We start from the raw sequence: 70,817 nt of genomic DNA, 5'->3' as shown, positions 1-70,817 counted from the left end.
ACTTGCGCGACGTAGGTATACAATTTGACGTTGCGCAAAGTGGTTTTGCACGATGACCACATTAAGGCGTCGCGCAAGGTTTTTTTATTTTTTTTAAATTATTATAAAAATTACTGTAAATATGACTTTACTCCTTTTAAATTCAATTTTTTTTTTACTTAAACCCCACAATAATATAAATTTTCTAACAAAAATCCACAATAATTTTTTTTTACATATATATCATTCAATTTCTTAAGTGTTACAAGTACAAAATAAATAAATTAAAATCTACTTAGTAAATATATATATACCATTGAAGTTGATGGGAAATGCATTGTACGAAACTAGTTTCAACGATCCAACCATCAAACTTGTTTTTATATGCTTCGAGATTGCATACGCCAAAAATCGGAAAAATTAAACATTCAGAGATCAAGTAACGGGACAAACCTTTTTTACGGCAATAAACGAAAAATCACGATTTAACGGTTATTTTAACTCCGATTTTGATGATTTTTTACATCTACACTCTTTAACCCTATATGAATACAATGAATTAATTCGATCGTCAATTTAAAACATTCACACAAGTGAATACCACAAAATCTTATTTTATACTTGATGAAAGTATAAATAAAATCTAAGTGTTAGGGAATCTATCGTTTTAATGGGATACGCATCGTACGAAACTAGTTTCAAAGATCCAACCGTCAAACTTGTTTGTATATGCTTCGAGATCTCATATGCCAAAAATAGACAAAAACAAACATTCAGAGATCAAGTAACGGGATAAACCTTTTCGACGGCAATAAATGAAAAATCACGATTTAACGGTTATTTTAACTCCGATTTTGATGATTTTTTACATCTACACTCTTTAACCCTATATGAATACAATGAATTAATTCGATCCCCTATTTAAAACATTTACACAAGTGGATACCACAAAATCTTATGTTATACTTGATAAAAGTATAAATAAAATCTAAGTGTTAGGGAATCTATCGTTTTAATGGGATACGCATTGTACAAAACTAATTTCAATGATCTAACCGTCAAATTTGTTTGTATATGCTTCGAGATCGCATACGCCAAAAATCTCAAAAAATAAATATTCAGAGATCAAGTAACGGGACAAACCTTTTCAACGGCAATAAACGAAAAATCACGATTTAATGGTTATTTTAACTCCGATTTTGATGATTTTTTACATCTACACTCTTTAACCCTATATGAATACAATGAATTAATTCGATCGTCAATTTAAAACATTTACACAAGTGGATACCACAAAATCTTATGTTATACTTGATTAAAGTATAAATAAAATCTAAGTGTTAGGGAATTTATCGTTTTGATGGGATACACATTGTACGAAACTAGTTTCAACAATTCAACCGTCAAACTTGTTTGTATATGCTTCGAGATCGCATACGCCAAAAATCACAAAAAACAAACATTCAGAGATCAAGTAACGAGACAAACCTTTTCGACGGCAATAAACGAAAAATCATGATTTAACGGTTATTTTAACTCCGATTTTGATGTTTTTTACATCTACACTTTTTAACCCTATATGAATACAATGAATTAATTCAATCGTCAATTTAAAATATTTACACAAGTGGTTACCACAAAAGAAAAAGGTAATGAAAGAACCCAAAATGAAAAGCAAAAGTAAAAAAAAAAAAAAAACCTTTGCGCGGCGTAGCTACACATGCGTCGTGCAAAATAGATTTGCGCGACGTAGTACCCCTGCGTCGCGCAAAGTTGTTATTTTTTTTCCTATTGCAGATACAAAAAACATCATCCTTTTGCAAGGATCAATCTTTGCCCTCTCACCCTCCATCTCCCTCTCCCTCTTCCTCTCCCCTGTGTTGTTGTTGGTTTTTTTTTTTTTTTTTTCTATTGTAGATACAAAATATCCCTATTAACTTTTCTTCACATTTTCATGAGGAAAAATGACTGAAACATGTAATGTGTTTACGTATATTTGAGAGACCATTGATTTAGCCAATCTCAAGTTCGTGCTTCTTGAAATTTGTTATAAAACGCAGTGAAAGTAAAAAGTGGGAGGTGAAATAGATAAAAGGATTTGATTGAAAATAGTGACATGAAATCTCATAGATTGGAACTTCAGTATCATTACAAGGCAAAATGAACAAGAGACTGAGAAAAAATACAAATTGAATTAAAAGAAAAGCTTTCTCGGCGACGGTTTTGAGAGATGGTGAGGGTTGAGAGAGATGGAGAGTCTAAAAGAGAGTGAAAGAGAGAAGGTTGAGTGTGAAGAAAAAGGCCTCAGTGTGCGATTATTTAAAAAAAAACAAAGTCGTCGACTTTGCGTGACGCCAACTACGTCGTGCAAAGTTGACAAAAAAAAAAGCATAAAGCATTTTTGGTTTGGCGCCAAAATCTTGCGCGACCCAGCTTACGTCACGCAAAGTAATTTTGCGAGACAAAAAATTTATTTTGCACGACGTAGGTGCACCTGCATCGCGCAAAGTTGGGTAAAGCATTATTGGTTTGGCACCAAAATATTGCACGACGTAGGCTGCGTCGCACAAAGTGGCTTTGCCCGACGACACTTTGCGTGACAAAGGTTTGGGTCGCGCAAAGCTGTTTTGCTCGACGCAAAAGCACCTATGTCGCGCAAAATAGCTTTGTGCGACGCAAACCTTCGTCACGCAAAGCCACTTTGCGCGACATTTTGTGTTTAGCGTCGCGCAAAGTGGCTTTGTGCGACGAAATTTGCTGCGTCGCGCAAACATGTTTTTGTACTAATGTAACATAAACACTTCCTTTCAAATTTAATGAAAAAAAGCAAAAGTAACCCCTACCACAGTGGTGGAGAAGAGTATTGTCCTTGCACCATGGTGTGAATTCGAGCTCTATTGGCTTCCTAACCTAACAAATCTATTGTTCGACAAAATTAATAAATAAATAAAACCTGACTTTCCTTCCTAGTATGGATTGTCCGTTGGCAGTCAACATCATTGCTGACGTAAGAAAATAGGGTTGTAGTGACAAATTAACCCTTGAAACGGTTGGATATTGGAAAATTTGCAGTTAAAAAAATGTTTTGGAACTTTAGCATGCATGCTAATATCAGCTTTTGAAAAGCAACGGTCAGATGGTGTGAAATTAAATCCTGCACTATCTTTTTTCTGTAAAATATTTGAAGAATTCTTCATTTTTAGACCGTTTAAGGACGTTGTAAAGGCATTTGGTTACTGAAAAGGTGGTAAAGAGATCCATGCCTGTGGCTAAAGGCACCAACCATGATCAAGTAGTGCTGAAAGCTATGATACCTTATCATAAAAGTAACCTATTCGTCAAAAATGGTTTAGGGTTTAAGGGCGGGGAGGGCGAAAATCACATTACAATGGAAGCTCACTTTATGGGGCGGGGAGGACGAAAATCACATTACAATTGAAAGTTCACACAAAAATGACACACGTATTAAAATATTCTCTAATAAAAGTGGACTTCACAATGGTATATGAAGTTCACATGTATTAAAAAGTGTCAGTCTTATAAATCTCAAATAGTATTACGCTAAAAATTAAATTAATAAAAGAAGACAATAAATTGAACAACAATGGTATGGAACTAGAGGAATGCAAGTAAATGTTTAATTGAAAAGCAAAGAAATATCATTACAATTTTTTTTTAAATTTATTATTATTAAGGGGAGGGAAAATGGTTTGAAACTATTACAATAATTTAGCAAGTATGTGAGTTTCAACATTGGGACGCATGGGTAGAAACTCAACATATTCTCCACTAAATTTGTACTGCAACTCCTACTCTTACGTACGGTAAAACTATGTTACCCTCATCAAGCACATATGGTGAATGGTAATAAGCCCATATATATTCCCCATGATTAACGATTAACATATGAGCATGGGATTACACCTCACCTTTAAATTTAGTTTCTTGTAGTAGTACTGCTGCCTCTTATAATTATATAAATATATATAATTTATGGTGTGATCCATATAATTTCACTTCTTTGCTTCTTCCGTTGCTGCAGCTGGCTTGGATTGTGGTGCTGCAGGGGAGGGTTCCGGTGGAACTCCACCATCAATACAACTCCTGCACTTGCTCTCAACCCATCCTTCAATATCATGCTCAGCACCAAGATGCCTTCCACCACATAACCGAGCTACAATCCCTGCAATCACACCCACTATCGTGATCACCGCTAAAACCACCACCAGTGTCTCGATTGATGTATGCGTGTAGCGGCTGCTACTGCTTGCGTCCACCACTATTGCCGGCGGTGCCCAAATTTGTGGTGGTGGAAGCTGATTGTCTAGCAGCCTTGCCTTTGGAATCCCCATGAACATCAACATGAACATGAACAATGGGACCGTGAAATTAACAGGTGCTAAAGGCTTAGACTGAGAAAATGGGACTATAAACGGAGGTATGAAAATAGTAAAAATGAAAAAACCAAGTGATGCAATGGAGTAATGAGAGAGAGAGAGAGAGCGAGAGAGAGAGAGAGAGAGAGAGAGAGAGAGAGAGAGAGAGTGAGGGAGTTAGCACTCTTTGTTTTGGTACTTCTTTTTGGTTTACTCTTTCTTTTGGTACTTTGGATCTTGGTTCTGTTATTATTTCACTTCTCATCGTTTGCATACTTTTCTTAGCTTTTGATTTTCTTTTATTGATAATACTTGTATTCCCCATTAGCGGGATGAGTTCATTCTTCCACTTGTAAATAATATATTTTCACAATAAAAATTTCATAATCAGAACATTCACTCTCTTAATCTTCATTTAAAAATTATTCTTACAAAAAATTATTTGAATCCCATATTGTTTAGTCATCCAAATGTAATAAATAAAATGACGGTGTACATAAGTACCAAATAACATATTCATGGTGAACCGTTGTTTTAATTTTGAAATTTAGATGACTAAACGATCTTTAATTCGAACGATTTTTTTAGACATAATCTTCTATTTTTATAAATTTTGAACGATTTTTTGTAGGAATAATCTTCAAATATAGATTAGAAGATTGAACCCTTCCGATTATGAAAGTATTTTTTATTTTATTTTTATTTTTTATGAAGATACATTATAAGTAAGTAGGGAAAGAATTTCATCCCTAAAAGAAGGATGCAAGCATTATCCTTCTCGTTTTATCCATTTTAACACAACATAGATCATTGAAAGATTTTTTATTTTTTTATAAAACATGGATGAGGGCTGAACTGTCTTGAAACTTGACATGTATAAACATTGAGGATTTTCACATGTCAGTGGTGTCTTGTTTGCTCTGTGATCCTGAAGCTGAAAAGAGAGATAATATGAGTTCTCTTCCCAATTTGTCCTTAATGGTATCACATGTTAATGTCCGATATGCAACCCCGAGAACCAAGAACCAAGAACCAATAAACCATTTTTCTTGTTGCCAAAGCATATTTCTCTTATATATGTGAGGACTATATTTCTCTCTCTCTCTCTCTCTCTCAAATAGAATAACTAGTTGGGTTCTAATGTGGTATCACCAAAGAAAGTTTGACAAGCATATAATAATTGGACATTGTTTAGCTCTTTACATCATGCCAGGGCGCTCAACCATGGAGGCAATCTATCTCTTACGAAGATTGATGGAAAGATATAGAGATGGGAAAAAGGATTTACACATGGTCTTTATAGATTTGGAAAAAGCGTATGATAGGGTCCCAAGAGACATTCTTTGGAGGATTTTAGAGAAGAAAGGAGTACGAGTAGCATATATCCAAGCTATAAAGGATATGTATGAAGGAGCAAAGACTGCCGTAAGAACTCATGAAGGACAAACCGAAAGCTTTCCCATAACTGTAGGATTACATCAAGGCTCATCCTTAAGTCCTTACCTTTTTGCGTTGGTAATGGATGAGTTAACAAGACATATTCAAGATGATATTCCTTGGTGTATGCTTTTCGCAGACGATATAGTGTTGATAGATGAAACTCAGGAAGGGGTAAATGCAAAGCTTAACCTTTGGAGAGAAGTGTTGGAATCTAAAGGTCTTCGCCTCAGCCGATCAAAGACAGAATATATGGAGTGCAAGTTCAGTGCAAATGGAGGCCAAAACGAGTTAGGGGTGAGGATCGGAGATCAAGAAATACCAAAGAGCGACCGTTTTCGTTACCTAGGATCTATCTTGCAAAAGAACGGAGAATTAGATGGAGATCTCAACCATAGAATACAAGCTGGATGGATGAAGTGGAAGAGTGCATCCGGCGTGTTGTGTGACCGTCGTATGCCACTGAAGCTCAAGGGAAAATTTTATAGGACGACAATAAGGCCGGCAATGCTGTATGGCACAGAATGTTGGGCGGTGAAACATCATCACGTACACAAAATGGGTGTAGCGGAGATGAGGATGCTTCGTTGGATGTGTGGGCACACGAGAAAGGATAAGATTAGGAATGAGGATATCCGGGGTAAAGTAGGAGTAGCCGAAATTGAAGGAAAGATGAGAGAAAATCGGTTACGGTGGTTTGGACATGTGCAAAGAAGGCCTACTGACGCTCCGATTAGAAGATGCGACTATGGGACAGAGGTTCAGGGCCGAAGGGGTAGAGGAAGACCTAGGAAAACTTTGGAAGAGACTCTAAGAAAAGACTTAGAGTACTTGGATCTAACGAAGGACATGACACAGGATCGAGCACAATGGCGTTCTAAGATTCATATAGCCGATCCCACTCAGTGACTTGGATTTTCCAAGTCTCCAACCAAGAAGTTTTCCTCACTCGGGAAATTAAGGGAACACTACCCCAACCTACATGCTCCACTCAGAAAGCTTCAACATACAAGCTTCAACAAAAGAAAATTCAAAGAACTTAGCGAAGAAGGCTTTGGTGTATTTAACACAATACGTTGAAATAAAGGAAAGCTTATTTATTGATATCCCCGATAAGCTACAAATATGTACATATACATGAGTCAAAATAAACACACAAGAGGGAGCCTTCACAAAGGTTGCTTAGGAGAAGTCTCAGCAGTCGGTAGAGCCCCAGAAAGAGAAGGCACCGGAGGGGGATCATTTGGAGCCTCAGTACTGGACAGAACCCTAGAAGGAGGAGGCATCAGAGGTTGATCATTTGGAGCTTCATTACGCGGTACAGCCCCAGAAGACGAAGGCAATAAATGCCTTTGGAACAAACCCACAAATCTCTGATGATCAAGTAAAACCTGACCATCAGTTTCCTTCATCTGGTCAAGCTTCCTTTTCATGTTTGTAGCATAGTCATGTGCGAGCCGGTGCAACTGTTTATTCTCATGCTTGAGCCCTCTAATCTCCTGTTTGAGACTCATCACTTCAGCCGTCAATGATTCAACTTGGCGGGTTCGAGCAAATAGGCGTTGTGCCATATTAGACACAGAACCTGCACACTGAACACTGAGAGCCAGCGAATCCTTAACAGCTAACTCATCAGACCGTTTGGAAAGTAGTCTGTTATCTTTGGGAGTGAGAAGGTTCCTGGCCACCACCGCAGCGGTCATATCATTCTTCATCACGGAATCCCCAACGGTAAGAGGACCAGTTGGGGAGACGAAGGATGGGCGCCATATGTTGTCTGGAGAAGGCGGGGCTGCCTCTTCAACAAAGTTCAAGTCAAAACGACGGTCGGAGGGGCCAGACATTTTCAAAGGTGTTGAAGAGAGAAGAGGTCGGACAAATCAAGATCTTAGAAGTGCAAGAATGAAGCTTCTACTGGTGGAGATTCAAGTGTGCTTTGGAACTTAATGCCAGCCCCTATAAAAATCTGCACTGGACGGAGCTTCAGAAATCAAAGAGGCGCCTGCTCAGAAATCGAAGAGGCGTTTGCTTTCTCAAAAGCTGGGCTGCTTAGAGATCACGAGGGTTGATCTCAGAAATCGAAGAGCCGTTTGCTTTCTCAAAAGTTGGGCTGCTCAAAGACCACGAAGGCCGATCTCAGAAATCGAAGAGGCGCTCGCTTTCTCAAAAGCTGGGCTCCCTAGAGACCACGAGGGCCGATCTCAGAAATCGAAGAGGCACCTACTTTTCCAGCCTTGTCAGCACCTGTCACACGCACACTCAGCTTTGCGGAAATTATGGGCATTCTGTCAAAGACTTCTGGGGAAGTAGAAAACACATGAATCTTACTGTTCAATCACCCACTTCCCACACGCAACAATAGCTCATGGGTACCACAGATAACTTTGCCAAAGTTCTCTGCCAAAGTTGAGCACGTGAAGCTTGCAGCTCCCACTACATCGCTCTGACCAAGAAGGGTAAAAGAATAGCAAAGAAACAGCACTAACAAAGTTTAGACCCATAAATTTTGAAGGTCTAGCTACCATATTATTACCCACAAGGGTAAAGGAACAGTACCACTGCTGGATAATTGGAAAGTCCATGTATGTCAACCTCTGTGCTTCGTGGCAAGGTAGACTAGCAAACATGCCCAACCTTTACTCACATTCGAGAAAACACTCCCAATAAGATTGCTTGCTCCAAAATCGAAGAGGCACCGTCCTCCGAATCTAAAGAGCCAGACTCCCAACATGACTACTTTCTTAAAAATCGAAGAGAGGGTAAAGGAACAGTACCATTGCTGGATAATTGGAAAGTCCCTGTGTGTCAACCTCTGTGCTTCGTGGCAAGGTAGACTAGCAAACATGCCCAACCTTTACTCACATTCGAGAAAACACTCCCAACAAGATTGCTTGCTCCAAAATCGAAGAGGCACCGCCCTCCGAATCTCGAGAGCCACTCTCCCAACATGATTACTTTCTCAAAAATCGAAGAGACACTGCTCCCCGAATCTCGAGAGCCAGACCCCCAGCATGATTGCTTTCTCAAAAATCGGTGAGGCACCGTTCTCCGAATCAATCGAAGAGGCGCTCGCTTTCTCAAAAGCTGGGCTGCTCAGAGACCACGAGGGCCGATCTCAGAAATCAAAGAGGCACCTACTTTTCTAGCCTTGTCAGCACCTGTCACACGCACACTCAGCTTTGCAGAAATTATGGGCATTCTGTCGAAGACTTCTGGTGAAGTAGAAAGCACATGAATCTTACTGTTCAATCACCCACTTCCCACACGCAACAATAACTCATGGGTACCACAGATCACTTTGCCAAAGTTCTCTGCCAAAGTTGAGCACGTGAAGCTTGCAGCTCCCACTACATCGCTCTGACCAAGAAAGGTAAAAGAATAGCAAAGAAATAGCACTAACAAAGTTTAGACACATAAATTTTGAAGGTCTAGCTACCATATTATTACCCACAAGGGTAAAGGAACAGTACCACTGCTGGATAATTGGAAAGTCCCTGTGTGTCAACCTCTGTGCTTCGTGGCAAGGTAGACTAGCAAACATGCCCAACCTTTACTCACATTCGAGAAAACAGTCCCAACAAGATTGCCTGCTCCAAAATCGAAGAGGCACCGTCCTCCGAATCTCGAGAGCCAGACTCCCAACATAACTACTTTCTCAAAATCGAAGAGAGGGTAAAGGAACAGTACCATTGCTGGATAATTGGAAAGTCCCTATGTGTCAACCTTTGTGCTTCGTGGCAAGGTAGACTAGCAAACATGTCCAACCTTTACTCACATTCGAGACAACACTCCCAACAAGATTGCTTGCTCCAAAATCGAAGAGGCACCGCCCTCCGAATCTCGAGAGCCAGACTCCCAACATGATTACTTCCTCAAAAATCGAAGAGACACTGCTCTCCGAATCTCGAGAGTCAGACCCCCAACATGATTGCTTTCTCAAAAATCGAAGAGGCATCGTTCTCCGAATCTCGAGAGCCAGATACCACAGACCACTTTTTCAAAGTGCTCTGACAGAGTTAAAACATGTGAAACTGGCAGCTCCCACTACCGTGCTATGACCAAGCAGGGTAAAGGAATAGCATTACTACTTGTTGTTAGGGAGACTCCTATATATGTCGACCTCCATCCCCAACGGACAGGCAGACCTGCAAAAATGCTCAACCCTTCATCATATCTGAGAGGGCACTCCCAACAAAGCCTTTCGAAATATTCAGCTTTCTTTCCCCCCGATAATACCTCTGCAAACAAGCTATACTAGAGCAAGAATATCTCATATCATCAGGGTTAAAAGCAAGAGTATCCCATATCATGCTTTTTCCCTGTTTTTTCTTTTGACCTTGTTTTTACCTGCAAGACAAGGAGAAAGAGAGCAATCAGTCAGCACTTGGAATCAAGCTTCCAGCCAGGAACTGACTGCCTGGAACCCCTTACCTAATTACTTACCTGGCATTGCTCTCGAGTACTCATCTTCAACATCTTATGTTTCCAGGGAAGATTCCGCATCTGCTTAAGGAACAGATAGGGCAAGTGCGAAGGATACAAGGAAGCATGTGGAGACAAGCGTAACAGCACACGTGCCGATACATCCATTACTCTGTCAAAAGCAAAAGTATCCCATATCAGCAGGGTGGAACGTACTCTAGATTTGATGGACTTGTTTTGACCCTCAAATTCTTCAGTCGACCTTATACTCTGGAGGAAACCAGCAAACCCTCCAGCTCAGTTCAAGAATAAGCCTGTGGAAAGTTACTTCTTCAAAAGCAAAAGTATCTCATATCATCTCTTCTCATTTTTCTTCTCTTTATCCTTCATGCTGCTGCAAGATGGGGAGAAGGTGAACAATCAGTCGGAGCTCTGATTGCTTACCTTGTCTGTCACCTCTTTCAGCAGACCCCCTAGCTCGGCGACTTGGGGGACTCCTACTACATGGTTTGTATCGCGCTTGACCAAGCCTGAAACTACAAGTAAGCTTCAAGTGAAATTGATACATTACCTTGTGCATCTCCACCAGTTAAAGATACCACCCCTGGATGGAGGAAGAGTACTTCCAGAGAAGATGCCACATCTACCTATGAGACAGATAAGGCAAGTCAAGACGACACCACACTCCGATACTTAGAAGTTTCGTGATTACGAGATCATTCTCCCACAATATTTCCTAATGTCATTTGTACTAAATCATTCACTCGTACTCACTAAAGGAGAGCTTGAACCTATGTACTTGTGTAAACCCTTCACAATTAATGAGAACTCTTCTATTCCGTGGACGTAGCCAATCTGGGTGAACCACGTACATCTTGTGTTTGCTTTCCTATCTCTATCCATTTATATACTTATCCACACTAATGACCGGAGCAATCTAGCGAAGATCACAAAAAGCGACCGTTTTCGTTACCTATGATCTATCTTGCAAGAGAACGGAGAATTAGATGGAGATCTCAACCATAGAATACGAGCTGGATGGAAAGAGTGCATCCGGCGTGTTGTGTGACCGTCGTAGGCCACTGAAGCTCAAGGGAAAATTTTATAGGACGGCAATAAGGCCAGTGATGTTGTATGGCAGAGAATGTTGGGTGGTGAAGCATCAACACGTACACAAAATGGGTGTAGCGGAGATGAGGATGCTTCGTGGGATGTGTGGGCACACGAGAAAGGATAAGATTGGGAATGAGGATATCCGAGGTACAGTAGGAGTAGCCGAAATTGTAGGAAAGATGAGAGAAAATCGGCTCTGGTGATTTGGACATGTGCAAAGAAGGCCGACTGACGCTCCGGTTCGAAGATGTGACTACGGGACAGAGGTTCAGGGCCGAAGGGGTAGAGGAAGACCTAGGAAAACTTTGGAAGAGACTCTAAGAAAAGACTTACAGTACTTGGATCTAACGGAGGACATGACACAAAACCGAGCGCAATGGCGTTCTAGGATTCATATAGCCGACCCCACTTAGTGGGAAAAGGCTTTGTTGTTGTTGTTGTGTTGTTTAGCTCTTTACATATGAGAAATCATTTTTCTTTATAGGACGATCTAACATCATTTAATTTTACAAATATCATAATCGAAATCGCTCATTCTCCTTGTATATTATTTTTAGAAAACTTTGTTTGATTTAGAGACTATTTAATAATCTATATGAATAAAATCAGGGATGGAGCTAGTAATTTTTTCTCGGGTGGACTATAATTCTAAGCTACATAACTTGTTATAAGAGCCTCCTAATATTGTTTCCCACATCCTCACTAAAATACATATACATATAAAAACATACTGGGCATAAGTGAAATCATGATGAACAAAACTCGATGGTACGGGTACATTTCATAAATAAGTAACAAATATACACCTATTAAGGGGGAAATAATGAACCTTGTCCATCAAAATACATACAAAACATACAACAAAAGCAAGAAACAAACATGCAATGCAAATATAGACAACATAAACTACTTAAGTTCAATCTTAATATAATGAAAATACCTCAAACACTCAAACAATTAGCAACAAAAGCTCAACATACATAAACAACCTATACTAAATCACATATCCTAATTTAAGTGAAATACGTGGGGCATAAATTTTCTCAACAATTACTCGGATGGGCTGAGTTAGACTAAACTATTACTTGTTACTATAATTTTTTTTATAAGTTCTATACCTATAGTGGACGGTCTCAAATTAAATGGAAACTTTTAGACATGATTTTTAAATGATGATAGAGTATGAATGATTCCGACTATAATGTTTGTACAGTAAAATGATGTTACACATGAGAAAAACTTGATGAGTTAATGGACATAGACAGAGATAGCTCAGGCCCACCAGGGGCGGATGCCCCAACTCAATTATTTTTTGTTTTAAAAAAACTTTTTTAGTTGCTTGTGATAGTAGTATTAATTTTTTTTTTTATGCATTATTGTCATCGTTGAAAAAGCATATTTAGCCATACAATTTTTGAAGATCGATTCTGAAATTGGATGAGAGATCAATGGATGAATGATAACATGATTATTTTTTATAGAGAGAGATTTGATGGTATTAGTAATGAAGTTTTTATGCAACGTTTCAAAACATGAAACACGTCGAGGGATATTGTTGTAAGTTGTATAAAAAAAACTTATGGATTAATATATAAGTATTTTGTAGAGTATATTCTTGAACATTTTAATTTGTAACTTTGTTATTTCAGGATGTTCCCATCCATGCAGATCTCTAGCTACATCCTTGTTAATGGAAGTGAGAAAAACATGCACATAACAAGTCATGTATGTATTCGTATTGAATGGAGAAAAAGTTGAATGTGACCGTTGCATTAGGGCCCTGTTAACAAGTCATGTATGCATTCCATCTGTAAATATTTTGCATGCATGAAATCCATTTCATTCAAAATATGGAAACATTTTATTCTGACCGTTTCATAAAGCAAGTCATGACCAGCATAATGCCATGCCCGTATACAATCCTCGAAACAAAAAGCATGCTCTAAATTATAATTGCCACAATATTTTTATTTGTTTATCCTCTTGCAGAACAGGGAAGCTCTTGCTGCAATCAAATTTTATAGAGCTTTAGTTGTTTTCCTTCCTTCTTATTCAAGGTTAATATTTGCATCACAATTCCCACACAAGGGAAGCTCTTGCTGCAGTCGAATTTTATACCAACATCTGAAGAACTTGTGCTCTTCTATTGAAGTACATAGTATAGAAGTCTTGATCATTAAATGAAACCATAGCATTATTGCTTTAATCCCATGCCTAGTTTCCAAGTAACCATTATGGCTGCTTGTCTATGTCGGCCTTACCTCTTCTCCTTGTTTTAAGGTCCTTCACTTGTTCTTTCAAGTCTTGTGGTTGATGTAAGCCACCTTAAATCAAGGCAGAGTATGGGTGCTAGGTTTGCCCGGTTTCTAGGGCTAGTTGTAATCTTTTCCTTTCTATCACTCTCTCCTACATATATGTCCTTGTACATGCTTCCTCTTTATGAAATACAATACATTTTAATGATCAAGACTTCTATACTTTGTACTTCAACATACTCGGTTAAAAAAAAACTTGGGCCACTGATGTTTTTGTACACCACATTTTTCACTTGAACTGCTCATCTCTTTGCACGGTTTCTCTCTGTCACATCAATATTGGTCTATATTTATAACTATGGGGTTGGTATCATTATGCATTTCTATGTTCTCAAATCTGATGTTGCTTGCACTTCCTGACCCTCCTTGCATATATCACCTTGTTGGTTTTTTGTATGTACTTTGTACTCAAAGCTCAATATTATACATCTAATTAATTGAAGTGTTTTTGAAACTCTACCTGCCACGTTTTGATCCGGACTGCATTTGTAGTTACATAAAGTTTTGCTCCCTTCTTAAACCAAAGAGTACCGTAGACTAACCCTACGGTTATTGTTATCTTCTTGTTACAACTATATATAATCATTTGTATGTAATTAATTACCTTTGTGTCATCAGTTTCTCCATGACTCTCAGCTCCAAAGTCATTGACACTGACGGCCTCAGCCGAAGATGAAGTGCTGCTATCCATTTTATCGAAGCTCATTGAGCTTAGGACATCTGCACTTTCCTTGATCAAAGTTATAGAAGAATTATAGTGGTTCGCTGGAGACTTACGATTTGGTGTGCTACTATCGTTACGTGGTCTTGTTCACGTGTAAGGTTTAAATGACCCCAAACATAAATCATGTATTGAGCCCAACGGTTCATGTACTCTCACATATATCTTAGTGATATCATCATGTATATCTTATGGTCTTGCGTCCAAAGTAGTGATATCCGGAGAGTGATGAATTGATTCTGAAACCTCGAGTGCAAAGAATGCTTAACCAAGCTACAACCGCATCGTCTCTAATAAAACATAAAGAAGGATGCACGATACAGAGTAGAAAAGATAGGCACTTTGATTACAGATAAACCAGAACACTATTGTGGAGCAAAAAATAATCAAGAAAATTATGGAGGTGACACTTGGATTTTTGAGTTAAAAGGATAAAATTACACTCGAGGCATACTGAAATTCTCATGCACATGCAATAGACAATAACGGCTCAATTAAGGAAGAGACAAAGGTGATCAAAATGGTATTTATTCAAATCCCTCTCATCACTTCTCATCAAATCCTTATTCAAAAGGTAACTCCCAAATTTCCTATTTAAATTAGGATTAATTGCCATGTTAATTGCTTGCAAGATATTAATATCTTGCAATTATTCACCCAATTACACCATATATGGTTGGCTACTATTCTCCAAATAGGGCCGGCCACTCCCTTATAAATATCCCTATTATCCCACTAAAAAGCTAAGTCATTTGCTACCCACAAACTCCTAAACACATTCATTTCAGAATTCTAACTTTGGCATCAGAGATTCTTCGGCCAAAGCCACCCCCCATTAATCGTGGGCGCATGAAGCTTTGGCCTTAATCTTAGGTGTTATTATTTTGTAGGTGCATTTTCGTCAAAGGAGAAGAAAGAGGAAATTTACATCCACAAATTAGTGCTTTCATTAAGAGCTTGATTCACCCACTCGAAGAAGACTCTCGCATTCAAAGTTTCTCATTTCTCGTTCATTCATAGATTTTTCGTACGTTCTTATTCCTAGAATTTTTTTATAAAGTTATTTGAATAAATGTAAACAGAAAGTACAATGACTAGAAATTCGGAAACCATAACGAACGAATCTTCCTACGTTCAAGGATTTGGACCAAGTGATGGAGATCAAGGCATAACCCCACCATGATGATCCACAAGGCTTAATGCAAGAGGACTAGCACTACCCCCACGGGGCACTGCCTTAGCAACCCATGGCAAGCCCACTGCCCATGGTGAGTAGGCCACCTTGCAACAATAGACTCAGGCCCATGTCACAAGGCAACCAGCCCAGCGTGAAGCAACCCACACCCAGTATGCCCACGATGCTACAATGGCAGCTGAGGCCTAGGTAACTACAGCAAGTGGAGCATCCCAATACTCGCAGGCCTAAGGCCAGCGCGAGCCCAGCGCATTCCTAAGCCGAGCTCAAGACCTACAGGCCTAAGGTGCAACGCAAGCCCGAGGCGCACCAAGGGGAGCCCAGCGCCCACTCGCTCCAGCGGTCCAATCCTCACCCACGGTCCGACCCTTGTAGGTTATCTAACTAGCTCTTGTGATCCAACCTATGATCTAACTTGATTCCGTGGCCCATTTAGTGATCCCGACAAGTACAAGATTGGTTCAACCATCCCAACTTCAGATTTCTGGACTGATGATTGAACCGGGGGTATTTTCACCCCATTTCTCCATAGATTTGACATGTCCTAACTCAAATCTCGCGCTTGGAGTCCATTACACTTCCACCATTCAAGGAGACGCATATCGTCTAAGCTCTTCCAACCCAAATAATGAACAACACTTGTCTCGACAAGTCATAGAGTTGACAAGCGCCCTCGCGCAGCAGACGACTTTTGTGAATTAACTCTTGCAGTGTACCGAGATGCAACGAGCCCTAGACGAGGTGTCTTGAAGTAGGACAAAGGCAGACGACAAGCCTCTCCAGCTGCGTCCCGGCAAGCAACCACTCAACCAGCCACGAACCAAGCGTTCTGGCAGTGTACAATCTCGACTGGGCCCTCGAGATAGGGTATACTTTTGTCTTAGCGCGCGGAAGAGCGTGCACTCTCGGTTAAGCTCACGGGTGAACATACATACACGGTTAGGGCCACACTTCGATAATCAACATGAGTAACCTTCCAGGCGAAATGTTCATTTGCAGCTAAGCCTGCAAGGAGCATCCCCCACCTCACATCGGAGTAGGCAGCACGACGAACGGAGAGAAATAGTCACTCAATTCGGCTCAAGTTTAATCGGCAGCCTATGAGTAATTCACTCGCCTGCTAGGAACGTACCACATGCATCGCAGGTGCGGCATAGACTAGTTGAGCACATGGAAGAGCAGCCTAGACTAACAGGTCACGACTGGAAGCAGCCAAGAACTCTGCTACCCCCAGTAAAGACAAATTCAGAAAGAAGTAGAAATACTTTTGACCAAACGATTGCGCGACTTCCAGCGCAATGAATTCACTGACGAGGCGCTCTGAAGAGACATGGCCAACATAAGCAGGTCACCCTTCATAAACGAGATCAAGTAAGTAGAGCCTCCACGCAAGTCAACATGCCACATTTCACATCCTTTAAAGGATATGGAGACCTAGAAAGGCACCTAAAGCACTACCGCAGTGCAATGATCCTTTATCAAAACAATAACGCCCTCATGTGCAAGATATTCACCACCACTCTACAAGGCAAGGCACAAGATTGGTTCCACACCCTGCCGCCACAATTTATCCTGAGATAAGCTTTCTTGGTTTTCACCAAAGAATATTCATCTTATCCCTCAATCAAGAAGAAGTCCGACTACTTGTTCAAAGTCAAGAAGAACCCAAATGAGTGCTTTGCGACTATGTGAAGAGGTTCAAAGTAGAGAATGTGAAGATAATCGGTTGAACTACTTGATAGCTAGTGCAACCTTCCAAAAATGACTCCTAGCAGACCACCTGTTATGCAGAGAATTGATCATGAAAGAAGATCTAACTTTTGCAGACGCATTTGCTATGGTAGAGAAGCATGCACTTTGGGACGAGGCTCGGCGAGCAAACAAGGCACCTAGGTAGCCTCGAAAAGAATCTGTAGTAGATCAAAATAATGAGGATGAGAACAGTACAACAAGAAAAGCAGGTAGGAGGCCAAGCGTAGGGACCGATCCCCGATTAAATGAGGCCCGATGCCCAAGAACTACTCTAAGTTCTCGATCTCGATCCACCAAATCCTCCGCGACATCAAGAGTGAACTGTGATTCAAGCTGTCGAAACAATCAAATGGAGATACCTCCAAGTTGAACCACACCAAGTACTGTGCATTCCATCGAGGTCCCGGCCACACAACTGACGACTGTTACACTTGGAGGAACTACCTAAAGAAGCTGGTGAAAGAAGGCAAGGTTCACATATACTTGGACAAGCCAGCTCCATAGCCTAGAAGGAACGCAGACACCTGCGAAGAGCCACCAACTAAGACAATTCGGATTAATGGCATATTCGCTGAATCCGAGTACTTGTTAAGAAGTGAAACATCCACCATGCTTTATTAGTCTCTCATGTCCAAGCAATCAACACCCAACCTGGACCCATCGTTGGCTTCACCGAGCAGGATGCCAAAGTCGTCGACTTCCCACACGACGACGCACTAGTGATATCTGTCCAACTAGCCTACGTTATAGTCGACAGAATGATGGTTAACAATGGAAGTGCGGTCAACCTACTTCAGCTCTTAGTAATTTAGAAGATAGGCCTGGAAAGCACAATCATATGCCGAACGGATGTACTCACCAAATTTAACGTACACACCTCGACTGCCATCGACAACATTACACTTGACGTGAGAACATCGCCAGTTGTCTCAAAGTAGATGTTCACGATGGTAAACGACTCGTCTCCCTACAATGGGATTCTAGGGCAACTTAGTTGATAAAGCTGGATGCTGTAACCTTCGTCAAGTATCAAAAAAATCTGATTCTGCATCCCAAGAGGAGGAGTTGGAGAAATCAAGTCTGACCAGGCCATATCTCGACGATGCGCTGTGCAAGTACTGAAGGAGTAAAAAAAAAAGACCTTTGTCGCCGTAGAGGCTACCGAGGTCCAAAGGGATGGCGAAGATACCAAATAGCAATTAAAACCAAGGTCTCAAATACCGATAATATCGGCGATATTTCGCCGATATTATCGGTTTTTCACATTACCGATATTTTAATAGGTATCCAACGGGTTTTTGTCAAAATATCGCAATATTATCGATAATATCGCGATATTTATGAAACTATCGCGATATTTTGGAAATGTGCTAATCGGAGAAGAACGCCGGAGCTTCTACAACTCCGGTCGACTGTAAAAGAGCAGTTCCTCGACACCCACGGCCTCGCCGAAGATGGGTGTGCCTATTCCCGAGCCGATTTCGTCCCAAAAACCTTGCAAAAACTTGATTTTGAACTTAAATTTCACATATAAGCTTCAATCTATAACAGAAAGAGGCAAACCCAAAGCTTACCTAACCGGAGAAATTCAAGAAACTTGTCGGAGTTCCTGCGTTCGCCGAGTTGCAGAGACGAGAAGGAGAGGGAGAAAGACGAGGTTGCTGATGATGATGGGTGTCTTCCTGAAGCAGGTGTGATGGTGTGCGTGTGTGTATGTGGGTCTCGAACCCTCGGTGCAGAGAGAAATGAGAGAGACGGCGCCGACGAGAGAGGAGCAGAAGGCGATGTGGGAGAAGGATCGAGAGACCTTGGGTCTCTATGCATGTGTGTGGGAGAAGGATCAAGTGACCTTGGGTCTCTGTGCATGTGTGTGGGAGATCTGTGTGTGTGGGGGGGAGGGGGGAGAATGGAGAAGGGGGAGAAGGGAGCTCAGAGAAGAGAGAATGATCGAGAGAGAGACTGTGTGCGTGTGTTGTGTTGTGTGCGTGTGTGGTGGCGTGTCTGTGTGTGTGTGGTTGGGTCATCTGACTCACCTGACAACTTTTAAAATCACTTTTTACAATTTCAGACCATGGACAAAAATAATAGTGCTTTCATAATGAAACCGTGTGCCACTGTGAGTCTGTAATATTCTTTCACATTCAAAACCGTGTGCCACTGTCTGTGATATTCTTTCACATTCTCAGAGGTGGAGTATCAGAGCCATGCAGAGCATTTTCGTTTCTTCTTCTTCCCTTACCCCTTTCAAAGCCATTATAGATCCATTCCAGAGCTTGAACACAAAGGGTTCAATATTTAAAGTAAGTTTACAAACTTATATTTATATTATTGTAATTTATACAACAACAAAAAAATTTGTGTGGACTCGTATGTTACTTTTTTTTAAGTAATTAATACTTGCATGTTAATTTTTGTAAGTAATTAAGTAATGTTAACAATTATATGTTAATTTTTTAAGTAATTAAGTAATGTTGTATAATTATTCCCTAGGATAATTTTAATATGTTTAATGTTATTTATTATTTTATTAATATTAGGTTTTATTATCAAATTGGATTATTCATTAAATTGGATTATTATTAAATTGGATTATTATTCATCACTATGTTTTATATTAGGATTATTTTTTTATCAAATTGGATTATTATTCATTAATATTAGGTTTTATTATTCCATATTATTTTTATAATTACTTAAATTTTTACAATCATTTTCTTTACTTCGTATTTAATTCTTCTGTAGAATAACTTTATTATTTAAGCTCTTTTATATAACCGTCATCACTACTATATTTTTTGGCCAAAAAATAATTGTCTAATTTTCATGAAAAATAAATATAGATACGTTTAAGATGTCCAGTGGAGTTACTAAACGTGATCCAGCTTGGGAACATGGAGACCCAATAGACGGAAACAAACATGGCACAATTTGCAAATATTGTGGTCGGGTAATGAAGAGTGGCGGAGTGACACGACTTAAGTACCATCTTAGTGGATTAGATCCAGCAAAAAATGTCCAACGATGCGATAATGTCCCCTCAGAAGTGAAAGCATTCATCAGCACATTATTAAAAAATAAAAAACAACAGAAGGAAAAGATAACACATGGAATGGAAAATATTCGAGCTGGGCTACGAGGAGAAGTCATTGGCCAAGCGGTTGACAGTGATGATGATGACGATGAGGACGAATGTGATGATGACATGGGACCTGAAGAACGACGCAGTTTGAAACAAGCATTACGTGCCTCCAAACAGTCAACATGGGAAAGAGAACACCTTCATAAAATTCCTAGTAGAGCAAAAGGTTTCGGGACAAGTGGTGGTGCACAAATGAGAGAATCACAACCAACACCACCAATAGCCCCAAGTTTATATAAGTCATCCAAAGCACGTCAAAAGAGTGTTTGGAGTTATTTCACTGGAGGTAATGTGAATGAGGGAATGGGGCATCTAATTAGCAAGTTCTTTATCTATGAAAATGTCCCTGCTGAGAAAGCATCATCACATCATTTCAAAAATATGGTAGTGGGATGTCAACAAGCCGGTGTTGGAGTACAACCTCCCACTCCCTATGAGATAAGAAACAAATATTTGGATATGGAGTATAAAGACATTGGCGAGTATGTTAACAAGTTGAGGTCAAAGTGGGAAACTAATGGTTGCACAATCATGTGTGACGGATGGACTGGCCCGACCAGATTGTCTATCATAAACTTCATGGTATACTCCAAGAGAAAGACAATTTTTTTGAAGTCTGTTGATGTTTCAGACCATATAAAGAACTACAAGTATATTTACAAATTATTGAGGGATGTAATCATGGAGGTGGGAGAGCATAATGTTGTCCAAGTCGTGACCGACAACGGTTCTGCATTTGTCAAAGCTGGAAAAAAGTTAATGAAGCATCATAATGTGTTTTGGACATCATGTGCAGCACATTGTATTGATCTCATGTAGGGGTGGGTTCAAAAAACCGAAAACCGAAAACCAAACCGAACCGAAACCGAAAAAACCGAACCGAACAAAAAAACCGAACTGAATTGAAAAAACCGAACCGAACCGAATTCTTTTGGTTCGGTTCGGTTTTAGTGATCTAGAAACCAAACCAAACCGAACTGAACCGAATTAATTAAATTAATTTTTTTATTTAATTATTTGTTTTGGATATTATTTTCTAAACCCAATTTGTAAGTTAAAATGTGCTAAACCCAATGTGTTGCCAAACTTTAAGCTCAAAATATTAAAAAAAAGTCCTATAAAAACTTTAAACCCTAACCTATTATTTATCTCCCATATAAGGTTCCGGAGTAAAACCTCATCCTGAAGTACCTACATCCATCTCCATAGCACTGTCTACTTCTGTCTCAGCTTTCTTTTCCAAATCTACTCTTATATAACATGTAACAGAATCCATAAACATTTATTTCGGGTAGATTACTTAGGGAATTTGTGATGGAAAAAAATCCAACACATACTAAATAAATCCACCCATGCATTACTTTTACTAATCAAGTTGTCAACATGCAGTTACAAGCAAACAACCCTGATCTTTGAACAACATCATACAATTTAACTTTTCTAAGTCATTTGTACGATTTTTGTGTTGTGAGGTTGTTAGTTTGGACTTTGGAAGACTTGATTGATGATTTTAGTTCAACTTTAAATGTTTATTTTCATTGTCTTTGATTATAGTTATAATGCTTATGTTATGATTGTGTTGCATATGTTAAAATTTAAAATTTCAATGTTTTTCATTTTTTGAAAGAAAAAAAAAACAAAAAACCGAAACCGAACCGAAAAAAACCGAAAAAAAAATGAACCGAACCGAACCGAACCGAAATTTCGGTTTGGTTTCGGTTTTGGCAAAAAACCGAACCGAATTAAACTGAACCCACCCCTAATCTCATGTTTGAGGCAATAGGGAAGAGAGAGAATGTTGCTACTGTGGTAAAAAGAGCTAGAACAATCACAAATTATATTTACAATCACGGTTAGTTGTTGGCAAAGATGCGAGAATTTTGCAAATGAGACATTATTCGTCCAACTACCACTCGATTCGCCACCAACTATATTGCATTAGACAGCCTACTTAAGAAGAAAGCAGGGTTGAAGCAACTATTCACTAGTGACAATTGGGCCAACCACAATTTGAGCCGCTCAAATGCAGGTCGTATGGTGGAAAGTATAGTGCTTGATCATGATTTTTGGACTCAATCAGAACATGTGTGCCAAGTGTTTGAACCTCTTTACAAAGTTTTATGGATCGTTGACACAGAAGTGTATCCTACTATGAGGGCAATATATGAGTTGATGCGTGTAGTGAAGGATGAATTGGAAAGAAAACATGGTGCAAGGTGGGTCATAAAGATAATTGAAGACCGATGGTATAAAACATTATACCACGATTTGCATGCAGCAGGTATAAATTATGTCATAATTTGCAATTCACTTCTTTAGTTGCATACGTATTATTTCTCTTATTAGAGTATGTGTTTCTTTGAACAGCATATTATTTGAATCCTCGATACCAATATAGACCCAGTGTTGGAGATGATGGTACCCTTATACGTGTGGTACATAATGTATACTCTAAATTAGACCCTGCATCACCAGCAGTTGGCCAATTTGGAAATGAGGTACACAATTACTTAAATTATAATAATTACTTTGTTGGATTAAACTAACACGATTTATTGAATTCAGCTAACATGGTTTAAAGATGCAAGAAGAACTTTTGGAGAACCAACAACAGTTGCTGCTCGAACAAAAATGTCTCTTAGTGAGTGTAAACATATTTCACGATAAGTTTATAATAGAATTTGTTGGAGTTATTAGGCTTATCAACATTGTTTTTCATTGTAGCTGAATGATGGATCATGTATGGGACCGATGCACCAACTGTGAGAAAGTTAGCAATCAAAGTATTATCACAAACAGCTTCCTCATCTGCTTGTGAAAGAAATTGGAGCACATTTGCACTCATACACACAAAGCAAAGAAATAGGTTGGCTCATAGTAGGTTGGAAAAATTAGTTTATTGCTACTACAACATGAAGCTTCAAATTCAAGATAAGGAAGCAGAAATAGATCATGTCGACCGTGGTGACCCACTAGATGTGTTTGATATTGTTGCTGAAGATGATGATACAGAGGGTAACCAACTTTATCAATGGATTAGACCTCTTCATTTAGATGATGATGAAGGCAACCCAGCTCCCAGAGTTGCTGAAGAATCACATAATGAAGGGATAAATGTAGAAAGAGTATTAGAGGAGAGGTGGGATCTAGCAGCGCTGACTCTTTGGAAAAACTTTTGCGCCCAATACCAAGAAACACTGGAATTCCACCTTCTTCCAATCCTACACAACCACAACATCGTGCTGATACTAATGATAACTCTAGTACAAGATCAGGAGACTCACCTACCACCGGAGGTGGGAATGATGAAGGATATAGTGGAGCTGGAGGTAGTGGTGGTGGATATGGAAACTATGTTGGACCACCTCCCGGATTTATGAGCCTCTTCACTGGTGAGGCAAACTTCACGCATGCAACACAGGATGAGGACCATGGCAGTAGGCGGGCAGGACCAGGAATTGGTGCAATAGGGAAGGACTATACTCGTAGAGAAAGAGGTAAGGGGATTTTGTCAAGTCAAGAAGATGACTCATTATCTATAACTTCAGACTCTGTTGGAGTGGGAAGTAGTAACTATGGTTATACTCATAACCAACCATTTCCTTACCCTTCATATCCCATTCCTGTTGGGATGGAATCGAGCGACTCATGAAAACAATCCGAGACTCAATCTTTAAATGATTTTGCTTATGGACAACGTCAACCAATCTCGGATCCATATGCGTGGCATGTTAACAATTACATGCAAAACTATTTTGGGGATTTATCATTTGATAACTACTCTTCACAATACACTCACTCTACACATAGAGATGACGAAGATAGTGAAAAATTTGAACCCCATAGGAACTCTATGTGGTACTAAGTCACTCATGTATCTTACCATGCAATGTATAAAGTGTAAAATATTGTACTAATTCATTATATATAAATGATTATGGTGTGTTTAAACTTCTTTCATTAATTACTACATATTTTCTACACTCACAATGTTTGCCAGCTCGCTATATAATCAACTTGATAATGTTAAATCCATCATGCAATGCATTTCCTTCCAATTTTTTGTGATAAACTAATAGATAATTGACTAAATAAACATCCTGCAAAGTTTCAATAAAAATTTCCAAGTTTTTCCTACAATTTCCGTGGTTTCCATATTATTTTTATCGATATCGATAATATCCCGATATTTCCATCGATATTTCCGTATTTTCGAACTACCGATATTTCCGATATCATCGATATTTAATACCTTGATTACAACAGACATATCAAGAAGATGGTGTCCAAATCAACGCGCTAGCAGATGAGATGTGATGGAAACCCGAAGAGGACACCGAACACATCATTCTTGATCCCTAGCAGTCGAATAAGATTGCTAGAATCGGCTCACGTCTGAGCTCGAAAGAAAAAGCTCATGGCTTTCTTTAAGGAAAATTGTGACATTTTTGCATGGTCACCTTCTGACATGCCCTAGTATCGACCCTAAGATAGCTTGCCACAAGTAGCACGTCGATCCCGTTGCTAAACCAGTGATCCAAAAGAGAAGACATTTCGCACCTGAACGAGTGGCGATCATTGAAGTGGAAATCGACAAGCTACTGGAGGCTGGGTTCATAGAAGAGGTAACACACTCAACATGGCTTTCCAACGTCGTGCTAGTAATAAAGAAATAGAAGGGTAAATGGATGGTTTGTATAGACTACACCAACCTCAACAAACCATGCCCAAATAATCTTTATCCAGTTCCTCGAATCGATTTACTAGTAGATCCAACTTTCAGGAACCAGCTGCTTAGTTTTTTGGATGCATACTTCGGCTACAACCAAATAATCATGCACGTGTCTGACAAGGAGAAAACCGCGTTCGTGATCGAATAAGGCACTTACTGCTACAAAGTCATGGTTTTTGCCTCAAGAACGCGAGAGCCACTTACCAACGACTGGTAAACATGGTGTTCAAGAAGCAAATTGAAGTAACCATGGAGGCCTACGTAGACGACATCATGGTGAATGGCAAGCAGTGATCAGACCACATAGGCAACTTGGCAGAAACTTTTGATATCCTTAGAAAGTACAAGATAAAGCTTAATCCCGCCATATGCATATTCGAAGTATTTTCAGGCAGATTCTTAGGGTACCTAGTAACCCAACAAGGAATCGAAGCACATCCCAAGAAAATCCGGGCAACCCTAGAGATAAAGTCTTTAACTACCTTGAAGGAGATCCAAAGCTTGACTGGACGAGCAGCCGCGCTCAATTGCTTCTTCTTGCGGTTCACCAATCGATGCAAGCCTTTTTTTTTCTCAAATCAATCAAGAAGGCATAGAGAGACAAATGGAATGATGAGTGGGAAAAAGCTTTCCAAGACCTAAAAAGGTATCTCATATCACCTCCCTTACTATCCAAGTCGGAAACAGCGGAGGACTTATACATCAACTTGGCAATCTCAGAAGTAACAGTGAGATCTGTCTTCATACGAGAAGAGCTGGGGGCCCAACTATTAGAATTCTACACTTCTAAAGCTCTTCTCAATACGGAAACTAGATATTCGAAGATTGAGAAATTAATTTTGGCGTTAGTTGTTGCGGCTCAAAAGCTCATACCATATTTTCAATCCCATACAGTTATCGTCATAACTCATATCCACTTTCTTCTTAAGATTTTAGTTGATCTTCAGTGCACATTGGAGTTCCAAACTTGGGGTTCAACCCTATCGACAATTTTCTTGAAGTGGGTCATTTTATTATAAGCAGCAATCAACTATTCATCATTTGCGTAAGCAACAGAACAAAGCTTAGAAGTTGCACGCTTAAGATCTTGAATATGAGGTATGTAACAACCAATCTCCTTCTCTGCACTTTCATACTTAACTTGGATCGCGTCAAGCCTATTCTTTAAGTCAACGATCTCCTGGCGAGTGGTCTCAAGAGGAAAATAAGTGGGGGCAGAGATATCGGACCCCTTCAAAGCGACGATCTTAGCGTCCAACTTTTTGATCTTCACGGCAGAAGAATAAGCCTTACCTGCCATAGTCATTGTCATATCCTTGGCAGCTTTGGTATCCTCTTGGTCAAGGATCATAGACTCAGCTGTCAGAATCATCGTTTTCTGCATAATGGCAAGCAAAGCAATCCTCCTATATTGGGTTGTATGCTTCGCAAAGGAACTTGGGCAAACAACCCTTCTAACGCCATCAACAAGCTTGGCACATGCGTCCATGTCTTCAAGAAGATGTAGCTTCAAAAGCGTGCAGATCTCAACAGATGTAGAAACAGGCTTGGTGGATTTCTGACAACTACCTACAGGAGCAGCCTCATCTTTCTCAGCAGGCAAACCATTCTCAACAGCATGAGGAATAGGCCTTGGCACCACTTTAGCAGTAGAGTCTACCTTATCGCTCTTCATAGTAGCAAGCCTCTCTAAAGGTGAACCAAACTTAGCTCTCAACGGAAGTCTTGGTACAGACTTCGGCACTCGGGGCACGATGGAACCTCTACGCTGAGCAATCTTATCAGCGATCGTACTAGCCACCTTCAACATGGTAGGCGTCACAGGCTCAAGTCTAGCAGCCTCATCTTTCTTCCCCTTGGAAGAAGTCAAGTCAATCACAAGCCTCTCGGTGGCAGACATACCCTCATGATCTATAGAGAAAGTCTTCAGTTTTTTCTCAACCGGCATCTCTTGAGCAGGCAGGCAATATCTCTTCTTTCCACCTTCATTCACAATAGGCTCTACAACAGTAATCGGACGAGCCAATGCCTCTGCCTTAATCCGCTTTATCTCATCTCTTGGGGGCAACCCATTTTTCTCTCGGTGAAGAGGACAAAGCAGCTAATGCCATTCACGGTACTCAACAGGGATACCTAAAGCAATGTGCACCTTCTTCATATTTGGAAAAGTCTTAAGAGTTGAGTCAAATTCTAAATCTACATAGATAGGGGAGGACAATCAACAAATTAGATAGCAGCTCAGCAAGCATAAAGCAGCCTAAATATTAACCTTGACTACCTAAGAGCTAAGCCCTGCAACTTATCTTTCTCAGCTCAACTAGACAACAAGGGAGCTCAGCCCGTGCTAGTTTTTGCCTCATTCTTCTCTATCGCACCAGCAGGAAGAGGCTTGCATGCCCAGCATTCCAGAAGCCATAAAGGCCCGCGGCCTTCTCATTTCTCTCAATCGCCGACTTGGCCCACATCAGGTCCAAGAACCCATAGGGCTTTAGCTATGCGGCTTGCCCAACATTATGCCCCAATGCCTCAAGTCGTGGCCCTAACCGTATAGCTGATCTTGGCTTTAACCAAGCTAAGTAGCCCAAGCCGTGGTCCCTGCCACACCACCTCCTCGGCCCATGTCGAGCCGACTTCTGGCCTCTGCCAGTCGACGTGCTACACCACTCTGATTGCTGCCTGCGACAGCACCATCCAAGAAGAAGATAAGGAAAATTCAAATTTTCTTACCTCGGTGCAGTGCGGAGAAGACAAAGAAATCAACGGAAGATGGTTCTTTGCACGAGCAAGCGAATAAGAATGCTCAGGGAGGGTGAACAAATATCTTCTAGCATTCTCTTTTTCTTATAGGGATAAATAATTGCCTTTCGAAGTTGATTTAATCTCCTACTTAAGGTAGGCTTAAATAGGCTTTGGTGGTGATTTATTTCCCTTTCATAGAAGAATGTAATTCCAAGTTAAAGTGGGAATCTACATCAAAATAGGAAAAAATCTTATGTTTCCTAAAGTAAGAGGAGATCTCTACACCTGTTGCCATTTCCCGTGAGCAAACTAACAGGTGTGGGGGCATTTGTAGAGCCAAAAAAAATCAAAAAAATTATGGAGGTGACACGTGGACTTTTGGGTAAAAAAATGACAAAATTACTCTCGAGGCACACCGGGATTCCCACGCGCATGCAACGGACAACAACGGCTCAATCAAGGAAAAGTCAAAGGTGATCAAAATGGTATTTATTCAATTCTCTCTCATCATTCATCATCAGATCCTTATTCGAAAGGTAACTCCCAAATTTCCTATTTAAATTAGAATTAATTTGCCATGTTAATTGCAAGATATTATTTCACATAATATCTTGGACGACAGAAATTTGCATCCACAACTATAACATTGGTCACTTTTTCTTAGCAACCTAATTTATGAAATTGGAACACTACAACATTAATGGCTACTCTAGTTACAACATTATTGGTTACTCTTTAGATGCAAGACAACGTCCTAATAGCTAGACTCTTCGTATCATATCAGACCACTTACACTTGGATCTCTACTGACCATGTGTAGATCTTCTTTTCTGGGACCGTGATGGTAATCGTCATTAATCCAGAAGCAGAGTCGTATTCAAAACCTAAAAGTCCCGAGCAAGAAAAACAGAAATAAATATTGAATGTAGTGCAACAGAGAGTTTTCATGTGTTTCTAATTCTATGCTCGAATCGAAGTACGAGGTATTCATAATTTCATATAACAGAGACATAGACAGAGAAAGAGCTAGACAATGATCATACTTGTGTGAAGCTTCCAAGTTTAGAGAGTTCGGGCTTTGGAGAGGGGGTAAACGACCATTTGACCCCTTGAACTATTACTCCAATTGAAATCGACCCCTGAACTTTTTTTTGGCAAATTAACCCCCTGAAACTCTTGGAAATCATCCAATTGATCCCTTGTCGATAGATTACATCCATTATTTCGTCAAATTCAAAGGTTACCTTCATCAATTCTTACTTGTCAAATATAAACACCATTTAGATTATGACATATGAAAACAAAATAATGTGTAATGTCAATGTAAGATGCTCCGTACTGCAAATGTTTGTTTGTTTTTTTTTGTTTTTTTTTTAAATATATTTTCTCATTATGCTATATGTTTCTAAATTATTCTGTGTCCATGCATCAAAATTTTATTGGTGGTTATAGCTGACAAGTAACAATTGATGATGAAATTACTAATTTGCCCTTGAATTTGATGGAATTGATTCCACAATCTAATGGCAAGGGGTTAATTGACTGATTTTAAATATTTCAGGAAGTTAATTTACCAAAAAAAAAGTTTAGATGTTAATTTCAACTGGGGCGAAAAGTTCAAGGGGTTAAACCGTAATTTACCTGGAGAGAGAATAATGAAACGGGTCATATAAATGGGTTAGGCTTTATATGACCATATCCGTTTGAGCTACGGGCTTATATACCCGTCATGATCTATTATCTTTGTTGTTTTTTTTGTTTCCAAGCTAAAAGTCCGGTAAGAGTGTCTATATATCATATATGTTGTGTTCCTTCCTAGTGCAAAAATATGGCTAATATTGTGGGACAAGTAAGGGTGTCGAACCATAGAGACTGATTAAACCCCTACAATTACTAGCTTTATGTGAACCCTAACTAAACAAAGAAAATGCAAACTGAATTTAGATTTTGTTTTGAAATCTAAAATAATTTAAAACTACAAGCAAAGATAAAGATGAATGACATATTGATTCAGAAACAATGGGAATGGAACTAGGGATATCGATTTCACAATTTCAAGCCAATTCCATGAAAATGAAGTCAAAACACACGCAACTCTCCAATCTACAACTAGGGTTCGTTTTACTCATTTATGATCATCCATTTGATGTGTGGTTGTGATCAAGTACTCCTAATGTGCAACCTAGTTGTGATGTTCAACTTAGATTACCAAATAAGAATCCATTAAGAACAAGAAAACTTCAAATAACCAAAGAAATCACATGGCAGGATGTATGCATAGCAGTTTCTTCATTACTTTAACTTAATAACATAGAGTAGTTTTGCAAGGCTACATCGGAATCCCCAACTATGAACTTAATTACATAACATGATTACATAATATATAAATATCAAGAACAACATGAGTGAAATTAAAGTTCATAGAAAAAACCCCTTGAAGCAATTCTGATGTGGAAATCCTTCAAGAACAGCTCGGTTGCGTGGTTTCTTCGGTGGCAAGAGATGGTGAAGGGAAATAGGGTTTGTTTCAGGAAGAAAGGCCAAAGAAAGAGAAAAGAAAGAGCTTTGGGCTTCCCCAAGAAGGAGCCTCCCAAAGTGATTTGAAACCCTAGTATTTATATGCTAAATGGAGCTGCAGCTGATTGCAAGGTGATCTCAACCATTAAGCCAAATTTTTGAACGTTTTTCCTTATTTGGCCTTTCTATTGGAGTTACAAAACAAGGACTAACACATGTAAAACAAATGATGGTGTTCAATGTCTTTACACCCTGTCAAACACATACAGCAACTTTGGGGTGTTGGACACACATGCTCTGCTACCTTTCACAGCTATGCAATCCTCACTTTTGGCCATCGCATCGGAAGAAAAAGCATAAGTGAAAGAACATTTAGCAGCACATGGGAAGCTTTTTGTTTGAACTTCCTCCATGCATGCTATCCAATCCAAGTCCAAATAAGGCTCCAAAACAGGCGATTAAACTTATCTCCATGTTTGAATATGGGTCAACTCCATAAATGCCATGTTTTCACTTCTTTTCCCTTCAAATTGATCCTAAAGTACATGTAACTGCACACTAACACAAATACGGTAAAAGGCAATCAGTTTAACTCAAAAACATCACAAAGAAACTAGGAATGGATGGTATAAATGCATGAAATATATGAGTTATCAATATAACAACACACACTGTCATGACTCGATATCTTTGTTGTCTTTTGGGTTTCCAAGCTAAAAGTCGAGTAAGAGTGCCTCTATCTATATATACTAGCATATGCCCACACACAAAGTGCATGTGAATATTTTTTACTTTTTATGTTTTAATTAGAGATATATTAGAATCACATGTAAGTGAGGTTTAAAAAAAAAAAATTGTTTGTGTGAAATTACATTAATGTCCATATTTTTATTTATGTTCAGTTTTGATCAAAAGGTTACAATGGTAATTTTATGAGGTTTTGGTTAACAATGAGGGTTCTATTAATACATAGTTTAGATATTTGGGGTGGTGTTATTACCCCTCTTCATTTTCGTCGTCAGATCATATGGATTGAAAAAGATCAAATGACAGAAATTAACAATGACTGTGTGAGAGGTAAAAATGAGTGTGCATATAGCACCACCCTATATATAAAACCAGAAGGCAAAATTGGTGAATAATTTATAATCTAAAAAATACCCATCCTTAATCAAGACTCTAAAATAAAACAATTTAATTTTTTTTTAAAATCCAAACAAACACAATAAAACATTGAAACTACCCACATACTAGTGGGCATTTTTTTCTTATACTTTTTTAAATAAAAATATAAAAAAGTATTTAAAACAAAAGAAAAAAAATTATAAGTAAAGAATAATATGTAAATAACCACACCCGTAAGCATGTGGCAAAACACCATTGTCTAATAATTACTCTCATTTACCTTTGAGTAAAAATTTGACTTTTTTTATATATTCTCAAGCTTTAAACTTAGTCTCACTTTTTTCTATAATAAAATATTATCACTTTGCCCCTTAAAATTCAATTTTTGCTCAACATTATCGAGATTCCGTCGATTTCATCAGGTCTTCTTTCTTCTCTTTGATTACTTCCATTGCCAGTCGAAATCAACAAAAATTGAGCCCTAAATCTATGGATGCTGATGCTCGCGACTTCACACGAGTTCAAAAGTTAGTTTTAAATTTTATTCCAACTATTTTTTTTTTTAAATGCAACGCTCAAATATAATTTAGCAATTTTAATGGGAAAAAAAAGATCCAATGACTCAAATTTAAACTTGAATGTCAAAATAATATTATTGATTAATCAAAATTAGATCCAACACCAAAACCGTATAAATACCCATCGATTTGTTCACTAATCCATAAAAATTCAATTTTCTCAAAATGTTCGTAATTTCAAATTTTTTACATCAAAATGTACGAAAAACTAAAACAAGATAGATTATACAAAAATTAATTCGAAAAATCTTAGACAAAAAAAAATCAACGAAATACCAAATTTTAACAAATTATAAAGTTGGGGGTGAGAATTATGGGTCCACTACCGTTGGAGGAAAAAACTATCCAACCTCATATGTATAGATGAACAGTTGAAAATGCGGGGCTAAAATTTGCGATTTCTGACCCTTGGGTTGGAGATAGCCTAAGCGAAAAGGGAAATCTTTCTACATTTTTTTATCCTAACCATTGGATCAAATAAATCAAAAGCCACGCAAAGGGTAGAGTGCAGAAGGAAAAAACAGGAATGCAAAATCATTTTCCAAAAGAAAAATAAATGACCCTATGCTAGTATGAATGAACCTTTGTTTTTATTGTTCGTTTTTCTTATTCCAGTATACTGTCATACCAAACACCCATAGTAGGAAAATTCTTCAGCTAAGATGACTAGATCATGTGACTAACATAAGACACATAGGTGGACGAGGCCAAAATACTAGTAGGAAGTAGCTCAGTCGGAATGAACTAATCTCAAATGCGATGCAGTGAGTATCTTAGTCGGCAGCCAGAAAAAGAACTCCTCCAACTGATTTTTGTTACGACCGCACCAAGCTTTTGAGTAAAAACTGCATTGGCCACATCAACTCATGTTCCTGTCACTGCATCTATAGAACGGATCTCAAAGTAATCATTCAGGTTGTGTACAGTCCCATTTGCACATGTTTATGAAATCCACTAAAAATAATTACCAAACATGTATTCAATTTTTAAAAAAAAAATGAAAACTAAAACTGAAACGGTTATCAAACCGTCTTAAGTAAACATTTCATTGCATAAATGTTGTACCTCAAAGGAGAAGTATGTTATAGGCTAGCTATGAAAATAAAGGATTAGAATCTGTAGACACACGCTTTTAACACATCTTTTTGTGAGCTTCACTTCGTAATGTATGTATTTCAACGATCCAACCGTATATCTTTTATGTTTTACCTTGATAGGATTAAAAGCACACAACAAAGTAGCACACAAATGTCCTATTTATTTTTCTAATTAACACTTGGATTTGTCAATTGTAGCATATGAAAATAATGGTCTTTCCCCTAGAAGATTGTCATGCTTAACTACTTAAAATATCACAAAAACTGGGCTGCTGTTTCTACTGACTAGCCACAGAAAAATAATTATTAGACTGACTTACACTTACATAAATTCAACGAAATTTTTGCAAATACTAGACACATAGAGGTACACTCCCACAAATGTTTGGGATTTTTGGAGCTGATTTTGCTATTTTAATTCAATCAAACCAAACCAAAACAAGACAGAAACAGATTTTAAATAATAAAAACAAATTGTAGTTCACAAATTAACAAAACGAGTAAGGGGAATTGTTATCCACCACCAAATAATCGTGCAAACATGTTATGTTTCATTCAAATTCCTTTTATTTCTGGATGAAGATGCTTAGGTCGGTTCAATGTTAGAACATAACCTATTACTATTTTTTACGTAATATGTTAAGAGAATGGTATTTTCAACTTAACTTAGTCCCTAGCATGCAATCTAGAATGGTGTGTTCATATATTTAACAAGTAGAAATCATTAAGAACGAAAATAGTTTGAGTCATCACAAGGCATCGTAAGTACTGGCGTTGTCTTACTTATCCTAGAAATTGATTCACATGTTAATCGTAATTAACAAGTATTACTCTAGAACATATGTAGGTCCTCATTCAATAAAGGCAAGCACAAACATATTCATAGTATTAAAATCCTAGATATGCTTACTAAGTATGCATCCATAAAAAACACATAAAGAATTCATCATTGATGTAAGTAGTGAACCAATTTTCTTCTTTCATAAAAGAAATCCAAATAAAATGTCATAACAAACTTGCAATCGTATTTGGGCCTTCAAAACAGCTCCTAACTTTTGGAAATTAGTTACACATAATCCTTAAATTAAACCAAAAGAAAGATATGAGTTTGAGAAGCTAAAACCAAAATAATAGAATGAGGTTCTTGCGGCCTTGCTTTCTGCCCTTCCCCAAGTTGCTTGCTGCCCTTTTGTTTCTATTTTTCACCCATTGCCGCTGGTCATCTCCTTTCCTTTCCTTTGTTGTGTTTTTATACCTGCCATAGCCTTTATGTCAATTAATCCTCATCTTTATTTCCCTTTCCATTCAAACTAAAACTTCATCTCTAAACGCCATCCATCACTCCCATCTTTCTCTCTAATTTAGTGCGGCACTGACCCTTCGAAATGGGAAAAAAACCATGTAGCTTTTCTTTTGTCGGTTCGGTTAAGGGCGTAGGCTTATGATTCTTGATATTGTCATATGCTAATTTCACCAACCACTAATTCCAATTCGTGACCTGCGAACAAGTTAAAAGAAAATGAATTTAAGCCACATGGATCTTCAAAAGCCTAATAATGTACATACTTTAATCGAAGGCATAGGCACAGTCACTTAAATTAGAATAGATCACCTGATTAAATTAAAACCAAGGAATTATAATTTGATTTTTCTCCAACTCATTAATTTAATTTTAAAAGCACAAAACCATGTAATTTCTTTCATTTAAATCCAACATATCACAAGAAAATGTAGTTTTTGGGATAAAATAGATATTAAAATATGCATTCATCATACCTCAAATATTAGGTCTACCAAAAATCACCCAAATCTGAAACCATATGATTGTCGGATTATATTTAGTGTTTATTTGTAGAATCGTATTCGTCTATTTTCTTCACTACAAATGAATGTCCAAATGATTTCGGATTTGTCTCATTTTTTTGCAAGAACGATGTATGAATGATATACTAAAATATAGATGGTTCGGGTCGCTGAAATACAAAATGAAATGAACCGTACAAAATGAGTGTCAGAATATCTATCTAATGTGTGTCAAAACTGTTAGAGCAATATTAGAAAATATGAAAATAATACAAAAATTCCAATGATAATAATCATAAAGAAAATTATAACATCAATTGTATACAAGATTATATAAACAAGACAAACTTGGAGATTGAGGCTTGCATAAATGCAATGTCCTAAAAATAGAATTTTGCCCTTACTCTTGTGCTTGTAGTTTAGTAGGCGTCCATCTCTCAGGATTCAACAATCTAGAATCTGAATTCAAAGCACTTCAAACTCTGGCGAACCCAATATATTATGTAATCTCAAGACATGACTCATAATTAAACAACAAAGAAAGAACATAGAGTCCAATATGTTCTAATTAACTCTCTATCTCATACTTATTTTACGGAAAAATTAGTATCCGGTCCCTAGTTACTAATGTTCATTGACTGAAACCTTATTAGTTTTCTGATTTTAATCCAAGTTCCTAGCATTAATGTAATGATGAATTTACATGTCAGTTACATAATTTTTTTAAATAAAAATTAATAATTGATTTAGAATTTTAATACTCACACCTTTATTAAACTCCTAACTAATTTTCAATTAAAAACATTTCCAAAATAAATAAAAAAATTAGAATAAGTTTGTACCCATTAGCTTTTTATAAAATGTTTTCAATTTTTTAATCTTTTATGCACCCATTCATGCAAATTTTTTTCAATTTTTTAATCTTAAAATGTACCATTTTTTAATATAAAATCTATTCAATTTTTCTCTAATTCATTTTTAAACTTATATGGGTACATTCTTTTCTTTTGATTTGAGAATGTGTCTATGTCAAGTTTAACGATGTATATGTATATACGTATAGCTACGGTGTGGGTGTGTTGGGACAAAATTGAGGTGAGTTATCTAAAGCAAAACGTAAGGTGAACTCATAACGTGCTTGGGAACTCAATTTCTTATGATAAGAAACCAGCTGGAACTGGGCCATTAGACCCACCGTTGACTACTTACAGTCCATTGCTTTTTTGCATACCTTATCACAATGTGCTTGGCCATTATACTAGTTATCATAAGGAAGCATCATCATCATTATTCATACTATCTCAATTCCCCTGCACTCACCTCATCAAGAAAGAAAGAAAGAAAGATGGCCGAGCTTGCATTTCCGTTGGCAGCCAAACTCATTGAAAGGCTCAGCTCCATTGCTTCTGAGGAGATTTGCTTGGCGTGGGGTGTTCAAGCGGATCAGCAGAAACTTGGACGCACCGTGTCCATAATCAAAGACGTGCTCGTGGATGCCCAAGAGAAGCAAGCACGTAACGGTGACCTACGCAGTTGGCTACAACAACTTAAAGATGTGTTCCTTGATGCGGAGGATCTGTTGGACGAGTTCGAGTGCGAAGCTTTGCGAAGGCAAGTGGTTCGTGGCAGTGGCACAACCAGAAAGGTACGCCGTTTCTTTTCCCGCTCTAATCCAGTTGCATTCCGCTTGCGAGTAGGTCATGGAATTAAGGACATAAGAGAGAGGTTACACGACCTTAAAGAAGATAAAAATTTTGCCGATCTTCGCACTGTTCATCATCACCCTCATCTAGGTGATCATGTGAGGGAGAACATGAATACGACCCACTCCTTTGTCCGTGCTTCGGAGGTTATTGGTAAAAATAAAATTGTTGATCTTCTAATGCAGCAAGGCGATGATCATCAAGGTGGGGATAATGGGACTGTATGTGTTATTCCTATAGTGGGATTTGGAGGTTTAGGGAAGACCACCCTAGCCCAGTCGGTGTACAATGATCCGAGAGTCGAAGGGAGTTTTGACTTAAGAATGTGGCAGCATGTGTCAGTGGACTTTGATGTTAATAGATTGGCAAAAGAGATCCTTGGCTCTGCATTAGGTACAGAGATCAATGAAAGGTTGTCTCTAGATCAGTTGCAAGCACAACTACGAGACGCTTTAAAGGATAAGAAATTTCTGCTCGTCTTGGATGATGTGTGGAACGAAGATCGTACCAAATGGATCGGGTTGAGAAATTTATTGATAGAGCGGGCCAAGGTAGGAACTAAGATTTTGGTGACGACAAGGAATATCTCAGTTGCTTCAGTCATGGGCCCGGTTGTAACATACATAAATTTAGAAGTTCTCTCTTTTGAGGATTGTATGAAGTTGTTTGTAAAATGGGCATTTGATGAAGGACAAGAAAGAAAACATCCAAGCCTCTATGAAATTGGAGAAGATATTGTAAGAAAGTGCAGAGGGGTTCCCTTAGCTGTGAAAACGTTAGGGAGTCAACTTTACTCAAGAACTGATGAGCATAAGTGGAAATTAATTAGAGATTCTGAGATTTGGGAATTAGAACGAGAGGGAGATGGTCACATTCTACCTGCTTTGAGACTGAGTTATACCCAATTGCCCTCTCATTTGAAGCAGTGCCTTGCCAGCTGCTGTTCAGTTCTTCCAAAGGGTTACATTCAATTTAATAGCCTCAATTTGATAAGTCAGTGGATGGCACATGGAATCCTTGAATCTCATACGGAGTTGGAAGATGGTGAGCTATATTTCAAAGAGTTATGGGACAGATCTTTCTTTCAAAATGTTAAAGATTACGGTCTCCACTATGAATTTGATATGCATGATCTCATCCATGACCTTGTACAATCAGTCGCACAAGGTGAGAGTTTCACAGTAGACTCTGCAGGGACCAAGGGCATCTCTGAAAATGTTAGACATCTAACAATTTTGAAAAGTGCCCAAAATGTTTCAACAACCTTGCAAAAGTTTAAAAAAGTGCGGACCATAAGTGTATGGAGTGGTAAAAATATTGATGAATCCTTCCTCAGCACTTGCATTTCAAGATTCAAATATCTGCGGGTGCTTTCGTTATTCTATTCACCTTGGGAATTGTTGCCGAGTTCCATTGGTTCTTTGAAGCATTTGAGAAGCCTGTACTTGGCTAGAAATGAAAGAATCACCGCACTACCCAATTCAATTTGTAAGCTGCAGAGCTTGCAGACTCTGATTCTCGTTGAATGCATGAATCTCAAAGAGTTGCCTAGAGACATGAGCAAGTTGATCAGCCTTAGACTCCTCCATTTTACCACAAAGCAATCAAGTTTTCCAGAGAATGGAGTTGGATGTTTGACATCACTTCGATTTCTTTCCATTTGGGACTGTAGTAATCTAACGTGTTTGCCGCGTGATACGATTTATCTTGCGTCATTACGCACTCTGATAATAAGCAATTGTAAACAACTTGATTTGGTGATGGAAAACTATCAGGTAATTCCACTAAGGCTCCAAAAATTGGGGATTCGGAAAGTACCACGAATGGTGGCATTGCCTGAATGGTTTCAAGGAGCCACAAACACACTACAAGACTTGGTTATACAGGATTGTGAGAACTTGGAGGCATTACCTGGGTGGTTGACGAGTTTCACATCGCTTAGAATGCTTACGCTGGAATCATGTCCCAAACTGTTGTCTTTGCCAGAGGAGATGCATCGCCTCACTGCCTTAACAAAAGTTTGGATTGTAGATTGCCCTGATTTGGAGAGGAGATGTCAGCGCGACACAGGAGAAGATTGGCCAAAGATTTCTCATGTTCCAAATGTTTCTTTTGAATAGCGATGAATTTCTCGAGATGCGAATAGAAACATACACTGCTGTCTTCAATGCCGCCTGCCTCTGTCTTGGTTTCTGAGTTGCTTGTAGTTTGTTCCGGCCAATGTAAATTGTGGTGGGGGCACAAGTTGATTTATATTTCAGTAGATTAAAACATGTTTGATTTGTTGTAATATTACTCCAATTTAATCAACCTTTTTTACATCAAACTCCTTCCTTATCAGTCACACTTTGAATCAACATTACTTGACTATTTTGCTTGCTTATTTGTTTCTTGGAAACTCAAGTCTTTTAGAAGCGGTATTCTCGGATCTAGTAATTCCGACAGTCGGTGATTTCAGCGTCATCAAACTAGGTAAAACTATCAGAGGAATTCAGCATTTAAATAGAAGAAAGGTTGCTCGCTAAATCAAATTATGACCCATCTCATAACTAAATAAAATAAAAATTTTACTAAACAATAATCAACTTCTTCATTTCAAGCCCCGAGGACTTACGCAGAGTGAAAACTTTGTTATTTGTCATTCAAATAACTCCTCCATCTGAATTTCTGTTACAACCACACCATGGATGTTGAAATATCCACATAGACCATATCTCTAAGAAAAAAAAGAGTTTAAATATCACAACCCCACTCCAACTAATACCGAGGTTTTGTCACAAAAACCCAACACCTGACAGATTGTACAAGTGATAATACAATATCGGTATTATTAGTAGTGGCTTTTGCCCGTCTATCCGATAATTCTACAGTGGACCCAACTGATCTAACAAATGGCTTACATCACTCAAGTCAATGAGTTCGCGTTGAGATAAATCCTTCAAAGTTACTATCGTGGCCCTCGTGCCTTGTGCCGTGTCAGGCTTATATGACCGCACACATGAACCATGTATTGAGCCCACCGGTTCACACACTCTCATGTATATCTTATTATCTTACATGTCCAAACTAGTGGTGATATCCGGAGTGATGAATTGATTGTGAAACCTCGAGTGCAAAGATGAACGCTTAACCAACCTACAACTGCGTCGATTGTCTCTTAAGAAACATAAAGATGGAAACACGATACAAGTAGGAAAGATGGGCACTTTTATTATTAAAAAGAAACGAGTAACAATACAACATTGGCCACTCTTTCTTAGCAACATAACTTATGAAACTGGAACACTACAACATTATTGGCTAATCTTAGTTACTTCCCAGGCAGTTGAGTCTCTCAATCCATCTTGCTTAACCAGACACATCATCTCTTCAGATGCAAGACAATGTCCTAATAGCTAATCTCTTCAAATCAGATCAGACCACTTACACTTGGATCTCTACTGACCATCTGTACATCTCTTTTTCTGGTACTGGAATGGTAACCGTCGTTAATCCAGATGCAGAGTCATATTCGAAGTTGGTCTCAGCGTTGTCAACAGTGCACTTCAGCGGCCGCCGGGAACAGTAAGCTCCAAACCTTCCACATCCTCTGGTTTTGAGACCAATTGTCGCAGTTGGAGATCGGTTCTCGCTAACTTCTCCATTAGAAAGCTCTGGTTTCTTGTCAGAAGCCAAATGGATTTCAACCTCCTCCACAGCAGCACTTGAATTGAACATGTCAAGTAGGCCTATTGGTGCAAATGAGACGTCGGATGTAATTTCCTGCAATATACAAAAATTATATCAGTTGGTAAATGCTTTGCATTGGAACTTTTCACATTCAAATAAATGTTGGTGATAGCAAGGCTAACCTTGAGAGGACAGAAATGGAAAACCTCATAGTCAAGAACTTTAAGCGTCACAGGCACTGAAGCACCTTTTGGCAACCGAAGAACCTCACCTGACAATCAATCAACGTTTCATATTGTTATAAAGTTGAAGAGCTGGAATACTGTGAGAATAATGTTACATTCATGACAAAGGCAAGTAGATTTCTTCTTAAAACTTTGCCATTATCATATTGACACGTTATTAGAGAACTGCTTCCATGGCAATCAGAAGTGTTCCTTCAAACTAGCTTCTGTAAAGAAAGTAGTGGTACCTGACTTATGAGCATATACTGCTGTTTCTCCATTCCAATCAGCACCAGCAACTTGAGCAATGGCATCAACATCAGCGGCACGAACAGAACCACTGAGGGTACCAGGAGAGTAATCATGAATGCGCGTCTTCTTTTCAATCTTGCACCAACCGGCACCTTGACAGTTAAACACACCAACCACACCAGAGAGATTGTTGACATTCCATATTTTGAGCAAGCTGCAAATAGAATTATTCACACAAGCTTTACTCATAGGGATCTAAACTTTAACATAACTTCGGAAGCATAAAGAGGAGTAAACAGAACAAACCTGGTCCTGTCTCTTGCTGGATCAGCGAAGAGACAATCACGGGTAGGCCTGCCAGGTAACTTGGCACGGAGGACAGATCCATCAGGGAGAACCAGCTTCCTCAGAAGGTCAAAATTGTGATGGCCTGGCTTATCACTATTCACAGAAATACCAAACTTATGCATTAGAACCCCTACCTCCTGAAGTGGCAATAGAATAAATTTGTTTGATGCACAGCATTACCTGACATAGATTGCACATCCACCAAGAGCACGAGCTGCACCATGATACTCTGCCGCTGGGTGTAAACTCTGCAAAGCAAATATTTTTCAACCAATATCATGATATACGCAAATGAACTTGTATTCTAAATAATGACACTGAATGTCAAGCATAATCAACCAAAACGACTGTAGATAATCACACAAATTGTAATTGTAAATCTTGAACAAACATAAATATTGATGTTTGAAGCCTCCACCGAACAGAATAGACTAATATACATCAGCCAACTATATTCCACTGATACCTAATCGATGACGAACCTGAATGATTATAATAGCTATAGGTTAATAAGCATATATACGATTAGACACTAAACTCAGGTCATTCAAGGAAATGGCTCCTCACCAAATGTCCATAAATCATCATCCAGGTAAGAACAAACAAATCAAACAGTACCAAGTGTCCAAGACATAATGAACTAACGAAATAAGATAGAAAATGCTTCATTATTTTACTTACGTGAAACATATCCCAGTCAGGTTGCATGAATTCTCCAAGGAACAGGGTGTTATAAGCAACGGAAGATATATGAATTGTGTGTGAAGCAGGATCTCGGGGATAGAAGTCATCAGAGGCTCTGACCACAGCAGTCTGCTTGGCACTGTAGAGCCCATCAGTGTTGTGACACATGCAAGAAATGCATCCGTTGTCAGCAAAATTTCGAGCAACTGAAGCCTCAAGTGCCTGGTGGTAGCTGCGGGTCAGAGAAACTCTTCCACCATGACCAGACCCTAGAGTCTCGATGATATTCTGAACATCAACCTTAACTCCATCGACTCCACAGGAAGCCAAGTAGGAATGAAGCTCATTGTAGAAATTGAAAACTTTCTTTGGATGTACCAGACCAAGACCATGAACAGTTAAGCTGTCCATAACTATGTCTGGTTGGTTGCCCTCTACACCAGGGGACGACACTGGGTATGCTAAGGCAGTGTCATAGTGTTCCATGCCAGTAGCAGCTGGTTTTACTCCACCCCAGTACCCAGCTAGAGCATGCCATACATACACAAATCTGTGCCAGCAAGAAACATAAATTCGATTAATAAATAACAATACAACTTGCTGCACAATATATTGGTAAACCATCATAAAACATCAAGCAGAGAACAACAGTATAGCATCCCAATAAATTCGACAAAAAAATTATTGTCTGTTGTTAACATAGTTAGATTTTATTTACAAATTAAACCCATGAGCCCATTGAAAATTTATTCAGATCATCACTCCACCATCACAGATATTGGTAATTGATTTCATGTTATAATTCTAAAGATTGTAACAAATATGATTCTCCACATCATCTTTACTATCACCTACCATTTTCAAGAACAAAAAATAATGGATTCGTAGATCCTAGCATTACTTTTCTATGCGTCTAAAGTAGGAAAAAAATAAATTATATGTAGAACGTTACTAATAGAACAGTTGGCAGTTCGGGAGTACTCGTTGCTAGTCCAAGAAAGTAACCAATCAACTAGGACTACTTACTTCACATTGTGATGCTGCTTTGCTTCATCCACAACATGTTTCAGGCCAGAGACTTGCTCATTGTTGTGGTCGTTCTTTTGGAACTTTTCGTTCTCTTTGATTCCTGTCAACCTACTTGCAAACCTGCAATTAACATACTCGCATTAACTAAGCAGCTCCTTTAATTAGATAGACCAACCTGCCAATCATGCACGCAGAATATGGAAAGCGAATGGTAGGAAAAATGATTAAAGGGTAATCATTTAACATTGAGAAATAAGATAAAGGCGTTACTGTGCTCCTTCTTGTACAACGACACCAGAATCCTTGTCTTTATTTTCTATCTGCTGCCAACCGTCATCAACGATTAGGAACCGCGGAGGAGTCCCTCCCTCCGATAAGCTACAATCATTACAAAACAAAAAGTAGCGATTTAATAAATCTGATGATAGATTCAAGTTCCAGTAAAGGAGCAAGTTAAATATGATTTCATGTCTTATTACCTTTTAAGGCCTTGAACCACACCCTCAGCTGTGACATCGGTGTAAAAGGCATCCCATGTACACCAGCCAAACCAGTCCAGAAAAGAAGGCAACTACATGCAACAAAAAGATCGAAAATTAGATTCATTCAAGAAACGTTCGCAACATGTCATTCCAATTGCAGAACACCAATTACAGAAGAAAACAATACGTGCTGGCCCTACCTTTTTCTTCTCGCGATGAACAAAAGTTTTCATGTGTTTTTCCACAGCCCTGTTTGATGAAATTGAAAAACATGGAGTCATGTCCAAAAATTAAAAGCAAAGACATTATACTAATCAAGACCAAACTATTTACCTTTTCTAGCATTAGCGTAATCGTATTAGCAAACAATACTAGATATTTAATCGCAGTTTTACAAGGATCAAAAGAAAGTCATTAAAAATGAAAATCAAGAACTTACTTTACAGCTTGGGTGATGACTTCAAATGGATTGGTTCCAGCGTGCATGTAAACGAGGCACTGGCCTTGATTGGTCTGAACAGCAGAATCTCCTGCAAAACCAAACACACACAACAAAAAAAAAGAGTTGTTTTCGGTTCTTTCGAACTCGATTTCTGGTTTTTTTTTTTTTTCCTTTCCACAAATGCTTTAAAGTCCAATTAATTTGATCCGTTTGATTGGTATTCATTACATGTGGTTTCTCCAGCCCGACTGTGATCGCATTAATGACAGCTCCACCCCCCATTTTCAGAATGTTGATCTCCTTCATAATTGGCGGCGGGATGGGACTGATTAACGGGAATACATGGCCTTAAATAATGGAATGACAGGCAGGGAAGGTGTATATAGCCTACACCAAATACTTGTTTTTCATGGCCATAACTACTCACCACTCTCGAGGCAAACCTCGACTTCGTTCCTCTCATTCCCTTGCAGAACAGAGCGGAAAGGGCCCTCGAGTAGAGGCAGGAACACGGTGTAGATGATAGGAGAAGACTCGTCGTCTTCACCTCCATCACCACCACCTTTGCTCTCCACCACCATGAATTGGGTCTCCAATGGAACATCCTTCCCACATGTCCCCATCCTCTGAGTCATCCACCACAACTTGAATCGAAAACAGCACATGAAACGGAGATCCCTATCGATCATGACAACGATACTAATTACTACCATTTTCGGTATAAAAAAAAAAAAGATTAACGTTCAAAGCATATGAAAATCATTGCACTCTTAATCAATCTCCATGTACAACTAAATTCACAACATCTAAACTTTAACATATTAACATAAAGAAACAACTTACTCTAAAACCCCAATGGGGAAGATATGGAGGCTTTTGTTGTGGGCGGCCGTGGCGCCAATGAAAGCACCGGCAAGGAGTCCGACACCGGTCCCCGGTGTCAGTACGATGTTGTCTGGAACCCCAGTCAAAATGGTCTTTCCATGAACCACCAGGTTCCCATCATTGATCGAAATCTGCGCTGTGACCGTCATGGTTGATGACTGCCTGCCAAACTACTGTCCCAAAACATCAAACACCATGGCATTGACATGATCAGAACAACAAATTAACAAATTATCAGATAAAAAAAGAAAATTAATTTATATTTATAATAATTCAAATTTTATCTTTTATTCATAAATTTAAAAAATCATAATTTTTGGGAACAAAAAGATACCATCAATGGAAAAAATTAAGAACCAAGGTAAGTTGCATGTTGGTTTTTTTGGTAAATCTAAAAATCTGAGGCAAAACTGATGCAGAAAACAAAAACCCAGAAGCCAAAAGGGGAAATAATATGTGGGTTTTGAGCTTTGGACCACAAAGCTTGGGCCTTTTTACCCTTTCCAGCCATTAACTTTTGCTAAAAGCCTCGAACTTTTTTGTTTGAAAAATTCCCACAAATTCAGAGCAACCATACAAATCAAAGTCCAATAGCATGAATTAATTCACAGAGACTGAAGGGTTAATTAATTAATTAAAAGCTTAATGATGAAGCTAACAAAGAGCTCAAGCAGCTCACACCACCGCCATCAGAATCAACAAATCAAGCTCAAACAAGTTCCCTACATACTCACCGAATTTAGAGAGAGAAAGAGAGAGAAGCTCTGGAAAACCTAAACCCAACAAGTAAATGCGCTTGAAAGCAATAAGCACTCAGTGAGTTTCGAAATTACGCGGAAGAAGGTAATGCTCCAAATGGGGTTGGTGTGGGCTTATATAGCAGTGACCTCGTTAAACTTCGAGCATCTTCCTGTCCTTGATCCTTCCGGATGATGCCACGTTGGCTATTTCATGACTAGATTTTCCCAATAGATGTGTTGTATTCTCGTTGTCATCTTAATGAATACGGTTCATGAATCATGGAATCAAAATATAATTTAATATGTTGTCGATGATTGTGTTGGAGTAGAATTCTTAACCTCAAGTTAAGGTGGAAATTAATCTTGATCAACAGAAGCATATTATATTTTATATATTATAGTAAACGATTCAAGAAATAGGTATGTATTAAACAGTTTGGTAAGAGAATATTTTCATAATGTTAAAACAAGTTGAATGACAAAGGACTAATTTTTTTGTTGCTGATACAACAATATTAAGTTAATGATATTTCGGTCACCCAATGAGTCATTCGTAGTTAAATATCAAACTTGGCATTCATAATTATTGAATATAAGACATCCAACTTATAAGTTAGGAAACCACAAACAAAATGCAAAATTTTTAAAGAATTCGAGAAAAAGAGTGACTATTTAAATGTTATATATAAAGTTTCCTTCTTGTATTTATTTCATAAAAAAAAATAGTTAAATTCACACAATTAGTTCTTGCTAAGCAAGCCGAGATTCTCTCTAGATTTCTATGACAGAGCGATGGATCAAGTAATTCGGACTACTCATTTTAAATTCTACGGTTTTCATTAGCCCATTTCACTTGTCTACAAATAAATCAAGGGTTCGAATCTCTCACTTCAACAGCCTGAATTAGCTGATCCTTGAATTCCGGACACAGAGATCTAGAGATGATCTCAATTCTTGCTACCATCCATTGTGTCCTGTGAATTTAATAATGAAAAGGAAGTCAGTGGCTCATTAGCTAGCTATGATTTCATGCATGTACTAGAACAATGTATTGGTTAAATTCTTTATGCAAATATAAATATCATCATTGGGTACAAAGGAATATGTGCTATGATGCTTAGATTCCCATTACACAAAAATTTATTTGGTTGGTCCAAATCAAATCCTCAGAAAGTTAACAAAAATGACCTCAAAGGAAAACAAACTATGACATGATAAGAAGGAATTTAAATGGAAGAGAGTCCAGAGATTGCTTTATTCTTGTGTGGAAAATTGTTAAAGCATTTGTTAAAGCAAAGTGATCTTTACACTTTTTTTGGTAAAAAACTGTGACTGAAAAGATCTAAGAAAAACAACTAACTATTAACAAAATGAGTTTTGAGGAAACCCAATAGAATCTCAAAGATCAACCTATCCACGACGAGGAGGCTCATCAAAAACATAAAAGACCAGTGTAAAAGTCATGACCTAATTTTGGTCTTAGGACTAAATAAATTAAAGAAGAGTCAACAAATAAAATTAAGAGAATGAGTGCAGAAGAAAAAAATGGTGACTTGTGAGTGTGAAGAGTTCTACCTTAACCATGTTAAAAATTCTCAAATAATTTATACATATCTTTTAGTGTTATAAATAGGCAATATGAGATAGAATTTTTTTTTTTAAAATTGAAGTAACATGACCGATGTATCACTTTATTTGTTTTCTTTACTTGTGTCAAACAAGAGAAATGAACATAGAAGAAGAGAGGTGAGGGAAAGTCGTATTATTACAATTTTCTTTTTGATCATTTTCTACTGCTCGTATGATACGAGCATACCTCGATATATAGAGGTTTTAACCTGATATCTCTTTTACGACCATCTCTAATTCTTGAGTTAAAACCTAAAATTTAGGTTTTAAACTAACTCAATCATTCTCCAATGGTTAAGCCTAAAATAAGTTTTGGATTAAAACTTAAAATTTGAGGAACTTTAAACCCAAAATTTCGGCCAGGGTTAAAGGATTGGCCCACCTTAATTTTAAATTTTAAAATTTTAATACATTAAATCCTAAGGCTGAGATATATAGAATATGATCAAATCTAACGGTAGAAAAAAATATATAAAAGCCCAAAATTAAATCCAACAGTTAAAACAATTAAAAATTATTTAAATCAAAATTCACCCAAAAACTCTATAAATACATGTTTCATGGTATTGGTTTAGTGAATTTTCAACTTTTATCGGAATCTAAATATTTTTAGGTTAGAATGCTCATAAAAATAAATTATGATAATCTACATTTTATTTTTTAAAAAAAAGGTACTGAAAAAAAGTCTAACCTAAATTCATTCTCTAATAATCTTGGGCTAAAATTTTAACCAAGAATCAATAGAGCAGAAAAACTATTCCTCAGTTAAAACCTAAATTTTCTGAGTTTAAAATTTAGGTTTAACTCCAAATATTGGAGTTGGTCTAATGCATGTAGAAAGCTTGTACACCAAAATAATAAAAACCAAATTTTTACTATTTAAGCCATACAATTTTGACTTCTATTTTGTCATCTTTCATCTTTCATCTTTAGCCATGTACTTATTTCTTCTTGGATAATGTTTGCACGCTCTTCATAGGGGAATATATTTGTCCCTCCACATATGATTAACGTATCTTTATCACAGACATCATGATCGTAACTGTTCATTCTCATTATCATCTACTAAAGATCATATGCAAGAAATCATTCAATTTGGAGAGCCTCAAACAAATGGATAATTCATCATGAAGATGCTACTTGTTACCAAAACAGTTGACACATATGAATGGCTAGACGATCTCTAAATTGAATGATTTTTTTGCAGATATGATCTTTGGATGATGGTAAAGAGAATGAACTGTTCCAAATCTTCTAATTATTATATTTGCATGCAAGGGCAGCCCTGATGATAGCCGAAGTAGGTGCTCGCCTAAGGACCACACTTCGAAAGGCCCCCAAAGTTTTTGTAAATATATATAAATCTTTACAATTCAAATTCAATAAAAATATCGCCACTTAGCACTACAGTCTAGTGATATTTCTTTTTACTTGTAAGTGAAAAGTCTTAGGTTCGATTCTTGCCAAAGGCAAATTTGAACCACATTATTTGTAACATTCCACATCGACCAATGGAGAGGGGGTGATGTGTCTTATATGCACATGCCCACCTCTATATAGCACAAGGCCTTTTGGGAACTCACTGGATTCGGATTCCATCGGAACTCCGAAGTTAGGCGAGTTCGGGCGAGAGCAATCTTAGGATGGGTGGCCCACTGGGAAGTTCTCGCGTGAGTTCCCAGAAACAAAATCGTGAGGGAATGGTAAGCCCAAAGCGGACAATACCGTACTATGGTGGAGCCAGTCTAAGATGTGGCAGAGTTTGGTATCAGAGCCACTCTACCGTGTGGTGCAAGTGTGCTGACGAGGACGTCGGGCCCTTAAGGGGGTGGATTGTAACATCCCACATCGACCAACGGAAAGAGGGTGATGTGCCTTATATGTACATGTCCACCTCCATATAGCACGAGGCCTTTAAGGAACTCACTGACTTTAGATTCCATCGGAACTCCGAAGTTAAGCGAGTTTGCGCTAGAGCAATCCTAGGATGGGTGGCCCACTGGGAAGTTCTCGCGTGAGTTCCCAGAAACAAAACCGTGAAGGTGCCGCCCAAAGCGGATAATATCGTGCTACGGCGGAGTCGAGACTGGGATGTGACATTATTGCTAGCCTATTGTGAGGTTAAGCTTACCCCCTTCCCTTAGTATAATAATATTGTTTGTTAAAAAAAATCAATAAAATTATAGGCAATTGAAAAAGAATTGGTTAAAAAATTAGACTATTTAAACTTAATTAGTACATTTGTGTCTAAAAACACGAGATGTGTAATATTTAAATAATGTTTGTATATTTTTCTTCTTTTAATATTGATTTTTAATGATATGTGATGTAGAAATAGACTTTATCATGTATTTAGAGATTTTTTTTTTTATGCTTAGTAATGTACAAAGAGTCAAGGGTCAAAAAACTCTAGGACGCCACTTAAATCTAGCCTAGGGCCCAAAATCTCAAGACTGCCATGTTCGTGCAATGAAATTACGTTAATCATAATTGGGAGAATAAGTAAATTTCCCATAAAGAGACACAAGTCTTCCTTCCCTCACACGTTGATTATATAATGAACGTTACTACAAATAAAGTGTAGAACCATGACTTCGTGTGTTAGTAGGTTTGAGCAAAAACCCAAAGTGTAGAAATCGGTGATTGTCGGGAGTAAAGTTGATGATGTACGTGGTCTATTATCTCAAAGTTAAACAAGGGACTAGGGTTTATCAAAAAAACAAAAAAAAAGGACCAGGGACTAGAGAGATGCTGCATGGTCCGTTCATTGATGGAGCGTATGAAATCTTTGTCAGCATTGTATCTGCTTGCCAGGTCACGGGACTACTGTGTGACTAGCTGCGGTACAAGTAGGCCGGCCGAGTTTTATAAAGCAACCATGCATGTCTAAATAATGTCGGATCCGACCGAGTTTGTCGTCATGCACGTCAACTATGTAATTACCCGACTTCTTGTCAATCCTCAGCTACCATTTAGTTTTTTACTTCAAATTATTGTTTTCCATATGCGTCGAAAAGTAGGCCAAAGTACTACAGTAGTTATTCCTTTCGGTAGTTTGCATGTGTGTTATAACAGAAATTAGGCAGCCTAAATTTAATACCTAAACATGCTACACTAGTGTGCTTTTAATATATTGATGAGGTTAAATACTGAACTCATGAGTTTAATAAGTTTAATATATTAAACTCATGAGTTGGCATGACACTCAAATCTTTCGGCCTATTGTAAGAGTGTGATTCCGACCTACTGTGGAAGAGCTTAGTAGCTAGTTTTGAAATGAATTACTTAATTAATTTGATTTAGACTCTTCAATTCTCATACGTGTTTATGCAATGTTATCTTGCATGTATGTTGCATGTATGTTGTAACTTTTCTAGTCTAACATCACTTGTCAAGTATATAATACCTTACAGTTTAATGTTAATTTTAATGTCATTATAAAATAATGTCAAAAATATAAGATGACAGAAAATCCATAAAAACATTTTCTCATCCTCACAATTATGCATCCATGATTGATTACTTTATTCGTAAATTGTGATCGAAATTTGTTTCCACCTTCATTCCTTCATTCCTCGCAATCATGCATCTATGATTGATTACTTTACTCGTAAATTGTGATCGAAACTTGTTTCCAACTTCAATCCTCACAATTATGCATCTATGATTGATTACTTTACCCCTTCGACAGGGAAGTTAATAATAAATTAAGTACAACCTGCGGCTAGAATTTAGTGCTTCATGAAATACCAAGTGACACTTCGAAAAATACAGAAACAAAGTTAGAACCAAGTTTCAAGGAGACAGCCACAGTCGGTGATTTGGCACAATGATTTGGGATTCTCTTAATATCATGCAATAATAAAATGCAAATAATATCTGCTCGATGACGTGAATTCACTGTCCACTTCTATAATCCACATCAATTGAAGTTCTCTGTGAAGAATTATTGTAATTAAATTAATATTTTTGTCTTCGCTGATAATTGTTAAGAGTGGTCCAACCCAGTTGGTGGAGGCGGTTTTGCTAATGGCTTAAGATAGGTTGAATGGCATTTTGGATGGTAGCTAACTTTGCTAGTAGCTCAACTATAATTTGACTACTTTGCATGATGTAATGTCTTTCCTATGCATAAAGGTTATAATATTTAGCGGGATTTGTTGATTTTTTTCTTCATTTTGTTCAAGAACTTTATTGGTTGATGATCTTTCTTAGTCTTCATATACACACCACGTGATTATAAGAGCTAATTACACGTATATCTCTTGAGGTTTTTTGAATTTTCACAAAGCCTTTCAAACTTATAAATATCACAAAGACTCTCTGATGTTTCAAAACCATTTCACAAACCCTTCTTCACGATTGAAAAATCCTGACAGTCGTGACATAAGTGGTGAAAATACCAAAAAACCCTTACGATATTAAAATAGTGTTTGGCTAGTTAGCCCATGCCTATCATATGGAAAACCCTAAGGCCAATTCCAACCTATGGCCTAAAACCTATAATTCCCCTTCTATTCTCCCCCCAATCCATTCCAACCCAAGTTCTAATTTGAACCTAAAACCTAAAAAAAAAAGCCTAATTTAGCCCATAATTTAGGCCAAGATTAGTGGTGGAGCCCCCACCCACATGGGTGCGTCTCCCACGTGTCTGCCAATAAAATTGAGCCTAACAGCTCTTTTGGTTGATCAACGGCTCACATTCAAATGGGTTGTTGGTTATCCAACGGTCCACATTTAATTTAGTTAATATTTTTGTTTTATATTTATAAATTTATTGAATTCAACGACTGAGATCGAATATGATCAAATCTAAAGGTAAAAAAAAGATCTAACGGTCCAAATTTAAATTCAACGGTTAAAATAATTATAAAAAATTATTTAACTCAAAATTCATCCAAAAACTCTATAAATACCTATATATTTGTTGAAACATCCACACAAAACTCACTTTTCTCCTACAATTCTTTCAATCTTTTCTTTCTACCATCTTCCAAAACCATGTGTTTGCTCATGTGTCTTGTGTTTATACATCTCTATCATGTGTTTCATATTCTTCTATAGTTGTATGGGCCCAAAGTTTAGAGTCATTATGCCCAGTAACATTTATCTAGAATCTTGTCATGGACCGTTCAGTCAAGGTCGGCCGAATCCTGTTGCGAGAATGATTGGTTTAGGTGAATGAGAGGTAGCCGAACCCTAGTACAACAAGGAGTCTTAAAGCTGAAAATGCTTAGAATTAGGGAATGAATCTGGTTCGTTAAAGAGCTTGGTTCAAAGACCTATAAAAGTTAGGATTGGGCGAAACCTGATCAGATTGGGATGAGGAATTATAATTCGAGCACATCTCTAGTTCGCCCATGAGGGGGGCTCGCTGCTATAAATAGAGAAGAGAGTGCATCATTCAAACCCTTTTCAAATCAACACACAAATTGCCCTAAGCAAAACTTCTCAACAACCTTGAGATTTTATCATCTCCCTTTTTCTTCCCGCCAACACATCTTCAGTTTGGATAAACAACATTGTGAAGGCAACTGGCAACATCTTTAGTTTTGATAGATAGCACTAGAGCCGTAGAATCAGTCGATCGATGATCATCTTCAGTTTGGATAGACAGCACTACTTCGAGGCCAACTAGTTATTATCCAAGTCTCGGTTAAGGATTTTCGAGTCCTTGTTGGTAGATGTCATCTTACTAGCCTTCTTGGTGAAGTGAGGTGTTACCAAGTTACTAGGCTCGGCACATTGAAAGCCGAATTTGTTTTATGATTGGATACTCACAAGTACGTTTTAGAGTTCGGCATTCTGACGGCTGAACCACATTTACAATCAAGACATTTATCTCATTTGAGTATTTGTGTCCACACAGTCTGGTACCAGTTCGGCGTTCTTATACTCTCACGAATATAATTACCGTGATCGAACTCGGCGGCAACGATTTGTGAACTTCGCAGAACTAGTAGCCTTGTCTTCAGGCTCTTGAACCCGAATGCCGAAACGTGTTCCTTCCTCGGTCATAGTCGAGAGATTAAAAAGTCAGCAGCCCAGTGCACATAAACACATTTTACTCCCTGGCCGACGAGTTGGCACGCACCACGTAGTTAGCTTATTAGTTACTCGGTCTGCGAGTCACGTAGGCTTGGTAGTTTTTGTAGGATCAACAATGGTGTTTCATGAGTTTCATGTGTCAGTTTAGTGATTTTTCAATGTTTATCGGAATATAAATATTTTTAAGTTAAAATATTCATAGGATAGTCTACATATATTTTTTTTTAAAGTTAATTTTTTTTGTTTAAATTAGCCTAAATTCATTCTTTAATAATTTGGGGCTAAAATTTTAAGCCAGAATGTTTGGAGCAGAAAAGTTGTTTCTGGGTTAAAACCTAAGAACCTGTTTGGTACTCTACTTAAATCTAATTTTTTAAACTCAAAAACAATTTTCAAGTTTTAGGCCTTAAAAACTTGTTTGGTATGACTATTTTCAAAAACTGAACTCAAGACTAACTAAAAAATATAGTCTATTATCTAAAAACACAAAAAATGAGTTTTGATAATTTTTAAACTTAAACTCACTTCTTTCTTTTATCTCCCTCCTCCTCTCTCACTCCAAATCTGTCCCTCTTTTCTTCTTTCTCTCTCCCCCTTTTTTTGTTTTATCTTTTTTCGTCTCTCCTCCAATTTGCTCTCTTCATTCCTTCGGTTCTTTATCTCACTCTTCTTCCTCTTTATCTCTTCCGATCCTCTCACTTCTTTCTCTTTCCTCCAATCATCTCTTACTTCCTCCTCTCTCCTCTTTCTCTCTCGATTCCTTATTTTTGGATCTCTTTATCGAGTTTAAGTTGAAAGATTTATAAAATTTAAATCGCATAACAAGCAAATTTTTGAGTCTTAAAGAAAATTGTTTTAAAAAAAATTCTTGAGAAATATTTTGGGAAATTATAAAAAATTTCAAATAGAATACCAAACAAGCCCTAAATTTTATGGGCTAAAAATTTTAGGTTTTAGACCAAGAGTTGGAGATGGTCTAATGATATCAAGCATGTATCAGAAAAACCCTCCTAGCAAGTTATAGATCTGCAACTGCTCATGCAAATAGAAAAACAAACAATTAATCCAAAAACATGTTACTGTTTACTTGATAGTAATAGAATCCAAAAATGGAGCAACATTATTTTTTATTAAGCTAAAGAAAGACTTTAGGGCAAATTAGTATGCTTGCAAAAAGAACAACGCGAAGACTGCGATGCTCTTTCTTTGTCATCCGATTAAAATATACACACAAACAAAATGAATGCACATGCCTTTTAAGTTTCGAACAATTTTTTCTGCCAACAAAGGAAAGGCTTCACTGCAAATGCAAATAAGGCCATCAAGTTTCATCCAACATGATCATCCAACTACTCTCAGAGCACAGAAACTGTAGAAATTTTTGGGGCAGCGAAAGGACTTCGTGATGCCAATATGGTAATGCCTTGTTAATTCATGTCGACCCAAATCTTATAGGCATACAAGTTTGGGCTTTATCTATTTACATAAACCAGACGATCTATGGATGAACCAATCGAAGAAGAGAGCGTCGAGCTAAGGACATGTAGTCTATTCAACGTAGGAGATGGGGAATTGGGGACAAATATTAATCTTTCTCCCCTTGTTAGTAATTTGGCGCAAATATGCGTATACATACAATATGATGTATTTTTCGAAGAATATATATATTCATTATGTAATTTACTAACTCAAGTTTATTCCCCCTTTTTTTGTGTGGATATATATATATAGGCCCTTTAAGGGAAGGGATCCTCATTTTTTTAAAAACATGGGGACACCCTCTTAACCATTAGATTTGATTTTAATGAAATTATGTGGTTGAGATTAAATCACAGGCCACAAAATCTCAACCACATAATTTCATTAAAGTCAAATCTAACGGTCAAGAGAATGTTCCCTTTTTTTTTTGAAAAATGAGGATATCTTCCCTTAAAGGCTTCATATATATATATATATATATATATATATATATATATATATATCCCTTTTTTTCCGTTACATGGAGGACAAGCTGAGACCTTGAGGGTTAAACTACACAACAATCCTAGACTAAGCTTCTTCAGCTTTATCATCTATGAAAACTGGTAGCAAGTTACATGGGAAGATGCACTTCATCATCACTAATTACAATCACTTGAGGAGAATAGAGATATACAAGGAGAAGAAGTAGATAATCCCAGGCTGATGGGATATTTAACTCGTGCATATACATTTTGCTGGCTAATCTAACTTCTTCTCGACGAGATAATCTCTCATATACCCAATGCACCACATGGTAATTATTCTTACTAATTAGAAGCGAGTGTTATGAAAAAATGATAGTGGTGATGATAGTGTGAGGTGAAACCAAACTAAATGGATCTTAATGAGTACCTATTAACAATCTCATAGGTTAATTTGCTACATCTAGTTGCATCCAATGGATTGAGTGTTATATACACACACCAAAATTTGTAAACCAAATTTGCAAATCAAATAATATGATTGTAGACAATTGGATTATTACTTAAGTATCGATTAACGTACTTGTTTTTTATTAGTGACACGTCATTTAATTTGCCAATTTAATTTAAAATTTTAGTCTCCTTAATATTATCATATGTATATACACACTCCGTTTCACAGTGGAACCTAGCACTAGTAGTTTAATTGTTGTAGTGTTTGTCCTAACTTTATCGGAAGATATATGTTATAAACCAAAGAGAAAACAGAAACATCCCATTCATGATTTTGAACGTAGGGAATGATTGTTAGTCAACATCGTCCAAGTCAGCATTCGACGCAATGATCGACTAAGAAACGTCCCACGTGGTCGCAGTGGGCTGCGGAAGATCGTTTTCGTTTCAATTTGCACATTTCTGACCGAACACGTAAGCTAATGTCAACACACAAACTGGTCCTGCCATAGGAAAGATTTTTTTTGCAACCATAATGTATGGTTTTGGTGACATTAATTATTGGTATAATAAAAATTTTCACGAGCTCAAAAATTATCCATATGATCTAGTAGGTGTTTGTTTTGTGGAGCTATCAATTACATAAAAGTATCTCTCCATACATAATGCGATGCAGAAGATACAACACTTGTTTTTTACATGTAAGAAATCATTTCTATATTATTTTACCTTATTAATAATAAGGTTCAAACTGTTCCTTATTTTTAACGTCATCTAAATATTATCTTTAGAAAAATACTTTTATTTAGAGATTGTTTAGCCATTTTTATGTGCAAACAGATTGATAGTTGTCTTAACAAGTAATATTTTCATAATTAATCATCAACTTGTTTGTTTCACGACTAAACAATATCCAAATCAAAATTTTAAAGATGATCTTTCAATAATGATAAAGGAATGAGAAACATGAACAATCGAACATGTATCATGGAGGACAAACCCTTGACTCTATACTAGCACGCTAGCTAATACTCAATTATGACAGATGACTTGCTTTACATTATAATATTGTAATCAAATACTAAATAAGATAAAATTTGAAGCCTCATGCGGCCGCCTCTCCCAACCCTTGTAATTAAAGGTCGGCCCTGGTGGAATTGGATCCCATCCAGATCCTCTTACATCTTAGTCGTTCATCGTATATCATACGGTTAGAAATTATTTAATTTTTTTATTTAAAATTAAACATAAATAGTATCTAATGAAAATTGACCGCACGATGTACAATGAACGGTTACGATGTGAGGATCCCTAAGATCCCCACAAAGTGGATTCGAAGAGGATCATTTTCCGGCCCTGGTGACGTGGTTACATGGAAAGAGCCTGACAATGTCTATTTTAAAGATTTTTTTAATTGATTGAAAAAATGGTTAGTAATTAAATAAGTTGGCTACATCACTTACATTACACATATTTAATATAACCATTATTTTGACAGTTAGATGGTTGTAATTAACACATATATTCACATGAATTATATTTAACCGTCAAATAATGATTTCTATTTAATACATTTTAAGTATTGTAATTAATTTCTTAATTAGAATAAAATAAAACAATAAAGAATTTTTAGAAAATTCCAATTGATGAAAAAAAAAATGATAGGATTTTTACTACTCATGTGAACGGGCTTAAATCTCCTATTTTACTTGCAAGAATCACAAGGTTATTGTAGTATAAACGAATTTCGCAAGGTCATCTCCACAGGGATTATTAAATAATTCGAACTAATCAGATTCCATTTAATTATTGTAAAATAAAAATTGAGGTGATTGATTTTATAACCTAATTAAAATAAAAATGAAATTAATAAATTAAAATAAACAATCTGCAATATTAGGACTAGAGAGAAAAAAAACAGTTCTGAGAAAATCAAATTAAGAAAGCACTAGGGTTCCACCATCACCTAGCAATCCTATGAATTTTTACTAATTACTTATGATCTACACATGCCACTTTGAAGGTTAGATTTTCCTAATTCATATTCTACTTGGAATCTCCAACATAGAACGTATATCTAACATGCAACCCGTCCGGATGTTCGGATCAAATCTAAACATGAAAGACTCATTATGTTTTATGAAAATCATTTGAAAAACCATGCAATCCTTAAGACGTGATATTCATCCTAAGAGAAATTACAATTATTAATCACAAGAAGCCAGCGTCAATTTCAGGGAACCTTCCGACCAAAATTGCATCAAATTACTTTTTTAAAGATCCTAATGGTGATCAGGCATTAAGACAATTAGATAGTTTTTATCCCGGTGATTAACAATTCAAAATATGCATGCAATCAATCATAAGCAATCAAATAAAAATCACATATTCATGCTAAGGCTCAAGGCTTCGCCCTAGCAAAAGAAATTAGTTCCGCATATTCATAATTGAAATCATAGAAAATATTTATTAAGAAAAGGATTGAAAACACCTTCAAGTAGAAAATCTTCAAAACCCTAGCACTTCTCTCTGTCTCCAATATTGCATAAAATAAAGCGTAATCTAAAACTGTAGACGGCTAAGCAATATATTTGCCAAGCCACCCCGCAAACCCTAGGAAACATAACCCTAAATTAAAATAATAAAATTCGTCTAAAATCTGAACAGCCACGTTTTGGCCCATAAGCTGCTCCAAAACTGGCCCAATATAGCTGGATTTGATGTTTGGAATATTCTGAACACTTTTCCAGAAGGCCAAGAACCCATCCGAGGTCATCTTGGGCTCCAAAAACGTCATTTAAGCAAAAAAACGTCATTTTCCAGCACTGCGCACTACTTCTTTATTTCATCGCCAGAAAATAACCGCTTGGTGGAAAAATCCCAAATTTTTATACGATCAAGCTAAGTGACTCACGAACGTCCTCCAACTGGAATTACTTCAAAATTCGTCCATTTGATCATGTTTTGCTCAAGAGGAAGTCGAAAGTCCTATATTGAAAATACAATTCAAAATATCAAAATTCTTCCAATATATTAACCAAAATACACTAAGATTAGGGTAAAATATATAATATAAAATCTACTCATCAAAAAACATGAAAGTGTTGAAAATTCCAATTTGAAGAAAAAAAATATAAAGAAGATGAAAGTGAAGTCTCAAAATATCGTCTTTCACTGTCACTTAATATTACGATCTAATGATATTCTTCTTCACTTGTAAGTAAGAGGTCTTAGGTTTGGTTCTCGCCAAATGCGATTTTGAACCATATTATGAGGCTAAGTCAATCTCTCATCCTTAGTATAGATAATATCATTTGTTAAAAAAAAATATCGTCTTTCACTAGATGGTACCTTTGCACTTTGGCAATTTTAGATGAATTCCCAATCAAAACAATCATATACCAAATTTTATAGTAGCACTTATGAAGTGGAACTCTAAGGGGAAATTTGGTTATCTGGACCCATCAAGGAGCTCCCTTGATCACACATTTGTAGTTGGTCGATCTTGATGAAAGTGATGGGGGATCCGTATGAGCATGATTTATCCATATGGAATTTACCTTGGATGCTGACTTCAACATAATTAGGTCATCTCCAATCGAAAGGTCCAAATGGTAGAAAATAGCCCGAAAATTGTCTCCAACTGAGGGCTAGGCCAAAGGGCTCGTGGGCCCCACAAGACAAAAAAATGCCAAAGGGCCTACCGGCTGGCCATCTTTAGCCCAATTTTTTTTTTGGACGTTTTTTTTTAATTTCTAATTTTTTTTTCCTACACCATTTCTCACATATTTTTCATCATTTCACATTATCTTACCTCATTTTATTTCAATTCTTCACATTCCATACTATAGCCCTTTATCCATCGGTTGGAGATAATTTTTTGTGATAGGGCTAAAACGAGCCATATGGCCCTTTGGCCCTCAGTTGAAGATGGTAAGAAATATGACTCTGCACTGTTCATTAAAATATTAATTTCTTGGAAGACCAAAGGGCTAAAACAAGCCCTATGGCCCTCCTTCAGTTGGAGATGGTCTTAGAGAATGCGATGATGACAAGGGCACCATGGGGGACTCCACCTAATTACATTGAGAGAGAAATGTTACGAAGACTCTTTTAAAGTGTGACTCTTTATGGATTCTTTGTCATATTATATTTTTGACACAATATTTTATAATGTTGGCGTATGAATTGTGCAAAAAATTTGAGATTGCGGAGAGTCCATGAAAAGTCTCACTTTGAGAGTCTCTTTAGCATTTCTCATATTGACAATGACTTACATGACACGAATTTTTTGCTATTACAAGGTCTCGTGCCAACAAAATTAAGATATGTGAAAATTTTCGTCCATATATCTTTATTGGCAAAAAATCGGATAAATGGTCCTCGTGGTTGTAAGGTATTTGGTAGATAGCACATGTGCTAAAATAATTCAAATTTAAACCCTTGTGATAAAGTCTGTTAAGGTTTATGCCTCAAACTGAACTTCTGTTGTTCCTCGGTTAGTGTGAGGCTAAGATGGTCATTTCATCGATCAGTTTAGCTTCCTAACTAATTGATCAGTTTAGCATTCATAACTAAAACCCCATTCCCAATTCTGAAGCAATGAAATCACAAGTGGAATTCTTTGATGGAAATCAGAAAGGTTTAGTTCATGTTCGGTTAGCCACATCAATGGCTAAGAGAAGGGTGGATAGAGACATTGTACCAAAATAATCAAGTATTGCTGCAATCTTGATAACCTGCAACACCCAAAAGGGAAAACAAAAATTAAATGACCCCAATTTCAAAAACTCAAATGGAGATAGAAGAAGGTACATTGGGAAGTGACGAGGCTGAGATTCTAAAAACTAATGTTAAGATTGTGGAGGGCAGTTTTCGTCAAAGATGAGCAGTAAATTCACGACACGATGCGTTGTTTGAGAGTTGTTTGGAGATGAGAATTCAAATCAGAGAAGTGAGAGAGAAGTGTTGCCAACAGTGGAGGAGCTTTGTGAAGTACATGTTCGTGGGCTGAGAATGGTGGTTTAAAAACCTCAATTGGTTAGAGGAGATGGCTATAGGTTGGGGCAGAGAGAGGTGAAGAAGGAGTAGCTTCCATTTGAGATGGGGAAATCGAATCGACCGATCGAGAAGATGAAATTGTTGCGTTTGGTTTTGTTTCTAGTTCGGCAGGTTGCAGAGATAGAAGAAAGAAAGGAAGAGGAAGAGGGAAGAGGGAAGAGAGAGAGGGTGGCGTTAAGGAGCAACGAACGAGAGTTTCAAATTTGTATCCTATAACCACGATGACCATTTATCCGATTTGGCTTATCTTTATTTCATTAGCCTAAGATGATGTGAGTGTGGGTGTAATTGTTCTCCAAGAGATTCATGCTTAAATTAGAAACTTCCCTCACTTTTCTCTATAGGATTGTAATTATTCACAAATTTTTACATTTTGTATGGTTAAGATTATTTTCTTGCTGAACTACATAAATTGACAATTACATTATAATTTTTTTTGGGAGTTGTTTGTAACACTAGGACCGGCTCTGAGGAGAGTCAAAAGAGGCGACCAATTGTTATTTTTTGTTCATTCCCAAGTTATGTAAATATGAAAAAGTTGACGAATCATCTTCATTCACCTTGTACATAATTTCATGATGTTAAAACAGTTAAAGCATGAAATATCTTTGTTTGCCAATCTGTTTTAAGTATGAAGTTGGGATGGGCCTTTTCGACCCAACGATAAATTTTCTTTAGCCCATGGTAAAAAGCCCAAAGTTCTGCTGTGGTCCCAAGGCACACTCTTCCCATGTTGTGTCCAAAGCTCATGATACATTTATGGGCTTGCTCATGATCACGGTTCATTTTGTCTTTGTCAAACAATAGATTTTGTTAAATTAATCATTGATGGGATTTGAACTCACGCCGTCATGCAATGGCTCAGCATCTATCCACCACTATGGTAAAGGATCACTTGCGCTCATGATCATGGTTTAAATATATGCATTTTGTTGGATAATTTAAGTTTATGACAATAAATTTAGGGGTTGTTTTATCACACCTCACATTTTTGTTAATCAAGATGTGCTTAGTATACCTCACATCCATTTTTTTTTTAACAAACGATATTATCTATATTAAGATAGAGGTGGTGGGTTTAGCCTCATAATATGTTAGCAATATTGTGGTTCAAATTTGCTTTTAGCGGGAATCAAACCCAAAACCTCTCACTTACAAATGAAGAAGAATATTACTATGCCGTAGTATTAAATGGCACCCCACATCCACTTTTTAAATTAAAATTTATCTTTACTTTCCAATACTATTCTCACACCCCATACTCTTTGTGAATTGGATTTTAGGGTCTCGTTTTCTATAGATTTTGGGGTTTTCTGTCAATTAGGGTTCATGTACAACAAAATATTTTTGCATCAGTGTAGAGCTTAAATATATCCAATAAATAGAATATACATTACTTAGTGGATACAAAGATAAAAATTGAGTGGAAACACATCCAATAAGCAAACTCTAAAATCGAAAACTGAATAGCAACCATTGTGAAGAAAATTCTTCCCGGCACATTTTTCTTTACGAATGAATTTAATTAAATCTCAACCGTTCCACAGGAAAGAAAAATGTGACCGCTACCAAAACTCTTCATTGTGGGAGAAATTTTTCAATGCGATCGGAACACAATATATGTGCTAAAAAGTTAATAATTAAAAAAAAAAAATCCCACCACTTATGTAAAAATATGTAGTGTATCATTTATGTTTCGGTTACAATGAAAATTTTCTCTCATTGTGGACCCTAGCTGACATGGACTCACCTAGAGGGGCCCGCCCAACGATGACGTGGAGTAAAGAGCTCCTCTTACCGCAACCGTATTTGTTTGCTTTGGAAGTTCCAACAGCAGCCACATTTGCCAAATCTCCTCGTTATCTCTCTCTCCGAGCCACTGCGAGCACAGAGTGAGTGAGAGCCATGGAGATGGCAACCTGCAGCTTCCACAGCTCCTCCTTCACCCTTCCAAACCCTAACACCAACAACCCTAGAATTACTACCCTTTGCTCCAAGCAACTCTTCGGCTTCACCTTGCCTTCTTCCTCAACCGCCAAAACCACCACACTCAAACTCCGCTCCCGGAACTCGAATCGCTTCTCCGCTCACCCGCCAATCAAATGCTCCGTCTCCGAAGCCACCGAAGCCGCAGCCATCGAAACAGGTACATTCGCTTCTTCTTCTCTTGCAACCTTTCATTTCTATGCCTCTGCTCCTCGTTTTCCTATTTACTGCAGCAATTCATTACGTTAGTTTGGTATTTGAAGAGGTTTATCTTCGAAGTAGTCTCGTAGCAACAGAGGTTGTTTTCTTCCTTGATTTGTTGATTGTGTGTGTGTGTGTGTGTGTGTGTTGGTTTGGAATGGTGGGTAATGTTAGTCTGATTGGGAACTTGGTTCTTGTCTTAGAGAGGAGGAGTAAATTGATGAGGAGAGCTGACATAAGGAACATAGCAATCGTAGCGCATGTTGACCACGGAAAAACAACTTTGGTTGATGCAATGTTGAGGCAATCAAAGGTAAGACTAGAAACCTCATCAAAATTCTTCATGTCTGTATGATTTGGTTTGTATTTCTAAATTTCTTAATGACATTGTTGGGGGATTTTGTGCAGGTCTTTCGTGATAACCAATTTGTACAGGAAAGGATAATGGACTCGAATGATCTAGAGCGTGAAAGGGGAATTACTATACTAAGCAAAAATACCTCCATTACTTATAAAGACTCAAAGATTAATATAATTGATACTCCTGGACATTCTGACTTTGGAGGCGAAGTCGAACGCATCCTTAATATGGTGGAAGGCATTCTTCTAGTGGTACCCTTTTGCACGTTCTGTTGCTTTGGATTGTAATCCTTATGTGTAGTGTTTTTCATGTCAGCATTTTGCTTGCTATGTCTTTGTAGGTAGATTCTGTCGAGGGCCCAATGCCACAAACAAGATTTGTTTTGAAGAAGGCTCTAGAATTTGGCCATGCAGTTGTTGTTGTTGTTAATAAGATTGATAGGCCTTCAGCTCGTCCCGATTTTGTCATCAATTCCACTTTTGAACTATTTATCGAACTAAATGCGACTGATGAACAGGTAACAAATTTTTTGGATTTCCATTTGTTTCTCAAACCGGGTGCTTTATTTTGACTCCTAGTGCCTCTGAAACGATATATCTGGGGTGTTGAAATGGTATCTTGGAATACTGGTAACTAGTTTGTGGCTATTGTGGAATATAATAGCAAGAAATTTCCTTTTTGAAAACCTGTTTTAAATCTTGATCAGACTGAGAAAGCTAAAAAGTCTGTGGCATTAAAAGTCTAATCTCTTTGTTTTCCTTGCAGTGTGATTTCCAAGCAATATATGCTAGTGGTATTAAAGGAAAGGCTGGGTTGTCAGCTGATAAATTGGCAGATGATCTTGGGCCCCTTTTCGAGGCCATAATGAGATGCATACCTGGGCCTGCTATTGACAAAGATGGTGCACTTCAAATGCTTGTTAGTACCTTTTCTTTAATCTCATTGTTCTTTGTCCCTTTATTTTATGAATATTTACAACTAATATTGAGTGTAATATCCGGATTTAACTAGTTCTTACTTAAAGAACTGTACAAAATAATACAGCATAGAGAAGGCTGATCAATATAATGAGATCACAGGGGTTTTCTTGTATTTACCTGTTAATATTTGTAAATGATTAAGGCAATATGAGCTGATGCTTGCATACTTTGGAATAGTGAGTTCAAAAATTACCTATCACGTTTCAGACCAAGACGACCTTTTACTACATTTCAGGAAAATGAAAAAAGTTAATGGCTAAAGTTGACTGTTATGAATTACAAAATTTCTGGTCATATTAAAACAATTCAGTTGAGTGGCTAGCGAAGGCAAAATGAACTGTAGTACAAAAAGCTTTTATTTTGTCACCATAATACTTGTATAGCTTTAACTTGTTGCTACGAAACTTAGCTGCATTTGCTTTTACTTTACTCTTTTTATTTTTCGAGTTTTCTTAGTATTCAACTTAGGCATCTATAGACTATTCTGTACGTAATTTTAATCGAAATATTGCAGGTTACAAATATCGAGTATGATGAACATAAAGGACGAATAGCTATTGGACGTTTGCATGCTGGGGTTCTGAAGAAAGGGATGGATGTGAAGGTGAGTTTGAGCCAAATCTGGAAACCTGGTCAATGTATTCTAGCTTTTTCTTTTCATTTATTTTCTTCACCAAATTAAATAGCTTGGGATATTATTTTCATGATATCTGACTATTGCTGTTAATATTTAACCCATATCAGTATTATTTTTACATATTTTATATGAATTCATAAGATTGTATTTTTTTTTTCTTCATGATTGAAGTTCATTTCCAAAAAGAAAGGGAAGGCATAAAGTTCATCTTAATGCATTTTCTTCAATACAGGAAAAGAAACAAGTTTTCTAAACTTCTGCTTATGATGTGATTTTATAGGTATGCACCTCAGAAGATGCATGTCGAGTTGCAAGAGTTAGTGAGCTTTTTGTGTATGAGAAATTTAGTAGGGTTCCTGCAGAAAGTGTGGAGGCTGGTGATATATGTGCTGTTTGTGGAATCAATGATATTCAGGTTATAACTTTGTTGATGCCATTGCTATCACATTTTTTTATTTATAAATTTGAGAGTTATTTCTTGGTTTATTTAATATTTTAAATTTACTCAGATTGGCGAGACAATTGCTTGTAAGATCGCTGGGACACCACTACCTGCCATTAGGGTTGAGGAACCAACAGTGAAAATGGCTTTTGCCATAAACACTTCACCGTTTGTTGGACGTGAGGTATGCCTACAAAATAATTTCTACAGATGTTTACTGTCTCATACTTTTACAACTTGCCCCAATTCCTTAAGATTTCCTTTTAGGTATATATGTATGAAACAAGCCAGAATAATCTGCGTTTTGTAAAGTACAGAGACACCTTATCAATAGGGATCTCTTTCGATGATGGGATCACAATGTGGGCCCAATCCTCAATGCAGTCAATTCCAAGTCTTCACTTTTTTAGTCTCTTCGTTGATCATCCTTGTAAAAATCCAACAAATCTGAAATCAGTTATCTAATTATGATCAAATATATAGACAAACAGAGTCCTTTCGTTGAGAACTGAAATATAGATGATAATTCAAATGGGCAATCAATTTCCAACTTTTCTGATCTTTTTCCAGGGACGACTCTTAGATGGGAGTCTAAAACTTATACGGTTTGTATAGCCAGGCCATTTTGCAAAGTGGCACCAACAATGCTCCCCTTAATTCTCCTTGGAAGGGATCCCTATTCAAAATGAGCCTTTATAATTACATATGCATATATTATGTCCATCCAACAGTTTCTCAAACTACGTTAATAGATTGGGCGGCTTACTGAGTACACTAGTTTCATTACATCATAATCTCTTTCCCAGCATCCTGGCTCTCAAAAATATACACACTATACTTGAGATGTACAGTTTATATAAAAGGTCGTACCCAGTGCACAAGGCTCCCGCTTTACGCAGGGTCTGGGAGAGGTGAATGTCGGCTAGCCTTACCCCTATTTATGGAGAGGCTGCTCCCAAGTCTCGAACCCGAGACCTACCGCTCATGGGCAAAGGCACTTGCCATCGCACCAAGTGCGACCTCTAGATGTACAGTTTATATAATTGGATATATTCTTGAGAATGCTTAACATCCCACATCTGGATTTCAAGCCTTACAGGAGCATTTGAATGGCTTGGTACTTACGTTAAGTCACTCATCTGAGACCTTATTATTAAAACCTAAAACTCCTAAACAGTCATTCTATATTCTTAAGTATATACCCTGTGGGCAATTGGAGCAGAAGATGTAAGACATGCTGCATTTTAAAAATGTGTGAAAGTAGAGATGATTTTGTATTAACATAAATAGGGTGATGTTTTTTGTTTCTGGTCGAAATAGGGTAAGTTCAATTGCCACATTATGGAATAGTATGATGTTAGACTGTTGGTTTGGCACTGTAGATTCAAACAAGAGTCCACCTAATCAGTGGTTCTTGATTGACGGTCTGTCAACATTGCATGCAAATTATCTGACAACTTAAGTTTCTGCCTGGTCGATGGTTCATATCTTTTGTTAATGTCCTACAGGTTATTAGTTCTGGCACAAATGTCAAGGGATCTTTATCTTGTGTGACCTTAATTGGAAATGTATTTGGTCCTTTTCAGGGAAAGTATGTTACCAGTAGGAACTTACGCGATCGTCTTTCTCGTGAGCTTGAGCGTAACTTGGCTATGAAGGTTGAAGATGGCGAAACAGCAGACACCTTCATTGTTAGTGGACGGGGTACTTTACATATTACAATATTGATCGAGAACATGTGAGTATGGTTATTTTGTTGTTATTCCACAATCCTGTTTCTTCTATATGCACCATTTTAAATGGTTATTCAATTCAGGCGAAGAGAAGGATATGAATTCATGGTGGGACCTCCCAAAGTTATTAACAAAAGGGTGAATGACAAATTGCTAGAACCATATGAGGTGAGTGTTGAAACTTTATTGTTTCTTATGTGTATGAAATGGGCGAATTTTGAAATTACTTACTATCATGGTTGAAGGCCAATATTTCCACTTTGATTGGAATGAAAACAGGGCACATCGTCATACTACTTAAAAATAATAATAAATGCATTGCTTAATTTTTAAGAACTGCAAAGCGGTGGTTCATTCAAAATTACAAATAAACGGTTGGCCAAATGCTTTTCTTTTCGAGGAAAATATCCCCTATAAGTTTCGAATCATGCTACCGCTCATCTGATAAGAGTCGTTTATGTCATGTGGATTGCTTGCAGATCGCCACTGTGGAGGTGCCAGAAGAACACATGGGCCCTGTTGTTGAGCTTCTTGGCAAAAGGAGGGGGCAGATGTTTGATATGCAAGGAGTTGGGTGTGTAGACATTATCCTGTTTCTATTTTCATCTATAACTAATCATCTTTTATCAATGTGAATGCATAGTAGGCGATGATCAAGCACATGAAAATATTTAGAGCATAATTTTCTCTGTAACTCTAGCAGTGGTTAGGGTGCAACAAAAGTTTGCACCCTGTAAAAGATGGATTTTTAGATAAGGATACAGTAATTACCTAAAATCAGTTGCCAATCTATAATTTTATGCATCTGCTTGTGCAGGTGCAATATCCATGCACCCTCACATTTCCCCTGTATATGCAATGCACATTAGTTGACCTTGCACCTGAATGTCGAGCCCATAATGAAGACCTTGTGAGAAAGATTGTTGCTCCTTTAGTAATTTATTGTGCTTTCTATACCACAATTGCTTGTCAGTTTCACTCTTCCTGAACTGATGCAAATAAATTTCCATGTAGAACTCTCTTAACTAAAATTATGCACTTTTGGTTTTGAAATTAATAGACTATGTAACTGAAAGAACATTAGTAAACCAATACTTAATTGTCATCTAATAATGGTCCCCTTCCCCCGCAGTGGGTATCATGGAGGGTCATAGTGCTTTCACATACTCTCCTTTTTTTTGTCTGATTATGGCCGTGAAAGTTATTGAATTTTCTACTTGGTGAATGCAACATCTGATCTGATTATCTGTCTGGACTATGCATGCACCAGGTCTGAAGGCACAACCTTCCTCAAATATAAAATTCCAACTCGTGGCCTTCTTGGTTTGCGAAATGCAATTTTAACAGCTTCTCGTGGCACTGCAATTCTCAACACAATATTTGATAGCTACGGTCCTTGGGCTGGTGATATGAGTACCCGGGATCAGGGTTCACTGGTAACTTCTGATATATAATTCATTATTTTGATGTTTAACTTTACAAGTCTTAGTGATGGTGAAAGCCTTTTGCCAATGTCTGTTATGGTACTGACTACAATAGTTGTTATATCACTTGTCACACTTTTGGACATCTAAAGCTGAGATGATTTTTTGCATTAAAGTGAAACTCAAGTTCAAGCATTCCAAGTCATCCAAAATAACAATAAGATCGTATATGTGACTTGCATGTATGTCTCCCCAGTGTCAGGATAACTAAATTTAACTGCGAGAGATTTATTTTCAGGTTGCCTTTGAGGGTGGAACGAGTACTTCTTATGCCATTTCTAGTTCACAGGAGAGGGGGCAGTTGTTTATTGGTCCCGGGGTGGAAGTTTATAAAGGTCAGATAGTCGGCATCCATCAGCGGCCTGGGGACTTGTCCCTTAATGTGTGTAAGAAGAAGGCAGCAACAAATATCCGTTCCAACAAAGAACAAACTGGTGAGAAGCAACTATAGTGCTTGCTAATTTTTTTTCCTGTCTATTGCGCAAAAGAAGAGGTCGCACTTGGTGCGATGGCAAGTGCCTTCGCCCATAAGCGGTAGGTCTCGGGTTCGAGACTTGGGAGCAGCCTCTCCATAAATGGGGGTAAGGCTAGCCGACATTCACCTCTCCCAGACCCTGCGTAAAGCGGGAGCCTTGTGCATTGGGTATGACCTTTTTTATTGCGCAAAAGAGTTAACTCCCTTCTGATATTGTTAAGTTTAAATTTATTAAGCTATGATAGGTTGACCAAAAAGATATATCGGTGAAATTTAGCTGTTTTAAGGCAATAATGCCGAGTAAATAATAAAAACTAATTTTTTTTCCTAACATTCCAATTATGTCTAACCAAGTTGTTACTTTGTATTTGTAAGCTATTTATCCCATTGTGAATAGTACTTTTAGGCAGACCCAATAAACATAGTACTCTACATGGGGCAACCTAAATAGATTGAATTTTCATCAGAATAATTTTGCTTTTGCTCTACATGATTTGAATGTCCGCTCTTTTTTTCCCAGAACAAAATTATCCTTATATTTGTGAGGAGAACGGGATATTTGATGTTTCTTAAGTTTAATGGTGTCTTATGCTTAATATTTGTCAGAACTAGTGCAATAGCCCTTCAATTAGGCTAGTATTTTCTGAAAGGTCTCTCCAATTTCCCACTTCAATAATCTACCAAGGCATTAATTGCTTATAAAATGGTTGGGTTCTCATGTTTTCTTCTAAGTTTTTTACGAGTAATTCAATTTTCTTGAGTTTGTACATCCGCAGAAGCAAGCCTCAGTTTATAGCATTTGATAATCTCGAATCTCCCTTTTCTCTGTGCAGTGATTCTTGACACCCCATTGGATTACAGTCTGGATGACTGCATTGAGTATATTCAAGAGGATGAATTGGTGGAGGTAACTCCTGCGAGTATCCGAATGTGCAAGAACCCAAAGTTTTCAAAGAAATCAAACAGGTAGTAAGTTTTCGTTAATACATATATGATGTGAACCGATGATTATACTGGCAAAGCTCATTGCTTTATGTTTAGACATCAAGGAGAAAGAGTAAGCAAAGTTTTGCAATCTTAATTGGTTGTATATAAAAGAATGAGACTCAAAGTTGTGGTACTATAAGATGTTCACTGGTGATGTGAAAAGACAAATTGAATTGATGAAGATTTCTGACTTTGAGTTGTCATGGAGACTGCCATTGTCACGTAGTTTTTATTTTATAGAAGAAGTCAATACTTTTAGCTAATGGAAAGGAAATGTTAGCAAATGATATATTATTTTGCGAATTTTAACTGCTGCTTGTTCGAGCTCAGGCCTGTCATCAGTTGCTTAACAGGTACGTTTTGTCACTTACTCAAACTCTCTTATTATTAAGACATTCCAAGACCTATCTATTGGTTAGAACAATTTGTTGTCAAATTATCAGAGAAACGGCCCACTTCCAACGACACCGACCCTAACTTGTTAATTACCGCCTGCACAGTTTGATCGTGGTGCGGATTTGTCACAAAAAGCATCGGTATTAGTTGAAGTGAGGTCATACCAACTTAGGATATTTAAACTCTTCTTTTTTCTCAATTTCTGCCCGACGTGGAACATTTCAACATTTGTGTGTTCGTGTGTTCGTGAGATATATAACGAAACCGTGATTCATACGACCCGGGACAAAGGAGATATATAAGACCAACCCTAAGAGAGAGTCATACGTACACGAAAGAGCATTTCGTTTCGTTTTGTTGACTTTTTAAGCGAAGGGACTAGTATTAAAGGCCTAGAAGACGATAAGCTTCAAAGTTTGGAGTTTACCCTTTCACTTAAGTTCTTGGTTGTTCTGCCCCTCCTCTTCTAGTATCGCTTGTATAAAAACACCTATCTGGACCCA

At 37.6% G+C, this 70,817-nt stretch overlaps 3 protein-coding genes across 4 annotated transcripts; 2 read left to right on the top strand and 1 right to left on the bottom strand.

Moving 5' to 3' along the window:
• Positions 1-36,385: 36,385 nt before the first annotated feature.
• On the top strand, positions 36,386-38,863 carry LOC103431030 (putative disease resistance protein RGA3). Its single transcript, XM_070811696.1, has one exon. It carries the CDS (start codon positions 36,386-36,388, stop codon positions 38,861-38,863), a length of 2,478 nt encoding a protein of 825 aa, XP_070667797.1.
• Positions 38,864-39,933: 1,070 nt separating this feature from the next.
• LOC103454409 (probable galactinol--sucrose galactosyltransferase 2) lies at positions 39,934-45,798 on the bottom strand. Of its 2 annotated transcripts, none has more exons than XM_008394003.4 (14): positions 45,493-45,798; positions 44,717-44,928; positions 44,301-44,551; positions 43,871-43,961; positions 43,632-43,680; positions 43,429-43,520; positions 43,220-43,327; positions 42,947-43,069; positions 41,918-42,470; positions 41,417-41,484; positions 41,195-41,329; positions 40,885-41,102; positions 40,595-40,683; positions 39,934-40,505 (listed from the first exon to the last, which is right to left on the bottom strand). In XM_008394003.4, the coding sequence occupies exons 2-14, from the start codon at positions 44,905-44,907 to the stop codon at positions 40,167-40,169; spliced, it is 2,307 nt and encodes a 768-aa protein (XP_008392225.3). In that variant the 5' UTR covers positions 44,908-44,928; positions 45,493-45,798; the 3' UTR covers positions 39,934-40,166. The 2 variants fall into 2 exon arrangements, with proteins under 2 accessions (XP_008392225.3, XP_008392226.3); XM_008394004.4 differs by having other exon boundaries at positions 44,717-44,931; positions 45,493-45,610.
• Positions 45,799-62,445: 16,647 nt separating this feature from the next.
• Positions 62,446-70,108, top strand: LOC103424353 (putative elongation factor TypA-like SVR3, chloroplastic). Its single transcript, XM_029092527.2, has 14 exons — positions 62,446-62,778; positions 63,023-63,132; positions 63,228-63,431; positions 63,521-63,697; positions 63,946-64,098; positions 64,675-64,764; positions 65,078-65,212; positions 65,307-65,423; positions 66,826-66,977; positions 67,056-67,140; positions 67,452-67,546; positions 68,243-68,408; positions 68,695-68,890; positions 69,765-70,108. The coding sequence occupies exons 1-14, from the start codon at positions 62,538-62,540 to the stop codon at positions 69,899-69,901; spliced, it is 2,058 nt and encodes a 685-aa protein (XP_028948360.2). The 5' UTR covers positions 62,446-62,537; the 3' UTR covers positions 69,902-70,108.
• The last annotated feature ends 709 nt before the right edge of the window (positions 70,109-70,817 follow it).

The sequence above is a fragment of the Malus domestica genome, chromosome 14 (assembly GCF_042453785.1).
Source record: "Malus domestica chromosome 14, GDT2T_hap1".
Classification (NCBI taxonomy): domain Eukaryota; kingdom Viridiplantae; phylum Streptophyta; class Magnoliopsida; order Rosales; family Rosaceae; genus Malus; species Malus domestica.
The sequence above is the reverse complement of the archived record's forward strand: the minus strand, read 5'-3'. Positions and strand labels throughout refer to the sequence as shown.

Coding starts and splice junctions, on each gene's coding strand:
- LOC103424353 (XM_029092527.2), top strand. CDS start 62,538: ATGGAGATGGCAACCTGCAGCTTCCACAGCTCCTCCTTCACCCTTCCA. Junction 66,978..67,055: donor ACAATATTGATCGAGAACAT/GTGAGTATGGTT, acceptor TATTCAATTCAG/GCGAAGAGAAGGATATGAAT. Junction 67,547..68,242: donor TTTGATATGCAAGGAGTTGG/GTGTGTAGACAT, acceptor TGCATGCACCAG/GTCTGAAGGCACAACCTTCC.
- LOC103454409 (XM_008394003.4), bottom strand. CDS start 44,907: ATGACGGTCACAGCGCAGATTTCGATCAATGATGGGAACCTGGTGGTT. Junction 43,070..43,219: donor GTTGTACAAGAAGGAGCACA/GTAACGCCTTTA, acceptor TGTTAATTGCAG/GTTTGCAAGTAGGTTGACAG. Junction 40,684..40,884: donor AGTATATGCTCATAAGTCAG/GTACCACTACTT, acceptor ATTGATTGTCAG/GTGAGGTTCTTCGGTTGCCA.
- LOC103431030 (XM_070811696.1), top strand. CDS start 36,386: ATGGCCGAGCTTGCATTTCCGTTGGCAGCCAAACTCATTGAAAGGCTC.